This window comes from Cupressus sempervirens, chromosome 5, assembly GCF_028749045.1.
Source record: "Cupressus sempervirens isolate cs-2001-9-10 chromosome 5, ASM2874904v1, whole genome shotgun sequence".
NCBI lineage: Eukaryota > Viridiplantae > Streptophyta > Pinopsida > Cupressales > Cupressaceae > Cupressus > Cupressus sempervirens.
The window spans coordinates 869,470,080-869,542,168 of NC_143122.1; the positions used below are offsets into that span (position 1 = coordinate 869,470,080).

General features: G+C 33.6%; 1 protein-coding gene and 1 pseudogene across 1 annotated transcript; one reads left to right on the top strand and one right to left on the bottom strand.

Moving 5' to 3' along the window:
• The first annotated feature begins 7,391 nt into the window (after positions 1 to 7,391).
• LOC149558680 (uncharacterized) lies at positions 7,392 to 8,663 on the top strand. The gene has a single exon (XM_089786156.1). It carries the CDS (start codon positions 7,456 to 7,458, stop codon positions 7,933 to 7,935), a length of 480 nt encoding a protein of 159 aa, XP_089642282.1. The 5' UTR covers positions 7,392 to 7,455; the 3' UTR covers positions 7,936 to 8,663.
• Positions 8,664 to 36,908: 28,245 nt separating this feature from the next.
• Positions 36,909 to 55,294, bottom strand: LOC149558681 (UDP-glucuronic acid decarboxylase 5-like; annotated as a pseudogene).
• Between the last annotated feature and the right edge of the window lie 16,795 nt (positions 55,295 to 72,089).

Sequence of the window (72,089 nt, forward strand, 5' to 3'; positions counted from 1 at the left end):
GATATTGAAAAAGTTTGGTATGGAGGACTGTAAACCTGTTGGAACTCCTATGTGTACTAGATTGAAACTTACCAAAGATGATGAATCCAAAGAGGTAGATCAAACATTGTATAGATCTATGATTGGAAAATTGCAATACGTAGTTCATACCAGGCCAGATATTGCCCTTGCAGTTGGCATTGTTGCAAGATTTTCAGCAAAGCCAAGAGAAACTCACCTAATGGCAATCAAAAGAATAATGAGATATTTGAAAGGAACTAAAGATTATGGCTTATGGTACAAATTTGGAGGTAGTTTGGATTTGAAAGTGTTTATCGATGTTGATTGGGCAGGAAACCTTGATGACAGAAAAAGAACAAGTGAAGGAGCATTCTTTCTTGGAAAAAGATTGGTTTCTTAGACAAGCAAAAAGCAGAATTTTACATCCCAATCTACAGCAGAGGCAGAGTATGTTGCTGTAGCAGTAAACTATTCAAATATTGTTCGGTTTAAGTAGTTATTGCAAGGAATGAAGATGGAGATCAAAGAACCAGTTGTTATGTTCGGTGGCAATACTAGTGCAATCAACATATCTAAAAATCCAGTAATGCATTCCAAGACCAAGCATATTGCAATAAAATATCATTTTGTCAGAGAATTGGTGCAAGACAAGGAGATCAGACTGGAATATGTCCATACAAAGGAACAAATTGCTAACATATTCACAAAGCCTTTTACCTAAGGATGCATTTTTGTATCTCAGAGGTAAGTTAGGGGTCATTCCCCTATCTGAAGTCCACTAAAATAAGTTCTAGTGATGCATCAATGCATATAAGATTGAAGATCCATCTGTTGATGCAGTTTAATCAGAAATCATTGCATATGAATCAGTACTAAAGGTACACTACAATTCACTTAACTTCTGTTGTCTTTGGCATGTGTTGTCAAAGAGGGAGAGATTTACCGTCATATCCTTCTAAAATTTGTGAGATTTGAAAAGTTTTCCATGAAGTCCCTTAACAAAGGGAGATTATTGAAAGAGGGAGAAGTCTGTTATCTTGTTGGACTTGTTTTCAAAATTTCATTCTGTTATGACATGTTGTGTTGCCATCAATGCCAAAGAGGGAGATTGTTGATAATATTGTCCTTGATGTCACACAAATGTCATATCAGTCATTAGTCTCAAATTCACCAAGCTCGGACAGTCTGCAATGCAATCTATAGTGTTAATCGAGCTCACTCGGTCATCGAAAGAAATGTGGAAGATAGTGTTAACCAAGCTAACTCGGTCAACAAAGGAAAGGTGAAAGACACTGATCACCGAGCTCACTCAGTCAACGAAGGAAATGAGGAAGTTAGTGTTAACCGAGCTTCACTCAGTCTCCAAAGGGAAGTTTCCACCGAGCTCACTCGGTCATCAAAGGAATTATGGAGAAGTCAGTGTTAACCGAGCTTCACTCGGTCTCCAAAGAATAGTTTTCACTGAGCTCACTTGGTTTTCTCAGGAAACTCGGTACTTACCGAGTTCTCCCAACGATTGAAGGATTTTCATGAAGTTCACTATATTAACTGAGCTTAGTCGGTTAACGCAAGAATTATTTTCTAAACAAAGTTTACCATGCAAGGTCGACCAGTATAGAGATTTGCAAATTAATTACTTCTAGCCAACTATTGTAATTGTTTGTTTAGTCAGTGATTCAAGCCGACTAAGATAATCTGAAAGGTATATATGGTCATTCAAGTTATGAATTAAAGTGTGAGATTGTGAAAAAGAAGTTATGAATGCGAATTATAGTATGAAATGATAAGGCGAATGTTGAGCAAAGTCTGATGAAGGATTAGATGTGTTGAAGGAGCTGTAAAGTTGCATTTGATCAGTAAGGATCTAGCCAAGCATAACAAAGATCTGTAATCAGCAAAGATAAGTTGTAATTTATATCAGGTCACTTCATTGTTGCTTTCTAACCATTGTAACAGTGAATTCAAAATCTCTTAACAGAGTTGGTTTAACAGCCATTCAATAAATCCTCTAACAAGGTGACAGTTCAATTGAATTGTTCTAAAGACCTCTAGCAAGGCCACTCCTAACAGGGTGATTAAATCCTTTAACAGGGTCACACCTAACAGTGTGTTTTTGTAACCTTTAACAGGGTTGGCTCCTAACAGGACTCACTTCAGAAGAGTGAAAAACAGTATCTAGTTACATTGGTGGTTTTTCCCATATTGGGTTTCCACGTTAAATCTAGTGTCTCTTGTGTTCTTAATTGCTAAATTGCTTTGTGCATGATAACATATCGATTTTTAATTTTTGTTATTTGCTGCATTATCAAGTTTTAGCATTTCATATTAATTAGATCAAGGAGATATTCAGACATCTTAGGGACTGTGAAAGTTTTTGGAGTAACTGATTCACCCCCTCCCCCTCTCAGTTACTCTATTCTCATTTCCAACAGTTTGTGCATTTACCCATATAATCCTACACATCTACTCATATGCAGTAAAAGGAACAATGTAATATATCTTCCCATATGTACATCTAAGAATATTTACTCATATGCAAGGTAAAAGTAAGCATAATCACACACATATGCATTACATTAAACAACATAAATAAATGTAATAGAGAAATGGCATGGTCAAGCACTAAATTTGTCAACATTACTAAAAAGAGAGAGAAAACGTAATGAATCCTATTTTTTAGAACCTGATAGGTTGAGAGAAGAAAAATAGAAGCATCCATCTCTACCCTCCCAAATGCCACATTATACCCAACCATAAGCAAGACAAACCCACACACACCCATAAAGAGAATGGATTTCAAAAGAAAACATCACACAACCCTGATGCCACAATGGTATTGAGAATATTCCCTATTGATTTTAACATTAAAAAAATGTAAATAACAATCATCTACAATATAGTTTAGCATCAACATTATATGGAAATTAAATAATGTAGCTAGTAATCTTAAGAACAATATATAAATGATTTTTAAAGGCTTCATTCCAATTGAAATAGTTTTATATCTTTTAATCCAAAGTTTACTATAGTAGAATGTGTATTCTAATTCAATTCTTGCGAACCACTCAACATCAATCTAATGTTTACATATAAACAGTCATAACACTACTATGTGTTAACTAAAGGTTGCTTACTTACCACAAATATTCCTAACAAGGGTTCTTTTAGAATATAATATTCATCAAAATTTGTGATGGCAAAGGTATACAATAATTGTTTTCATACACAAGGTTCTACATTTAATGAATGAATGTCTTACTGATTGAATATCTTACTACATCAAGAATGGTCCTTAATACCAAAAATCCTACAAAATGCATAATATGTAGAGTTATGTTCCTAATAGCAAGTAGATAGAAAGAATTTTTCATTCTCTAGCTATACAATTAAATAAGAGATATGCCTTTATAATTAATTGTCAAGAATATACTAGTTCAGTGAGCTAAAGTATCCAGGTTTCCATATGGTCTTTAGGCATACTCTTATACCTGAACAAAGTGAGGGCCTAATGATATTGCTATAAGATTCTTGAAATGTTTAAGACTTTTAACTGGTCCTCTACCCAGATTTATGTCATATTTTCCTAAGGTGTTCCTAGTATTTACAGACTTAGTATCAAGTCTTTTTTTTTAACCCGCCCTCATCAAACTCTGATATGGAGGAACGATATTCATGCTCAAGAAATACACAACTTATAAGAAATTTCTCTAAGTAACCGAACACCAGTATAGATGTTAGGTAACACTAGAGAAGTAAAAAGACTCCACAATGCTATGAGCTATATAGAGGGTTTTTGTGTGATTGGAGATGTCATCTAGGGATTTAACGACTAAAATGCTAGCCACAGATGCTCTAGTATTAGCTAAAACAAAAATAGATCATCTGATAAGGAAGTCTGTGTAGGTTCATTCTATTTTTATTAGAATTCTTCAATGTTTCCTTATGGTCACCTACTAGATGAAAAGATGGGCTTAGATTCATTTAGTTTTCTACATTAAGTTCTTAAATCAACAACCAAATCCATATACACATGCACAAAAGAAAATAATACTACATTACTAGAGAAATACCAAATTTACCCTTCACAATCCATTCAAAGCTACATCAAATCATAATAAGAAAACTAGATAATGATGTTGATAACAAGGAACATGGTATTCTCAATAGTTTGAATTCTTCTATAGTATTTTTGCCTTCAAATCCTTCATTCTTCCCTTTCTACAGCCACTAATGATATTTTACCATAACTGAATTGGGTATATATGCATATTTCATCTGTAACTGACCCAAAATGTTCTTTTTGAAGAAATAATAAAAGTTGCCTTTTGTTTTGAAACAAATTCCTTAATTTTGTATATCATTGTGTTAAACCTTTTGTTCAACTAGACTCCCCCAATTCTCATGTAAACAAAGCATTTTCTTATAATGAGATTAAAAAATGAAAAGAATGTTATTTTCATATCAAGTAAGCTTACTATAGCATAGTTCCAAGTAACATGTACATATAAAATACTTTAAGTCCTTTGTCATTTAAATTATAAATGAAATCCATCATTCTAAAGGTTAGGGTAGAGATAAAATAAAATGCCATTTCCAAGTAAATGCATCTTTAATATTCTAAGTGGTGTGTGTGTGGCTGTAGTGCTATCCATCAATTCCCTTCCAAGAGGCTAACCCTCTCTACCTCAACCACACTCTCATATTGTTGAACCATGCATCCACTCAGACACTCACAAAAATTTCATGAGTTAGTATCTGTATAATGTAACATGAGCATAAATCACAACACTTAAATCATGAATCAACATACTCAAGGATGAGATATCCTATACTAATCCATATTAACAACATAGTCTCTCATAACATGATTATTATGAAATACATACATCAAAATCATACATTTTTTCTTGACATAAAAACACATAGTTTGGTATGAAAATTAAGATAATAAGCTTCATTTAATTTTAAACAAAGTTCAAAACAAAATTTGACCAAGTCAGAATTGGCTAATTGCCACATAAGAAAGAAATTAGACGAGTTCAAAAGTGAGATGTGACTGGATATTCCTTGTATAAGTTTGTGGCTGAAGGAAGAGATGACATGTTTCAGACATCTTGAGGAGATCATATATCAATTTTCGCAATTACATAATGGTGGTGCTATAGTTTCTAGGCTTTATAAACTCTTAAAATTTTACATTTAAACTCAAGTAAATATCTTGTATAAGTTCGATGGTTCATGTAAGCTTTTCTCTTTTTCTTTTAGAGTTGAGCTTTTTAGCTCCCTATTATATTTAGTTGAAATATACTTAATAGCTTCTATTGTTCCTAAATAGTTGTTATATCTTTATTATACTCAACATAGTTCAATTTTTTTTAAATGAACTAATAGGATGTCTAAGGAAGTGTGAAGATTGACAAGATGATAAGCATGTTGAAAGTCAGAATTTGATAAGTTATAGGTGTGTGATATCTTAAGGTATTAATCAATTTTATTTATAACTATTGTAGGATCAACAAAAGAATGTGATGAAACATAAATTCTAGATTTAACATTATATTTTGATTAGTTGATAGTTTATTGGTTATTAAAGATTATTTGAGATATAATTACAATGAATTGACTTAGGTTGAAATGTGAAATTGGTGCTAATTGATAGTAGTATTTTTGTAAAATATTATGAATAATATAACTTTAAATAAGTTGTTTCATCTATAAATACTTTTTATATTGATGTATTGATAGTATGGAAGTGAAATTGTCATTAGAAGAATCTAACACTATTAAAATTATAAATCTTATCATAACACACTTCGTGTTATGAGCACATATATAAAATTTCATATGTCAGAGAAAATATTTTACATAATCCTAATTCTCATTAGGATTGTAAGGGTGAATTACGCTAGTTTAATTTCGTAAAGGTCAAATTTGCAATCTCTTAAAAGGAAGGCAATGAACTAACTAGATATTAATAATGTGTACACAATTAATTAAATAAAAATTTAGAAAAATAATAAATCAAGTTAAATTTCTCATGTAGCTAAGCCTTCATGTGGACTCCAAAATTCTTGAGATTATATACTTGTTTAAGTCTTTAACCTTTTAATTGAATTAAAAAATATATTCATAAACACAATAATGTGATTCATTTTTCTTTTGATGATAATCTCCCCCCATCTTAATCACAATATCAATGAAAAAAATCATTCAAAAATAATTTAATAAAAGAATTGAATTGCCTTCTTTTTGTAGTCCTTAATAAGATCAACTTGAAAGCATCAAGAAGACTCTAAAAGTCTTTATTGAGAGGGTGGGTGACTAGGATATTGAGATTAATTAAAAGGCATTATCCCTTGAATGTGAGAGAAGAATTCTTACGGTTTCTAAGAAGAAAAGCTCTATTAATCCTAAATCCAAGGGTTCTTCTCGTCCCCTAATTTGCAAAGAGTTCCTTTGGATGTCACACGGACTTTGATGTGATCCGTACTATTATTAACTTGAAAGTATCATGCATTTTCTCATTCATAATATTTGATATTGATTATTGAGTAGGAAATATTTTTCACATGTCAATTTTATATATTATTATTGGAACTCATTTCTCATGAAAACGAATGACAAACTTAACACTCATTGCATCTAGGTGATGATCACAAACATGTAGATTCCTTCCACTAATACTACAAGTTAAAAAATCTTATTCGTAGATTATCTCTCAAAATTAAAACCACTTAATTAAATCAAAATAACAATATCATAACCTTTATTGATGTTTATTGACATTTAAATCAATTAGACGCAACTATCCTCCCTACAAATTGCACTATGGACCGTCAATGAGCTCTTGGTCCACTGGTGGAGTTCAACGGTTCACAAAGAGCCCACCAGGGATCAAGTCTTGCTGAGTGCAAGGTTCTAACATCATTAGGGATAAGGCCGGGATTGTGACCTGGGTGATTTTGATGGTGTCGATGCTCCTTAGTTCTTGGCTCTAAGCCGAAGAGGTTTCAGGCACGAGCGAGCCTGTATCGGGTCCCCAAAAAATCTATGTGGTGGGCTTCACTGGTTGGTAGCTTATAGACTTCGTGCCTCGCTGGGTTGCCTCACCGGTCTTATCTAGAGATGAGCCAACACCAAATCAAAATTGCTACCTTCTAACACTTTATAATAATAATAACATTCTGGATTAAAGAATCAATCCATGTAGATTAAGTCATTAGGAAATACTACTCAGTCCATTTGTCCATAGGCTTGTCTCTACTTGTAACCAATTTTATATATAAAACCCAAAACCCATTAAAAAAGGAGAGCTTTCATTGATTCCTTCCTCGGTTGACATCTTCCTCCGATCCCCACAACGAGCATATTTAAATCACTGGTCCCCATCCCGCTCATCACTTCATATTCCTCCGCCCATTTAAACAGTGACAGAAGAGAAATCGAAATACGGCCATGGAATCCCCCCAACATGCCAAAACTACAAAAAAGCCCCAAATTGCATCAATTTACAGCGTAATGAAGGGTTTTTCCCCAATTCGATACCTCGCCAAAGCCAGAGATTTCTATATCAGAAGCATCTCTCAGTGTGCAGGGAGGGCTAATTACAACGGCCTGGCTACAGGCGGTCTCGGGGTTTCTGCCATTGCACTGCCAAAAAGCTTCAGCACATCATCCCTTAGAAATGATGGTGATTTCGGCGGGCTCCTTAGGAGCGGTAATTTATCCCCTGCGCCTCAAGAAAAGGAAATCCCAAGAAGTTTTAGCAGTAATGGGGCCCCTTCCGTTGGAAGGATTGACGAGGACAGCCCCTGCTATTTTCCGGGCTCTTTCAGAAAGAAATTTGCGCAATCAGATGTTCCTTACCCTCGCGCTCGAAGCTATCGGCTTGCTCCAATTTCACGTCTTGGGAAGGATATTATTAAATGTGCCTGAAAATGTTTGTGAGTCCGCCATTAATGTCTGCTGATCCTCTGTTTGATTTTGGTTTACAGGATGCCCACTTCGTAGAACAGAGGAAAATAATTGAATTAGAGTTCTCTTTTGCAATGTAATGGTAATTTTTTATGGTTCCGCCATTAATGTCTGCAGATCCTCTGTTTGATTTTGGTTTACATGATGCCCACATCATAGAACAGAAGGAAATAATTGAATTGATGTTTTATTTGGCAATGTAATGGAATTTTTTTATGGTTCTGCCATTAATGTCTGCAGATCCTCAGTTTGAGTTTGGTTTACAGGATACCCAGTCTCACGTAATAAAACAGAGGGAATTAATTGAAATGAAGTTTAATCTTGTAACGCAATGAAGATTTTGTGTGGTTCCACCATTGATGTCTGCAGATCCTCAGTCTGTGTATGGATTACAGCAGCCCCCACATGATTGAACAGAGGGAATGCATTGAATTGAAGTTTTCTTCTGCAATGAAATGGAAATTTTGTGTGGTTCCGCCATTAATGTATGCAGATCCTCAGTTTGTGTATGGTTTAGAGCACGGGATAAAAGGAAGGAATCGGTTGAAGATTTACTCCAAGCAATGCAATAAAATCTTGTGTGGCTCCTCCATTAATGTCTCTGGTTCCTCATTTTCTAGTTGGTTTACAGCGTAGCCACGTCATAGAATAGAAGGGAAGAATTGAATTGAAATGTTTTGTTATGTGCACATCTCTTGAAATTTTAATAACAGTTGACATTTTCTTGGAGGCATATGTTACTCCTATGTGTTAAGAATTGAATGGTTGTTATTTTTGTGTTAACCTTTCTCCCGGTTTGCTCGATTTATGCTGCGTAAGTTTCGAAAAGTTTTGTGGGGAATACAAGATGAAATAAAATAATTTTATATTATGACACGAGTGGTTGAAATTGCAACTTGGATATTGTTTATTATTTTAGATTAGTCAAAAGAAATTGGTGCACCCATGTTATTTATTATTGAGTTGACAAAATGCTTCGGAAGAAGTCATGTGACAAGTATTAAAGCATATTTCCATCACCCTACTTATTGGGGAATGTATAATGAATTCACACATCAAACCAAATTCGACGTTTCCACATTATCATTTGGAATTGAAATGTCTAAATAGGTAAATCCATTTTGAGCAATAATTATGGTAGAATTGTTTTTGAAATAAAAAGTGATAAAAAATAAGGGGATCGGTCCTTACAAACAAAAAGCTGATAACCAGCGCATTACCAGCAGTAACCAACAGCAAACATAAAACTAACTAAAGCTTCACAAAACCACAGATCCTTATGTATATAACTAACTAGTATAAAACTAAGAACAACTAAACTAAAATAAAAGTCTAGAATATCTAACAACTACAAAAGTTCATCAAAATAACTGTTGGCATATCAAGCCAACCCAAGTCTTAGTTACAACAGAAACAACAGAATAACATAAAAGTCTTGGATCCGAGGATCCCATTAAACTAAAAAACTCAATTTCTTTTTTCTCCTTCCCCTTCTCAACCAACAGAATCCAAGACCAGTCATCAACAAGGAATTTGAAAAGGAGCTTATGGTCCTCCATATCCATCCTAGTATCTTCCTTTTCCTGTGCCAACAGTTGGAGGGTGGTGGCCACGACGTGAGTGACTTTGAGGGCAAATTTAGAGAAGGTAAAGAACCCTTCCTCTAAAATTTTAACCCTCTTATCCAAATTGGCATACACCTCCACCTGCTCCTCGGTCTCTTCCTTGATATCCATTTCCACCTTTTTTGCTTCCTCCTTAGCTTTCTGTACCTGCTCCTTTATGTTAGAATTGTTTATATAAGTAGTTTATAGAATTATAGTTATAATTTGTATATCTAGTAGTTGCATGTTGTTTATTGTGTGTAATAGATTGTTGATAAGTTGTTATAGCAAGAGAGGAAGTGGATGACAAAGAAAACATTGTAAAAGGATTACAAGTTTTGTTTATATCCAAAACTAGCCAATTCAGACATAATGGAAATGCCATGTTCAATAGAGTATGTAACATGAAGGAAAGAATAAGAACAATGTATGATTGCAGTGAAATTATAATAACATATAAATTTACAATGGTCTTGCAAAGGATAGTGTTATTAAATGACTAATATGAATAAGAGAAATTGCACATATTCCATAGGGAAGGTTATTGTCAAATATTGAAGGTAGAAAAAAATACTACCAACTTGTTCAAGGTGTGGTAGGTGGACATAAAAGGATGAGCAACAAGTGTGGTTGTTAAATGGGAACTTGCAAGGAAAAACAAAGACAAGGAGAGGCAACAAATATATGAAGAACTAAAAACATTGACAGAATAGAAGAATCTATATTCAAGGCACCCAGACTTTGGATGGTTTGATCACATTCCAAGTTGTCTACATACTCATCAAATCCATAAGATCAAGATGTGTTGGATGTGCACTCTATTTGTGGTATGTAGTTTTGTGTTTACTAAGTTTTGGTGTAGTTGTCTTAGAAGGACAACACTTATGGGGCATGAGTGACATCCAAACAACTATTCATGATAGGCTAGGTGGATTGAAATTCATTAATTATTAAAAGGTATGTTGTATAGTTAAGATCGGGGCAAAATTTTGTCTGTTTACATATGCAAATTTTATTTATTTTTTCCTTACACTTTTTAAATTATTATGTATGGGTTGCTAAAAGTAAAACAAAGTTGTGTTTAGGGAAAGTAAATCTCAACAAATAATGAAAAAATATACTAATTTGATGACTGTCTATGCAATATCCAAAAGTGACAATTTATTGTCATTCTTACCTAATGAGAAAAAGTTATATTTTGTTGTATTCAAGTTTGAAGAACTTCATTTATGATAGCATTAAGTATTAATTATAAAAAAATCATATTGTTGTTTCGGTGTAGTATGTAATGCCTCACCCGGAGATCCTTGGAACAAGGATAGATAAAAGATAAACAACTTTTTTTTAACAAGTATGGATGCACACAACAACCAACATACAAAGATCACAAAGATCGCAACGAAGGACTAACCAAACAATCAAACACCAAAGATCTCCAAGCATCACATTGACCAAAACATAAACAAGAAAACAATAGAGACCAACCATGGTCTCACACATGTCGAGGGTACAAAGAAAGTACAACTCAACAACTAAAAACTATGCTCAAAGACAAATGCTTCCTGAAAATTGGCTAAGTCTGAAATCCTAAAGCCTTGAAATTTGCCAAAGTCTAAATTTCTAAAGCCATGAAATTTCCTAGAATCTTTATCTTAGCTCGCAAAGTTCTAGAACCTACCTCAAAAGACTTGTCACATGTATTAAAATATACCTTAATTATAAGAAATTTAATATATGTACATCAATTTAAACGATATATTTTAAACCCCATAGGGATTTGTTTTGGACTAGGAAGGTGTAAAACATAATAGGGTGCCCAAAACCAACTTCCAAAATTTCCCTAGCCAAGCCTAGATACCCCCTATTTTTCATGCGAGGACAATAGACAAACAGATTCTCGCACGAGGAAGTGCACCAAACAGTGCAAGAATATACTTGACCAAATAGCCAAGACACCTAAAACTAGTGTTGGGTTTCGCGCAAGAAAGTGCTAGAAGCTGTGCGAGAAAACCTAACACACCATGAGAGAACTTGCGTGCTCATGCAAGAAACTATAATTTCGTGTGAGAATCCAAAACAACAAGCCAAAAAACATTAAGGAAAGAAAGCTAGAAAATAAATTCTTCCACACTAAGAAGTACCAGATCCACATATCGAGGAAAAGACACTCCAATGAATAACTGAAAGATGAGAGGTAAATCTAACAATCTAACATACAATGAAGGAAAAATAACTGAAAGCAACATCGCAGTGTACTAAGACAACATCACAATGAACTAAACAACCAAACTAAGTACATGGTTCCTCCCAACCGTAATAGCATCATAAGACCATCGTGGGTCTTAGCCAACCCCCATGCAGAACATCCCAAACTACCAACCAGATTGTCGGTGTTATCTTATAAGGACATCACTACTAAAATGTCCTACAACATAAGAATAAGGAAATCTAACATGCTAGAAGTAAAGCATAAGATAATCCTACAAATCAAACTCATCATCTAACATATGCTAAACATTATAATAAGGAAATGTGTCAATACTAACATTATCTAAACATGATATACAAGCATTCCAATGAAAGCATAAATCACAAGAAAGCATACTTCAAAACCCGAAGTACCAAGTGAAAATATTTGACAACGGTCATACTGGGATAGTAGACCATCTCTGTACACCAGTCCTTAGTAGTGGTGAAGGTAGTTATGCCTCCTAACCATGTGGAACCCTTAGGTCCACAACCGCCATGATAATGGAGATAATGATCCAACCACAAACACATATAAAGAAAATATCCATGGCTAACACTCATGCTAGATAGTATGATGACTAAAACTAAGATCAAAGATAATGCATAAGCTATAGGTCCTGGTTAGACACTCAGTGGGATACTAAGTAGGGGTTGACATCATGGAGAGTTGCTTGGCATTGACAAGCCCAAGTTAGTATTGGCAGCTCAAACTTCCCAACGGAAGGAACACATCTTGAACCTTTTTATTATATTAAGTTTTATTACCACCCAATATTTTATTTAGTTATCACTTGATTAAAGATTCCTCTACCAACCTATGGTGCCATGATTGCTAAGTTGTGAGATAGATGTCCCCTCCATCTGTTACCCTACCCTATCCATGCTCATCTAATGATGAGTGCCCATATGCATGCATATTCCCAACCCAACCTCAATGATTATAACTCCCAAAAGTACCACAAAAGATTGGGCCTGGCAAGTCACCCAACAAATGTATGCACACATACTCATGTGTGGCACACCACCATCATGAAGAACATAACACAAGGACTAGATGAGAACACAACACACAATATCACTCGACCGAATATAGTCTTGAGAGGACGCATGTGGCACACATCCTAATGCAACATAAAAGTGCAATAAAGGTATGACTGACATCCAAAAAAATGGTCTAGGTCCATGACCAAACTCATGCCAAGAAAACCTAAGAATATAGGGTGACACACAAAATAAGGTTAAAACCCCAAAAACTGAAAAACTTCAAAATTAAAACCCATTTCATCTTTGGGCACAAAAATTTTGAAAATCCAATAAAATTTGAGTTCAGACATCGTATACAAAAATGGCTAGCATAACAATGTGAAACCTCAAACCCCCATCCTGAAAATAGGAAAAGTTTTCATACCCAACCAACCAAGCAAAATTAGCAACCAAAAACAAAGGGGAACACTAGTTCTTAGCCTCCTAACAAATTGCTACTAGAATAGAAGCTAAAATGAAGTAGTAACAATAAAACAAGAAAGCCCTACCTAATAACAAAAGGGGCTAAAATGAAAACAACACAATAAAATAAATTGCTCGTTGAAACTGTCAAAAATTATGACAAAGCAAGGTCTACCCGAGCCGAATCCAACGAGACTGACATTGTGAAGATCCCATGCTCACAACTCTCACAATGAATAGAAAAGTGATCCTCCATAAGAGGATTCTCAAAAAATCTCTCAAATCTGTATTTTGCAAAAGTGAAAAGTGAGAAAACAAATCCCTTTTTCAATATGTATTCACCTTTTGAGTGAATAATTGATTAGGGCAAATAGCCAATTAGACTAGCTAAACTCCGAATTGGCCCAAATGAAAATAGGTTATCCATCATAATAGGAATTCACTTAAGGAAAAGATGCCAAAAATTAAATTCAATAAACTTTAAAGCCTAAAAACCCAAAATTGCATAAATTAACTTAACAACTTTTGTAACAATGCGAACCTCTAATAGCATAGACACACTTGCTGGTCTAATCACATAATGCAAATGAATTTAGTTTTAATAATCATAAAAAGTATAAATTTAAACAATTAAATAAGGATACATTGACCATACAGGGATGATATTGGTAAAATATGAATAGCTGAATCACTAACTCCATGTGCCACTACTAGGGATATAAATCATGCACACTAAAACACACGATCAAGTGTAATTGCATATAATAACATAGTCGAAGCAATAAATATATTAAATAACTAATTTAACCATTTATTCAATTATACCTAAAATAATCCATTTCCATCACTCATGTTCACATAAATAATAAATAGATAAGAATGAAGTAAATAACCATAGCATAAAATCCATCACATAATAGAATCAAAAAATATGTCCAAATGCTAGATAATCAGATATCATCATAGACCTACTGTCATCTCAAAATGGCATCAACATGTAAATATGATAAACCAAACAACATAGCAGTAAAGCATCTATGGTACTAAAATCAAAGTATAACATCCGACCCTTAGGTCATCTCAAAGTACATATAATAAGAGTATCTAGTATCTCTCAAATCAAAATGAACAAGGTACAAACTACAAGCATGAGATGTTGGATACAATTGTCTGATTGTGTGTCGTCTTTGATGTTACAAAAATGTCACATCAGTTGTTAGTCAGTGCTTACCGAGCTCACTTGGTTAGCAAGGCAATTTTTCTTGTCTACTGAGCATTTCTAGAGATTACTCTATGTAAACAGTGTCTACCGAGCTCACTCGGGCATCGAAGGAGATTATGGCAAAAAGTAGTGTTAATCGAGCTCTCATAGATAACAAAGGAAAGTTGGTTAGAGTTAGTGTTCACCAAGTTCACTTGGTTGCCAAAGAATTTTGCAAGTTCGTAGTGTTAACCAAGCATCTATTGGTTAACACAGGAAATCATTTTAGGATCGGTGTCTACCAAGCAGGGTTGGCCAATGAAGGATTTTTGTTAATTTGAGATATGAAGTTTAATTATTTCAAGTATTAATTTTAGCTAACTGTGGTAATGTTTATTGGTCATTGTAAGTTGTAATTGAGTGGACTTGATAATCTGAATGGTATAAATGAAAGGTCAAATTGAGATTCTAGTGTGTATGAGCGAATATGCAAGTGTATTGATTGTTTGAGAAGGAAAGTGGTAGCAAACTTGAAGGATGGTTAGATATCCTTGAGGAGAAAAAAATTCATATTTGATTAGGAAGGATCTAGCATGAAGCAGAATAGAGATCTGTAATTAGGAATTCAGTTGCATCTCATTTAGGTCTTTTCATTGTTACTTTCTTACCATTGTAGCAGTGATTCCAAAATCTCTTAATAGATTTGGTTTAACAACCAGTTGTAAATTCTCTAACAAGGTGATAGTCCCAGTGAATTGTTCTAAAGACCTCTTGCAAGGCCACTCCTTATAGGGTGATTAAATCCTCTAACAAGGTCACATCTAACAGTGTGTTTTGTAACATTTAACCAGGTTGCCTCCTAACAAGGCTCACTTTAGAAGAGTGAAAATTAGTAGCTAGTTACTTGATGGTTTTTTCCATATTGAGTTTTCACATTAAATCCTGGTGTCTCATGTCTTCATGTTATTTCTTTTATACTTGCGTATTAATCACTGTGAATGTTTAAGATTAGTAATAAGTAGATCACACTACTTTTACCGAGTTACAAAAATTTCTTTATGTTTACTGAATAACAACAGTAATCAATTTTATTGTTAACATCCAAGGGATCTAAAATATTTTTGTGGTAGCTAATTCACCCCCCCAGTTATTCCATCTATATTTCCAACAATTGGTATCAGAGCTTTTGGTGCTTGCCAAAAAGGTTTCAAGGACCTAAGCTAAAGATTAGGATGTCTTACAAGAGAGAAATTCCAAGGCTTAACAAAAATAACTTTTTAGCATGGCAAGGACTCATGAGACTTCATCTAGCTTCCATTGGTGATTCAAGATTGAAATACCTTGATGAAGAATACACAACTCATTCTGGTACATTATCTGTTGGTGACATTGCTAAGAAAAAGACTCATAACACCATAATGATAGACATTGCATTTTCTCTAAGCTATGAAGAATTTGATGATATCAAGGACTAAAAAAGCGCCTTTGAAATGTGGAACAAGCTGAAAGACATCTATGGTGGTGATGATAATGTAAGGAGGGCTAAAGAAGAAATCCTTAGAGGTTAATTTGATCAAATGAGAATGAGAGGAGATGTAAAAATTGCTAAATATGTTGAAATGATCAAGGCTAGTATCAGTGCAATCAAAGCTTCTAGAGGAGAGATCAAGGAAGAAACAGTTGTAAGTAAAGTTCTTAGAACATTGCTTCCCATCTATGCAATTAGAGTATTTTCTATTCAAGAAAGAAGATGTGAGAGAAATCATAAGATAACTTTGGATACTTTAGTAGGAAGATTGACAACCTTTGAGCTAGATAACTATGACAATTATATTCTAGCTTCCAAGAATATTGAATCTACATTTGAGGCTAAGCTTTCACTTAAGGAAAAAGGAAAGAAAATAAAGGACACTTAGTCAAAAGGTGAGGAAGAATCAAAGGAAAGTTCTGATAGTGATTTTGAAGTTGTTGAAGCTCTACTTGCAAGGAAATATTCTAGAGGCAGAGGAAAATACAAAGTTAAAGTTCCCCTAATCTATTTTTCATGTGAAGAAATTGGTCATATTGCTACCAGGTGCCCAAAAATAGGAAGCAAGGATGAGAAGAAAGGTCATAAGTGCAATGGAAAGAAGGATTTCAAATTATTCAAGGACAAAGGTAAGAAGACATATTTTATGGCTAAGGATTTTGATAATAGTAAAGATGAAATAGTTTATATTGCTATGAAAGATAAATTTGATGATGATGAAGAAGATAAGATGGCACTTATCTCTCATGTGAGCAAAAATGATATATGGATCATAGATAGTGGATGTTCACATCATATGACTGGTGACAAAAAAAAGTTTGAACACTTTGAAGACTATGATGGTGGTAGTGTAGGGTTTGAAAACAATGAACCTTGTTGCATAAAAGGGAGAGGACAAATATCATTATCCAAAGAACTTGTATGTGATAATGCCTATTGGGTTGAAGGACTAAAACATAATCTATTGAGTGTGTCACAACTAATCAACATTGGATTCAAGGTGGAATTCATACATGGCAAGGCAGGACTGTTGGATGACAAAGAAAAACTGATTGGATTAGGCAAACAAACAAAAAGTAACCTATTTTATCTTGATCTTATTGAGTGCTCATGTTTTATTGCTCAAGTTGAAGAAATTTGGTTATGACACAGAAGGTTATGTCATGTGAACTTTGATAACATGGTGAAAACAACCAAATTACGGAAAGTAAGAGGCATTCCTAGTTTGAAGAAACTTGATGTTGGTTTATGCAAGAATTGTTAGATTGGCAAAATGGGAAAGACTAGTTTTAAAAGAAAATGCTATCAGTCTAAAGATATTTTGGAAATTGTGCATACTAATTTGTTCGGACCTATTTGAATTGAGAGCTATAGTGGAGAAAAATTCTTCACTCTTTTTGTTAATGACTACTCTAGAATGATGACTGTTATGTATCTAAGAGAGAAGTTAGATGCATTTGAGAAATTCAAATGGTATTTGAAAAGAGTGGAGAAAGAAATAAGGAAAAGATTGAAATGTTTAAGATCAGATAGAGGTGGTGAATTCATCTCCAATGAATTCAATAACTTTTGCATTGAAAGAGAAATTAAAAGATAGGTATCAGTCCCTGGAACTCCTGACCATAATGAGGTATGTGCAGGATCATGGTGTGCCAAAAAGTGGCAATCTGAAAAATATGTAGTTCTGAAATGCCTCAAAGAATTTCAAAATCTATTCCAACTTTTTTCCCACCCATCCTGATACTAAATGAAAACAATTAATACCTTTATAATTCCTACTATATCTTTCGATACCAACCTTATATGTTCATCTTTAAAACATCCCGAAAATGTGTTTTGTGCATGTTCTTATGTGTTTTTTACTTCAAGCATGTAGCTGATGACTTTTTTTAAACCAAAATTTGATGTAATGAAAAGGGTTTCTTAAGAATGTTCTTAGCATTTCATAAATGTAAGATTTGTCAAATTACGAGTTCAGTAAGTAATTATTACTTATTTTTTAATGGAGTTAGCTGCAAAGTGCTGATTGACATACTGGTTGAAAAATAGCTATAACTTTCAAACTGTATAAGATTTGTGAAATCCAAAAGATGCATCACATTCTATGCTTTAACTAGTATAAGAAAAATAAATAAAAAACTTAATTTTGATTTTTTTTTAACCAGTTAAGGTGGTCAGACACAGGAGTTTTTTAATTCTGAAAATAGTATAGTAGAAAATTCATAATTAATTATTTATTTGGAATAAAAATTCACAAAAATATGCGTCACATCTAGGCATGAGTCTACTTTTTATATCTAAAATTATATTTAAAAATATTATCATTTCATTATGATTAAGGTGGTCAGACATACACCTACTTTTAATTTTCGCCTTGAAATTTTTGTAGTACTGCATTAAAATCCAAACTTTTGACCAATAAAATATTTTTTTCTCCAAATAAGGCCTTGTATTTTAGAAACTAGATTCAATTTCCTACAGGTTATTTTTTTACAACTTTTTGATATAAAGTCTAGAACCACTTTAAAATTATGTGTCAAGTTGACATAACCCTGATTTACTGGTTTTTCACTACCACTTAAGGCCATAGTTTGGTACACCATGATCTTGCACATACCCAATGGTATAGATGAAAGGAGAAATAGATCTATCATGGTTATGCAAAGACTTTAATGATTGAAAAGAATATTGGTCTCAAATATTGGAAGAAAGCTATCAGCATTGTAGTTCATACCTTAAACTAAGTACAATTGAAGAAGGACTCATACAAAACCTCCTATGAGTTATGGTATGGCTATAAACCCAATGTAAGTTACCTTAAAATATTTGGAAGTAAATTTTATATCTTGAAGAAATCTAGAAAAGAAAAATTTGATGTGAAAGGTGATGAAGGTATATTTTTAGGATATTCTTGCAAGAGTAAGGCACATAAATGTTTAAATTTGTCTACTTATAAAATCATAGAAACTGCACATATGAGAATGGATGAGTTTGTAGAAAGGACTAAAGGAGAAAGAAAAAAAGAACCGGAGGATTATATGAGATTTTTTTACATCGAACCTAATACATTGATAGACACATTTCTCAACAAGGAGAATTCTACTCCGGAGTCTTCCTTAGTCACCAAGTTGCAAGAAGCTCAAAAAAAGTCATAGGAACTCAAGTCACATTCTAAAGCTACTGAGCCAATGCCTACTAAGTCTGAGCAACTAGAACAAGAAGTTGAAGTTCAAGAGGATGACAATACAATTCATTCAAATGACAAGGAACTTGTATTGGCCAAGTACGTCAGAAGGCATCATGCACCAGATTAGATTATTGGAGATAAATTCAAAGGCATTATGACAAGAAGTAAGCTAAAAAGTACATGTTTACTTGCTGATTTTGAACATAGAAATGTCAAAGATGCATTGGAAAATGAAAGCTGCATTGAGGCTATGAATGAAGAAATAGAGAAAATAGAAAAGAAAAAAACCTGGACTCTTGTACCTAGGTCTAAAGATAAAAATGTGATTGGAATAAAATGGGTATTTAGGAATAAGTTGAATGAAGATGGTAAGGTATCAAAAAATAAAGATAGATTGGTGTGTAAGGGATATTCTCAAAAAGAAGGCATTGGTTATGGTGGGACTTTTGCTCTTGTTGCAAGATTAGAAGGTGTCAGGACCTTACTTGCATATGCAACACACAAAATATTTAAGGTATATCAGATGGATGTTAAATCTACATTTCTCAATGGTATTTTTGATGAAGAAGTCTACATTGAACAACCTAAAGGTTTTGTTGATCCAGAAAAAAGGGACATGGTCTACAAATTACACAAAACATTGTATGGTCTAAAACAAGCTCCTAGATTATGGTATGAGAGATTACTACCTTATACAGATTGGCTTCTGGAGAACTAATGATAATAGTAGTTTGTGCATCAAGGAAGGACCAGATAACAAGATTGTTTTGGCAGAAATATTTGTAGATGATCCTTTCTTAATAGGGAATGATGATCTATGTAAAGAATTTTCATAGAAAATGAAAAAAGAGTTTGAAATGTCTATGTTTGGTGAGATTAAGTTTTTTGTTGGTCTATAGATACAACAGAGCAAGAATGGTATCTGCATCACTTAGTCTAAGTATATCAAGGAGATACTCAAGAAGTTTGGTATGGAAGATTCAAAACTAGTTGGAACCCCCATGTGTACTTGATTAAAGCTTACCAAAGATGATGACTCAAAAGAGATAGATCAGACCTTATGTAGATTAATGATTGAAAAATTATAGTATGTAGTTCATACAAGGCCTGATATTGCTCTTGCAGTTGGTATAGTGACAAGATTCTCAACAAAACCTAGAGAAAATCATATGATGGCAATCAAAAGAATCTTGAGACACTTGAAAGGTACTGAAGATTATGGCTTATGGTATAAACTTGGAGGAAAACTAGACTTAAAAGTATTTACTGATGTTGATTGGGCAGGAAACATTGATGACAAAAAGAGTACAAGTGGTGCAACATTATTTCTTGGAAAAAGATTGGTATCTTGTACAAGCAAAAAGAAAAATTGCACATCCCAATCTACAGTAGAAGCAGAATATGTAGTAGCAGTAGTGAACTGTTTTAATATTGTTTAGTTTAAACAATTGTTGGAAGGCATGAAGGTTGAGATCAAAGAACCAGTTGTCATGTTTTGTGATAATACAAGTGCAATTAAGATATCAAAGAATCTAGTGATGGATTCCAAAACCAAGCATATTGCTATAAAATACCACTTTGAAAGACAATTGGTGCAGGACAAGGAAATCAGATTGGAATATGTCCATACAAAAGAGAAGATTGTAGATATATTTACCAAGCCATTACCTAAGGATGCATTCTTGTATCTAAGAGGTAAGTTAGGGGTCATTCCCCTATCTGAAGCTCACTAAAATAAAGTTTTAGTGATGCATCAATAAGAACCAAGTTGAAAATCTATCAGTTGATGCAACATTGTCAAGGGAATATTGCATGTGAATTAGTACTCAAGGTACATTGATACTCATTTGGTATGTGTTGTCAAAGAGGGAGATTTTATAGTCATATCTTTCTAAAAAAAAATTGAGGGAGAGTTTACTATCATATCTTTTTGGAGAAGAAGCTATGTAATTCCTTCACAAAGGGAGATTATTGCATTAGAGAAGTTTGTGGCATAAAATCTAAGAGGGTTAAAATTTCTATCAGAGAAAGATTTTTTTAAAATTTCATTGTGCTGTAACATGTTGTGTTGTCATCAATGCCAAAGAGGGAGATTGTTGGATATAATTGTCTAATTGTGTGTTGTCTTTGATGTTACACAAATGTCATATCAGTTGTTAGTCAGTGCTTACCTAGCTCACTTGGTCAACAAGCCAATTTTCTTTGTCTACTAAGCATTTCTAGAGATTACTCTATGTAGACAGTGTCTATTGAGCTCACTTGAGCATCAAAGGAGATTATGGTAGAAAAAAGGAGATTATGGAAAAAAGTACTATTAACTGAGTTCTCATAGTTAATGAAAAAAATTTGGTTAGAGTTAGTGTTCATCGAGTTCACTTGGTTGCCAAAGGATTTTGCAAGTTCATAGTGTTAACCAAGTGTCTATCGGTTAACACAGGAAATCATTTCAAGATCTGTGTCTATCAAGTAGGGTTGGTCAATAAAGGATTTTTGTTAATGTGGGATATGAAGTTTAATTATTTCAAGTATTGATTCTAGCTGACTGTGGTAATTTTTATTGGTCATTGTAAGTTGTAATTGGACCAACTTGATAATCTGAATGGTATAAATGAAAGGTCAAGTTGAGATTCTAGTGTGTATGAGTGAGTATGCAAGTGTATTGATTGTTTGAGAAGGAAAGTGTGAGTGAACTTGAAGGATGGTTAGATATCCTTGAGGAGCAACAAAATTATATTTGATCAGGAAGGATCTAGTGTGAAGCAGAACATAGATCTATAATCAAAAATTCAGTTGCATCTCATTTAGGTCATTTCATAATTAATTTCTTACCATTGTAGCAGTGATTCCAAAATCTCTTAGCAGAGTTGGTTTAATAGCTAGTTGTAAATCCTCTAACAAGGTGACAGTTCCATTGAATTGTTCTAAAGACCTCTTGCAAGGCCACTCCTTACAGGGTGATTAAATCCTCTAACAAGGTCACAGCTAATAGTGTGTTATGTAACCTTTAACCAGGTTAGCTTGTAATAGGGCTCACTTTAGAAGAGTGAAAATAAGTAGCTAGTTACTTGGTGGTTTTTCTCATATTGGGTTTCCACATTAAATCCTGTTGTCTTATGTGTTCATGTTATTTCTTTTATGCTTGTATATTAATCACTGTGAATGTTTAAGATCAGTAATAAGTAGATCACACTGCTTTTACCAAGTTACAACAATTTCTTTATGTTTACTAAATAACAATAGTAATCAATTTTATTGTTAACATCCAAGGGATCTGAAATATTTTTGTGGTAACTGATTCAGCCCCCCTCTCTATTATTCCATCTATATTTCCAACATGATAGGCACTACATAGTATAGACAATGTATGTACTACAAGAGGAGTATAAATGTAAATTTAGGTTGAATCAAAGCAATAGAGTTCTCTCAAACATTTAAACATGACAATAGGTATATTGTAGCATTTTCAAGGTGATAGTTGCTAATGTACATTGAGAGGAATGTACTAGTTTGTTGCTTGCTGGAATAGGAACGATTTGGTGATGGACATTATGATCTCAATTTAAAGTAGTTTTTTATTTTATGGATAGTCAATTTCTATTAAGTAAAATATAAAGTTACATACTCACAAAATAAAGGTTAGGGGATACAAGATCACTTTGCGAGAGTTCACATGGAACCAAGGCCAAAAAAAATTGTTAGAATAAAGTAATAACTTAGTTATTATGATGCCATCTTGTCTTGATTGTTAAGTTACTCTTACTTCTCTCTTAAGATATCACTTTATGCATTATTGACATTTAATAACTATATTAATTATTAAATGGTTTCTTTTTAGGGTTTCTTATTTTAGAAATCTAAGTCTCCTTTATAACAATTGATCATTGTATACTTTATTGATTCATTTGATCTGAGAGTATAACATTTGTAATTTTGCTTTTGGATTCTATTGTGTGTGTTTTATTGCATCAACATTTCGAATCACACTCTGTGATCCATCATAAGGATGAGAGAATATAAGAATGTGATCTGAAATGTTGACACTAAAAAATACTCATACAATCGAATCCATAAGCAAAATTACATATACAAATGGATTGTGGAAACTTGATAATGCTAGTATAATATTTCATATCTTCGGATCCCAAACCCTTTCTTTGTTATTTCTTTCTTCATGGCGAGAGGATACCTTTGTATGCAGGTAATCTTGGCTTTATGAAGTTTGGCTAACAACCTCTACATGGTTTCAAAGTGTTGACCTATTGTACCTTGAAGAATCTTTGAATAATGGGGGTTTTGTCAGATGAATAATTGTTGTTTATTAGTTTTCTTATGGAATAGGGGATCATTTTTATGGTGCACTTTGAGCCCAAACAAACCTCACTTTTGGGTTCATAGCACCCACAAACCCCTACTTTCAGATACAATTTCTCCAATTTGGATATAGTTATCATTTGAGGCAAAAAATAATTCCCAAGCCCATATAGGTTTGGGCACAAGAGTCAAGACAATAAAACTTTTTAAAATATTTTATCAAAAGCTAAAAAGCTAAAAAATTTCACAATTTAATTTTAAAAGTGTATGATGGAGGCATTATTGTTGAAAAAGGAAAAGAGGTTTAATTTAAAGGGATTGACACATTTTTCCACTTTAAAAAGGGGTCCATTTAATTCTGAGTACCCGTAGGGTACATGAAGGCCTTGCGACTTGACAATGATGCAACCCTTATTTTTTCTATCCACCACTAGTTTTTCAACTACCTGAAGTGACTCCAAACCCCAATGACTATGTGGGCCCCTAGTGAATCCTCTCTAACGGTTGCCTAAACTCTTCAATGTAAGCAACCACATGATGCCAACTAATACTCCTAGGTCAAAGCAATTTTATTATAAAGTCATGCCACCTTAACCACAGGCTTTACCACCCTCTGACATATCATTCATATCTTTCTTGCCATGTGCTAGATTTTGAGCCCCCAATTTTTTCCTGATCTAACATATTTTTTTACAAATATTTTTAAATTCATGATCTTGTGAATCTTGATCTAAGTTGATAATTGTTGATACAAAATGAGAAATCCATGAAAGATAACAAAAGACTTCAATAAGCATAATTTTAAATTTCGTGTGATACTTATTTGTATCTTTTTTTACTAAAGAAAGAAATTCCCTGGGTATATCCCAAATTACTAGGTTATACAAAAATTTGGGAAAGAACATAAGGGAAATACTATAGAAGTATTTCAAGGACTTTTAACTAGAATTCTAGTAGAGAGAAAGAATCCCCTTTAGACTAGTAGAAGAATTTAGGCAAGAAATATGATTCCTTTCTAAGATATATAGATATATGACTGAAAAATTTTAATCATGAATCCACTAGTTGATTGGGCTACCCTATGACATTGACAAAATGATAACTAGAGAACACATTAATAATCTACTTGCAATGCCAATTATTATTAACCCTAGAGGGAAAAATGTACAAAACAAGTTTAGAGATTAGAGAAAGGAAAAAGAAAGAACAAGAGGCTACTGTGGAAATAGAAGGATAAGGTGGAGTAATGAAAGACAAGCCTTAAGACAAGACAAAAATGTAGAATTTGAGGAACTAGAAGCTAAGCTAACTAGTAAAGCTCAGGATGCTCCCCAACCAATGATGTAAGATGAGATTAATCTTTATCCATTAATATGACTAGAGTCCTCACCTATACATGAGTTGATAAGTGCAACAACTGTAAGGAGGAACACAATTACCGTCAAACCTTTGATGGTAGAAAATTATAAAAGAAAGAGGAATGAAAGCCTGAGAAGAAGGATTCACCAACACGAAAGGTTGGTGTAACAATTGAAGAAGAAAAATCCAAAGTAGTAAAATCACCAAGTGAAGTTAATAAAATTACTCTTGATTGTATATATGATAATATTATGCATAATGAAAACTACAATATACTATAGAATAGGCTTTCAAAGTTTAATGAATTGAATAAAAGGGCATACGCACCAAGTTGTGGTACCAAATAGGTGACACATTTTTCTTTTTTCTTATGAAAGACATAGTGTGATCACACTACCTTCTGCGTGAATTGAGCCACATGCTTGGAAAATTCAAAAGGGTCAATGTAGCATGATTGCACTGATAGAAATTTTTAATAAATCACAAACCCATGACTTTTTCCCTCATTTTGCTTGATTTCTTTTCCCTTTCTCCATTTTCTATAGCCCCAAGGAGTGTGTACATGTTATTGCTTTCTGACAATGTCCCCTCCATGTGCTAACAATGCCTTTGTTAGAGTTTTCAAGGTCAGAGAAGAGGTATGGATTTGAACCCTTGTTATATATATATATATATATTTTTTTTTTAAAAAAAAAATTTTATTCAATTTGGTATAGTTGAAATACTATTGTTTATATATTAGGTACTATTCAAAATGCTCCACCAAATCCACCTACAAATAATCCACCTATCCAACAACCAAACCCTTCACAAAATCAACCTAAACAACCACATCCTCCACCACCTCCACCAATTCAAAGACCTCTTGTAGGGGCTCAAGATAATTTATTGAATGAAATAGAAATTGGAAAAATATTATTAGAATCAATTATTAGGAGGTTAAAGTATTCACTTCAAAAAAATCCTAGTAGGGCACCATTGGCAACATCCCTTGAGACTATCGTGACCCAAATTTCTTCTCATAGTGGCCAGTTAAATATATGGAAGAATAAAAGAGAAGAAGAAAATGATATTATGCCGATAAATTATCATATGATGTTGTTAAAAAGAAAGGAGTTACAAAATATGACATATGTGCTTTCTTTAAAAAACTATAAGAAGAAGATACCATAAGAAATACTGCTAAAAGATTCCCCATCCACTAGTGCATAAATGAGGATATAAAAAATAACTTTTGGGATAGATAGTGGATCATGTTTGATGCCCCTCCTTGCAATAATCATGAGGCCCCAAGGTATTTTTAAAATAAATTATATTGTGAGTTTATCCTTGGGGAGATCCCTAGTTATTTTGATTTATGTGCATCTCAAGGTACATAGAGGTGGGGAATCATGATTTAAGAGGCTAGGGGAACTTTGTGACCCTAATGTACCAAGGGAACCTATTGGTGTCAAGATGTTGGAGCATATTCCTTCTATTGTGAAGGAACACATAAAGCCAGACACACTAGGCACTATTAGTACATTAACTCAAAGCCTCATTCAGGTTGCCTATCCTTTGCTTGTGGATGAGACTCATCATCATAGAGGCCATATGTTCAGGTCATGTGAAGCTCTATACACATTTGCAACTTCTAGTAGAGAGGCCGTGGATGATGGGATGATGGCTATGTGTAGGATTGTGATAGGCCAAAAAGTGGCGTTATGAAAAAAAAACCACTTTTCATCTAAATCTAATTAAATGAAAAGGGTTTCTTATGGAAATTATCACCTTTCCATTGATATAATTTCTATCAAATTATGAGTTTTGTAAGTAATTATTACTTATTTTCTAATGGAATTACTTATAAAGTACTGATTTGCATACTGATTGAAAAATGTTATAACTTTAAAATGGTATAACCTTTTGAAAATCCAAAAGATGCATCACATTCTATGTTTTTTTGTACTATGAGGATTTTTTTTAAAAAAAATGTAGAGTTTTAAATGAGTTAAGGTGGCCAGACATGAGATTTTTCTTATTCCAAAAATGTTGTAGTAGAAAATTCAAAATTAATTATCTCCTTGGAATTAAAATACAAAAAAATGTCTTACATCTAGGTATGAGTCTACTTCTTATATATAGGATCTTAAATAAAAATTATCATTTGATTGTGATTAAGGTGGTCAGACATGGACCTACTTCTTATTTTTTGTACTTTTGCATTGAAATTCCAAATTTTGACCAATTAAATTATTATTTTATAAAAAAAAAGGCTAGTATTTTAGAAACTACATTCAATTTACTACAGATTCTATTGTTACAATTTTTTTATATAAGATTCTTTTCAAGTTCAATAATTCACATCAAGTTGACTAACATTAATGTCCTCATTTCCATTGCCACTTAAGGCCATAGTTTGGCACACCATGATCATGGACATACCCTAATCATAGATGACTTCCTAAATGACACATTTGGCATGGATACAGAGGTAAATATTAATAATTATATTAAACTATTTTTATCACATCTTGAATATGTGCATGATTGACTAATAAATATGTATTTCTTGACGTTGTTCAAAATTCAGGGCCAGAGTGTTGTTGGTACTAGCACTAAACCCCTAGCTGGAGTATAAAACTAGACAGGTATGTATTAATTTAATCATTTAATTGATACATCTATTTATAATGTAATCATATGAAAGGTTGACCAAAAAATTGTATCCATGTGCATTAGTTATTTGGTAGATCATCTACTTTCAAGTTAGACTTTAAGTGTGGGCATGGTACTAGTCATGATGAGGTAAATTTGTTTGCATTTTTATCTAAATCAATTGATTATTTTTATTTAAGAAATAAAATAATAATAAACTAATTGGCTTATTTTGATTATATGCAGTGTTAGGCTACTAGTCATGATGGTGTTGACTTGGGTTCACCTGGATTATTAACAATAAACTAATTGGCTTATTATGATCATATGTAGAATCAACCTACAAGTCATAGTGTTCTTGACTTGGGCTCACTTGGATTTCAAACAAATTCATTTTCTCCATAGGTATATACAAGTACTAATGTATTTTTATTGGTATGCATTCAAGGAATCGCAATTGAACTCATTAGCTTTAGGATTTATTGGAACACCCAAAAGGAACTAGGTAAATCTCTAATATATTTGCATACATGTCCAATAGGGAAATGTTGCACCTATGACATTGAGATCACAAAATGTAGGATGGGGTGGTACATTCATGGAGGTACCCAAATATTTCTAATTGTTGACACACTATAAAAGTATACATATTCTTGATAACTACAAATAACTCTCTTGTTGTATCATTTTTAGCTTATGACATTGGAGACTCCTCCACATCTCTATGTATCTATTGAGTAGGGAGTTGCTATTGTAGTGCCCAATTTTGACCCATTGACTAAGGTATGTTATTTACAATTGTTAGAATTGAAATTGTAAATGATATTCATAAGTAGGATTGACAGATTATTTTGATCATTGTTGTAGGGTCTTGTCACTCTTGCTCATCCATCTACTCCTGAGCTTAAAGAGAGTGACTATTTTTTTTTGTGGTAAGTAAAAAAATTATTTTATCTGTACTTATATTTAAATTCTGATAGATAACTAATAGTTATTTATTTATATATACTTTTGATTGTAACAACTCGAACTACAAAGTCTAGAGCAACAAATGAGCGAGCATGTTAGGAAGACCCTCTCATTCCAAGCATCTCTCTCTACAATAGATGAAGATAGCTAGAGATTTATTTTCTTTCCCTAGAGGGAAAGACTAGGTCTATAGGGATGTTTTATTTTCTTCCTGTGTGGTGTCATTAGACATACATTTTGTATATTGTACTTGATTTAAATGTCACTTTTGACATATATTGTACATTTTCAGTGTACATGAAATGATATTTATATATTATATTCAATGTATGGAATATTGGACATATATTTTATGTATGGCATTATTAGACATATAGTTGATGTTATCTTCTCTATCTTGTCATTAGCTATGTTATCTTGGCACTATTGTTAATCTCATTTTGGTTTTGACATTATAGTGACAAAACACGTAGTCATTATTTAGCAAAGAATAGTGTAATTCAAGCGCATAGTGTATGCCCAGTGATTAGAGTGAGTTGAGCAATCAACAGAAGATGAGTTATCAAATCATGTTGAGCATAAGTGTCTAGATAGTATATGCTAAGTAATATGATTAGTCAATGCTAAGTACTAGTATGTGCTGAGTCATTCTAGTGTCGAGAAATCTATACATGTCGAGTGATTTAGGTACCAAGTTCTATAAAGTCAAGTTACAACATTTAGAACATAGTGAAGGCTGAGCATCAGAGTCTTTGGATGTTGAGTGAACATTTTTTGGCATAGTTGTTTGGTATGGCACAAACTCCTATGTAAACCATTTTTGGCTGACATAATCATGAATTTACAATTATAAGAGATAAGTATTGAGTTGGATTTGTACTATACAATGCATGCAACCAATCAAATTAATAGAAGCTTAAGGCAACAATATGGATCAATCACAATCAATGATTTTGACTTAGCCCATCTCCACCAATGCCTATTTAAGGAAAGTAAACCCTAACAAGTTTATCCATGTGCAAGGAGACAAATGCTAAGAGTTTAGAGGGAATTCATGGTGCCTATGATACCTATGATAGATTTATGCAAAGTAGAATCTATCTAAGAGAAATAGAGACAAGCAGTGAGAGGTTTAGAAAGAATAGATCTAATCAGAAAGATCATTAAAGAGAATATCTAACATCAAGTAGAAAGGTATTAACTGAAGATCAAGTGTTTAATAATTCTAACATGTGATACATAGTAAATCTCTTAATAGAGTAGTCCTAACAAGCTGTTGTAAATCTCTTAAATGAGTGCTTACTTAATTGTGAGTTTGAAATTCTTTAGTTAAGGTGAGACCTAATAGTCTTGTAAGCCTTTAATAGGGTAGACCCCCAATAGGGTAGATCATAGCTTATGATAAAAACTTTGTATCCATAAAAGGCCACACTTTACAATTATAGTAGTAAAGATTTGTTGGTGTCATCCTCGAGCTAGTTTTACCTTCTCCTTGGAGGGTTTTTGGGTAACCAAAAATCTTATGTGTTGTGTGTTAATTTACTTTATGCTATGGATATGATGTGTCATTAGTTATTTCAGTTTACATGAAAATTTATGAGATGGATGTATGGTGAATTTTTTTAAGATTAAAATTTTAAGTGTCGATTCACCTAGCCCCCCTCTTAGAACTTACTTTCAAATTTTTATTTCCAACATTTGGTATTAGAGCTTTGTTCTCTTGAAGGAAAGTTTGACAGCTTTGGAGGAGAGATCTTGAAGATGTAAGTCTACAAATTGGGAAAGACTATTGAGAAAAAGATTGAAATATAGCTTTCCTTACATCAACTCAAGGAGGCAAGAGATGAACTGCAACATTCATTAAAAAGAAGAAAGGAAATAACCATTCAACAAGATAATTATCAATATCAAGAAGTAGAAACTACTAGATTATTTGAGGATAGAAACTTAGAAGAGTTTGATGTAGCAATTGTAGATTTGATGGTAAAGAATAATGCCCTAAGTCAAGAAGTTTGGAATCTAAAAATAGAACAAGAAGCACAATCAATATTGTTGTGTGACTAGTACATTTGGGCTCATTTTTTGACCTTTATTGGTCAAAATTTTGACCCAATTTTCGACCAAACTTCAACCAAATTCGACCTACACATTGGTCAAAAATTTTTTGGTTGAAATTTCAACCAACTCACTGGTTGGTCAAAATTTTGACCAATGCATTGGTTGAAAACCTAGCAAACCCATTGTGTAGGTTCAAACAGGAATTGGTCAAAATTTTGACCAATGAAGGTCGAAATTTCGACCAACAAAGGTAGAAAAAAAATTGTGCATTGGTGGACATTTCAACCAACAAAGGTAGAAAAAAATTTTAAGCTTTGGTGGAAATTTTGACCAATGAAGGTGGAAATTTTGTCCAACAAAGGTAGAAAAAAATATAGGTGTTGGTGGAAATTTTGACCAATGAAGGTGGAAATTTCAACCAACAAAGGTAGAAAAAAATTTAGGTGTTGGTGGAAATTTTGACCAATGAAGGTGGAAATTTTGACCAACAATGGTAGAAAAAAATTTAGGCATTGGTGGAAATTTCCACCAACAATGGTAGAAAAAACTTTAGGCATTGGTGGAAATTTCCACCAACAGCTAGGTGCAAATTTTTTTTCAGGCATTCTATAAAATAGTTCACATGTCTTGCCTATGATATGACATTTTACATGCATCCTACACTCTCTCATCTAGCTGATGATGGATTACACAAAGTGATCTGAAACCAAGATTCTAAAAAACACACACAATCAAATCCAAAATGAACTTGCACTACAAATGGATTGTGGACATCTGATATTGTTAATTTTGCATGCATATCTACGAGGACAAATATGTGTTTAAGTTGTGATTGTCTTGGTAGACATGCATGCAATTTTGCCAATATCAGATTTCCACAATCCATTTGTAGTGCAAGTTCATTTTGGATTTGATTGTGTGTTTTTTAGGATCATGGTTTCAGATCACTCTGTGTAATCCATCATTAGCCAGATGAGAGAGAGTGCATTATGCATGCAAAATGTCATATCATACACAAGGCATGCAAACTATTTTATAGAATGCTTGAAAAACACTGACAGTAACTAATATGAAGAATATATAATTAGTTATATGATTGAGACAAATCATGTAATAGTGAGTTGGTCAAAATTTCAACCAAAAAAATTTTGAACAATGGGTTGGTCGAATTTAGTCAAAAATTGGGTCAAAAATTTAACCAATAAAGGTCAAAAATTGAACCCAAATGTACTAGTGCAAGTATGCTTGCCAAGTTGACTCTTTGAGTTCAGTCATCAAGTCACCCCACCAAAGTGCCTCATCAAGGTCACTCTTTAGGTCCGCTCATCGAGCTTGCTCACCAAGTCAGCTTGCCATGTCGCATCTCTAAGTGGCCTCGCTAAGTCAGCTCGCCAACTTGCCCCACCAAGTTGCCACTTTAAGCCCACTCACCATGTTAGATTGCTAGGCCAACTCCCCAAGTCAGCTCGCCAAGCTGACAATTGAAGTATGCTCACCAAGTCGACTCTCTAAGTTTGCTCCCCAAGTTTTCCCCCTAGGCCAACTCTCCAGGTCAACTCACCAAGTCACCCCCACCTAGTCACCTCAACGAGTTGACTCATTAAGTCAGCTCATGAAGTCGACTCACCCAGTGGTTTTACCACCATGCCCCAGCAAGTGGTCTTGCTTAGTGTGCTTGTGAAATTTCCCATAGAGTTGTTTCTCTAAGCCCACTCACCATGTAAACTCACTTGGTCAGCACGCCAAGTCAACTTTTCCAGTACACTCGCCAGGTCGGCTCACCAAGTCAGCTAACAAAGTCACCCCACCAAGTCATGTCACTTTAAGTTTGCTCATCAAGTTGACACTTTAAGTTTTCTCATCAAGTCACCCAACCAAAGCACCTCATCAAGGTCAGTCTTTCAGTACACTTAGCAGGTCAGCTCACCAAGTCGCTTCACAAAGTTGCCTCACCAAGTGGCCTCAATAAGTCAACTCGCTAGCTTGTGCCACCAAGTTGCCACTTTAAGTTGACTCACCATATCAACTCACCAAGCTGACTCCCATAGTTAGATCGCCAAGCTGATAATTCATGTATGCTCACCAAGTTGACTCTTTAAGTTCACTCACCAAGTTCGCCCCCTAGGTCAACTCAACGAGTTGACTCTTTAAGTCAGCTCACCATGTCGACTCACCCAATGGTTTTACCACCTTGCCTTAGCAAGTTGGCTCACTATGTGTGCTTGCCAAGATGCCCCACTAAGTTGCTTCTCTAAGCCCACTCACCATTTTAGCTCACTTCGTCAGCTCACCAAGTTGACTATTCAAGTACGCTCACTAGGTGGGCTAGCCAATTCACCCCACCAAGTTGACTGTTCAAGTGCACTCACCAAGTTGACTCTGAGTTCGTTCATCAAGTCACCCCACTAAAGCACCTCATCAAGGTCAGTCCTTAAATTTTCTCACCAAGTTAGCTCGCCAAGTTGCCTCACCAATTTGGCTTACCCACATGTCCCACCAAGTCCCCAAGTCTGCTTGCCAAGCTGACAATTAAAGTGCACTCACCAAGTCAACTCTTTAAGTTTGCACAACAAGCCCATCCCCTAGGTCAATTCTCCAGGTCATCTCGCCAAGTCACTCCCACCCAGTCACCTCAATGAGTTGACTCTTTTAGCCACCCCACCAAGTCATGTCACCAAGTTGACTGTTTGAGTATGCTCACAAAGTTGACTCTTTAAGTTCCCTTATCAAGTCACCCCACCAAAGTGCCTCATCAAGGTCAGTCTTTAAGTTTTCTCACCAAGTCCCTGCACCAAGTCAACTCACCATCTCGCCTCACCAAGTGGACTCACTAAGTCGGCTCGCCCACTTGCCCCACCAAGTTGACTCTACAAGTATGCTCACCAAGTTGACTCTTTGAGTTTGGTCATCAAGTCACCCCACCAAAGTGCCTCATCAAGGTCAGTCTTTAGGTCTGCTCATCGAGCTTGCTCACCAAGTTAGCTCACCATGTCGCGTCTCTAAGTGGCCTCGCTAAGTCAGCTCACCAACTTGCCCCACCAAGTTGCCACTTTAAGCCCACTCACCATGTTAGATTGCCAAGATAACTCCCCATATCAGCTCGCTAAGCTGACAATTGAAGTACGCTCACCAAGTCAACTCTCTAAGTTCGCTCACCAAGTTCGCGCCCTAGGCCAACTCTCTAGGTTTGCTCACCAAGTCACCCCCACTTGCCCCACAAACTCGCCACTTTAAGTTGACTCGCAATGTCAACTCGCCAGGCCGACTGTCCTAATTGGGATTGAACTTTGAAAGGCTATTCTCCATGTTACTGAATGTAATGAATTGTGATCTAAAGCACCATAAACCTGATGGATCAATTTGCCAAAAAGGTTGCAGCTGTTCTAAACAACAAATAAGAATCTGTCATTTTGTCCTTAACAATTTCTTGCAATAACCTTTGCATTATGGAAAACTTTTGTAAATTTTATTCTCAATTAAAATCAAATAGGCATTATCACATTTCCTTAGCCAAAACGTGTTCAGGATAGGGAAAATCTATTTGATTTATGAACTAAAACATTGTATTTATGATCATGAAACCTTGGGGTTGGAATCATTTTTTAACTAAACTCAGTGCTACTAACGCCTTTCATTGAATACGGTCTAACCCACTACAAAGAATTGTGCAAAACAGCTTCCATCAATTTAAAATTATCTATGTATTAAAATTGAAAGTACATATGCAGTAAAAAAGAAGTGAATTCAAAGTAGAAATAAAATGAAAGGTTTGTTATAAAAAAAAAAGTGTAGACACCTAAAAACCTTTAGAAAATAAAGTATTTTTATTTTTTGAAAAATTCCTGATGACATCATCATTTATTAATTAATTAATTATTTAATTAATTAATTTATTTTTATGCCATTAAATCCCTTTATCTTAATTAAAAATATTTAATTAAGGAATCCATCCCAAAACTGTTTAAATCTTATTTAAACATTATTTCCTTATTTATTAATTATTTAATTAATAAATTGACCAAAAAACCCAAAATAAATAAAAAATTTATTTTTTGCCCAAAACTTAGCCAATTTCCTTAAGACCACTAACCTCTTCCAAAATCTTCTAATCCTTCTTTAATTTTGATTAAAGGCTAATCCCATCATTTCCTACCCCTAATCCCAACTCAAAATATTTAATTAAGATTAAATATTAATCCTCATGTTTATTAAAAAAGTTTTAATAAATATCTCCTCAACCCAAACCCTTGAAATAAATAAAACTTTATTTATTTCCTAAAAATCTAATTTATCCTCATCCTAAGAAGTTCTAGACTCTTCTAGAAAGTCTTCATCCTCATCCTAGGAAATTCTAAACTATTCTAGAAAGTCTTTATCCTCATCCAAAGTCTAGACTCTTCTAGAAGATGTCTTTAAACCTAATCCTAACCCCCTCCTAACCTTGTCACATTCCCTAAAAATGGGTTAAGACTTACTAACCCAAGCCAAAGTTAACAAATATCTCCTCCTTCATGCACCCTCATTAAATGCCATCCACTTGCCTATCCCTAAGCTAATCCTAAACCATCCTAATCCATCGTCTAATCATTTGCACAATCCTTAGCAAGCTTAAAACCCTCCTAATCAAGCCCAAGTCAAAATTTCTCTCATCTCCCTCAAAATATCTCAACCATAAAACTTTATGAAGCCCACAATGTCATAAATGACTCTTCCAAGCCCTTTTATTGCTCTTACAAGCCATTATGAGGGTCTTTATGAAGATTTTATCCCTTGAGCCTCCTTTGTTGACTCATCCTTCCTCTTTCCTCTATCCTCTCACCATGTGACATGTGTCACTCCTTGATTGGTTGTAAAGAAGCACAATCCATGTGCTCTCCTCTCATGCAATCTGAGCCCTCCATGATCTTTTTCCCATCCTTGCATCTTAGCCCTCAATCCCTCAAGCCTCTTGCCTATAAATTGGATCCTTCCCTTTTGCAAAATAACACAATCCATGAAGTAAAGTCATAATTCCATTTAAAGAAGCCATTTTACATCAAAACCATACACTCACACCCAAATTCCAACTCCATTTGAAGCCCTTTTTGAAGCATAAAGCTTGAGCATACATCCTATCTATTTAGACAAAGCTACTCAACAAGAGAGCTTCTCATTGAGAGAGCCCATTAATGGCTCATATTCTCAATTGAGAGCTCATCTTAGTCTATCTTGATGTTTATGAATTTTGTTTAGTTTGTAGAAGCTTTATTTAAATTTGGTTTCTATTGGCATACTAACATTGCTCATATACAAGAAGAAGTAAACTTAAAGAATAGAAACAACAATTACGACATGCATCATTTGAAAATTGTGGCTAATAATTGACATTCATTTTATATGAAAAGGGGTTCTCCTTGAATTAGCCAAAATCTAAATAACATGTTTTTACAATCAGACATTTACATGTCTTCCCCATCAAGGACACTATCATCTACATATCCATCTTTTCCTTTAGATGAATACTGAGTTCCATTGGTCACTTGGATTACATTTTTATCATGTTTTGCCTTCCATCTATCTACTCTCTCTTTCAATGCAACACTTCCAACTTGATAGGATTTGGAGTCTTTTGTGGGCTCCACAACCCTCACTGGGACTGTTAAAATCAATTAGAAATATACCTTTAGCAATTTTAATAAAAAGAAATGTAAAAGAAAAATAACATCATTAAATTTTTTTGAAAGATCTAGCACGAATTTATTTCAGTACTAGTTTGTGAAGGATCAACAAAAGGTAGTGGATGTACATGTTTTCCATTGTCACTACCAGGGGGTGGAGCAGTCATCCTATGATGCTTTGGAGTAACTATAGGTAACTCACCAAAAACCTGCCCAGAGTCTAAATATATTTATAGATCACTAGCAATAGAGAGGTAATGTCAAATATTGAACTGCTTGTTGATTATGAATATCTTGTTCATATGAGCATCAACTGAAAACCAATACAAGCTCCTTGTGAGAAAAAACACTAGAAATAACCTATTGAAGACCCAAGAGTCACTATGTAGAAATCTACTTTCTATTTAAAAGTTAGTTATGATAGACCAATAATCACAACTTAAAATTGCACTTTCAATCTCCCTATTGGGAACTGATCATAGGCCTCCACAATGAATACCCAACATTTTAACCTATCAAGATCAATGTGATGGACTAATGTCAAGTATTAATATATTTCAATCCATGGTCGTTCAAGATAGAACATCCCTACCTCTTTTCCACTGATTAAAGGAGACTGAGAAAGCTTCTCACTTGAAGAGTCAGATGGGCCAACATCTTCTCCATGCCCATAAGCCATTTGCCAGTGTAGAAAATATCAAACAGCTTGCCCCAAAATAAATTTGAACTAAAACAACAAATAGCTCAGTGTTTGGGCAATGAGATTGCTAACAACACCTCCATCATCAATGTTCATGCATGGACCATATGTATTGAATATTCAAGCAATGTGGATCTCTAAATCACAAAAAAGAAAGCATATATTTTCAAATGCAAAGAAATAAATGATCTTAGGTTGCATTGGCAACATAACCCAAAAGAATCTTTAAAATGTAGAATGTGAAAGTGATAGCATTGAAGCAGACCTAAACCATGCTTCCTATGATAGTCAAACATCAAAGTTTCTGCAAAATGCTTTCCTTCATCATAACAACTTCTTACTCCTGTCCAAATCAAAAAATATTTAGCAAAAATTGAGAGAACTCGATGGAATGTCTTGAATCCAACAGTGCAAGTAGTGCTTACCAATTGGGTTGACATTGCCCCAATATTCCTCCTTTTGTGGATGCTCAAGAGGATCACCATAGACTTTAGAAGTTGAGGTCAATAGAATTTTGCAGATAAGAATCATCTTAGTTTTTAACAATCAGATAGTGTTAAGGATCTACATATACAACTTGTAAAATGAAATTTTGGAAAAGCTCACTATCAGGGTATATAATAACTAACCTTGCTCCAACTCGCTTAGCAAGTCCCAGCATATTCAATGTGCCAATTAAATTAGTCTTTATTTTCTGTGATCAAGCAAGTCCAATGTGTATAGTGCAAGCTCATCAGATATACGTAAATGGCATTCAGTCTTTTTACATTCTTTCTGATGCAAATTAATTGGTCACAATCTAAAGGACTAAAACTAAATTTTGGGAGCCAAAAACTAGAATCTTACATGAAACAATCAGCACAATGCAGTAGCCAAGCATGAGGTAGAAGACTTATACTTTGACTAAAAAATCACAAAGAAAGAAAATCCCATTCTAACCAAACCCACTGGCCCATAATTGTCATGGAAAAATGAATATATCTAATCTTAAAAAACTAGTTGTCCCAATTATCGAGAGTAACTGTGGGAAGTAATTGATGAGAAAGTTGACTAAGATACTATCAAAGTTGGTTGTACCTAATACCAACTTTGAGCTTTCCATAGCTTGAAGATTTCTCCAAATCGTGAATATAAATGCCTATAGGAAGGGTCCATCCAGGATAGTTCAAGAGGGTGAGATTTCATGCAGGGCAACTTGGTCTCCCTCGAATGATGATAATGTGAAGTTCCCTTTTAATTGGTTCCAAAGTGTGATCTAAGATAATGGGGTTCTAAGGGGGCCCCAAAACTAATAGTACCTCCAAATGAAATGAATTGGAAATTTTAGGGTATCAAATATGAATAATTTAGCAAAGGCAAGCAGTCTTACCCAAGACAAATAATTAGATGGCCATTATGTTTTGGCTGCAAAAGGATTGTTAATATGTGAATTTGGGGATAATTCCTAATAAGATGAAGAATATTGTTAATGGCAGGTTAATGGAAATATGAAAATATATAAATAAAGAAGCCAAAATTCCTTGAAACACATTACATTTCAAAAATTTTATTCACATAAGACATGAGACAACTAAGTTGGTAGACCTACAAACTATCTTTTGGCAACTAAGACCGACTTACATCTTAAACTTTCCCAATCTTTCTAACTTATTGACCCTCAAGACCTGAAAATGTTGCCATAGTACAACTAACTGCTAAAGTGAAAAAGAGGGTCCCCATTTGCATTGGAGCGATGGTGTGAAATGGTCACATCACAGTCCCAAAAAATAGATATCTTGTAAATAAATGGTTTGATGACATGAATTAATAATGGTAGTTGAATTATGCATATGCTGTTGAAACTATTCCATCTATTATAATTTATCATGTTTGCCTTGTGGGTTTGTGATTTTTGAAGTTTAATGATAGCATTGGGCTTTGTACTGATTTAGTTTGTTCATCTTGATCTAAGTGGGGAGCTTTACATTAAGTTTAGCTAGTCCTTGGAATTATATGTTGTCATGAGTTGAAGTTGTTCACAAGTTGGAACTCAACATCTGGTTACAGGAATTGGCCACCATGAAACCCAAATTCAACCTGGAGAGTGCATTATTAGCCAATATTTCTAATTTCATATTACTAAGTAAAAATCTAACTTGTTGGAACAACAAGAGCTAGTTGCTGCACGACCCTTGTTTCTATATGAAGTGCTCTTATCAAAAAGCTATGAAAATAGAAAACTAGTAAATATTCTAGTGCAGTTCTAGTTGCATAATTTCAAATTATCTAAAGTAATAATCATACTGAACTCATAAGATTGTAGGAATGTACAAACATAATCTCTTGGTCTATGTAAAAGATCAGATATCTGCCTTTTATCAAATGCCAAATGATTTAATGATTTATAATAACACTTTACCATCTAAGTTGTATACTAATACAATACATTTTTTTGTTGTTAAGATATTAAGTTCTACTAATTTGTTTTGATTAACTTATTATTCAAAATCTTGAGGCTGGCTAAAGGCAGATTAGACCACACTTCCTAATACGATATGTGGAATCTGCTGTTCTTTCATACAACTTTTGAATATTATTCTTATTTTTATGATGTAGTGATATTGGTGTCATTTCTAAATTCGAAAGTGTCGACTCTCTGAAGTGTCTTGATGAGATCACTTGGTCTTCGGATGGAGCCATGGTTGCAAGAGGGGATCTTGGTGCACAGATTCCTCTTGAACAGGTTCCCTCTGTTCAACAGCAAATAGCAGTTATGCAAACAGTTAAAAAAGCCGGTTATTGTTGCATCACAGCTACTAGAGTCAATGATAGAATATCCTACACCGACAAGAGCCAAGGTTATCTTTTCAAACAATCCCTCCATTATTTGTTCATAGGGAAGATTAAAATTAAACTATTTTAATATTTGAAGGAATAAGAAAATTATTATGACATTTCATTAATTTTTACTATTTTACTAGTTTATACAAGTTACTGTAGTGGTTTTCTAAGCTTCTTGAAGAAATTTTAAAATCTCTTTCAACTAGAAATGATTGTAATCAGTGTCTATCAAGAGAATGGGTCATTACTTATATTCCAGTGTGTTTCAGGGATGGGGATGGTAGTCTGGGTGGGGGGAGTTTTTCAGGAACAATGAAGCAACAACAGTATATATGGAATACCTAGATTTCTATAAGTTCGACTAAAAATGACATCAAAATCAAGATAGTGAAAGAAGTATATATAATTGAGACAGTGACAAATTTTTTTATAAACATCTAAAAATTAAGATTGGGAGTAGTGACAACAGTATAGCAGCAATAATTATGTCATGATTTCAGATTTAGAGGTATCAAGTAAGTTTATATTTCTGACATTGAAAGCAGTATAACTCCCTTAAGAAGCCACAACTCATAACTATAAATTAATATCATCAATATCATCAGTATAATCAAAAAACATCAATTAATCCATTGTAAGGTAGTCAATTTTATTGTCAATGGGTATCTACATACCCTAATAACACATGGATACCTGCAGTGGTACAATCTATCAAAAAATGTATAGTCATAAGTACCTTCAATTGATACAAAATGATAGCCAATGAGTAGCTTACAGTAATATAAAATATTAGTTAATTGGCTTTGCACTTAGTTTCTTCTGTAAATCTAAGGAATTTTTTTATGTTAAACATGCAAAATATTTATTTTCAATTGGGGAAGCTTGGACGTGTCTTGGATAGTTGAGACATCCAAACATCCAACACCATACTAGGGATGACATAAACCATTATGGGGATGTTTTGCCTTTCTGGAAAAAATTGGGCATAGCTAGTGGACACGCCTACTCGCCTCACTATCTCCAAAGCATGTAGTAAGATCGGGGTACCAATTTTAAGGTAGGAGATTAGCGTTGTTGAACACAAGTAACTACTAAAAAAAAGAGAAAACCTACAATGCTTTGATATTTTATTTATGGTAGGAAGAATCACTTAGAATAATTTTGATTTCTATGAATGGAAGATGTGATTGTTTTGACCACCATTTTCCACTACAACTTGTATAACACTATCAACAGGCATGCCACAGAGACTTGATACTATTTTTCATTTGTTATCAATAATCTAAGTTACCACATTGGGCTTGATTTTGTTAGTACAAAAACATGTAAAAACTATATATATATATGTATGTATATATATATATACATACATATATATATATACATATACATATATATATATACATACATATATATACATATATATACATATATATATACATACATATATATATATACATATTTATATATATATATACATACATATGTATATATATATATATATGTATGTATATATGTATGTATATATATGTATATATATATGTATGTATATATATATGTATATGTATATATATATATATGTATATATATATATATATGGATACATATATATATGGATACATATATATATACATATATATATATATACATATATACATACATATATATATATATACATATATGTATGTATATGTATATATATATACATATACATATATATATACATATATATATATGTATATGTATATATATATATATACATATACATATATATATACATATATATATATACATATACATACATATATATATATACATATACATACATACATATATATATATATATATATATATATATATATATATATATATATATATATATAGATACACATATATATATATATATATATATATAGATACATATATATATATAGATACACACACACACACACACACACACACACACACACACACACACACACACACACACACACACACACACACACACATACAGCTTAGAAGTATGAATTAAGATTAGAATGTCACACAGTATCATAAAAATAGAAAAAAACACCTTAAACTTGTAATCATATCAACATCAAAATATCAAAATAATAAGATTGAGTTTAGGTATCATTGTTACAACTTTGAACGATTGGAACTTACTGAGTTTCAATCATCTAACAGATTATCTTCTTCTTCTTCATCAATGGCTTTACTTGATTCACAAACAATGTTGATGCCAATGGGATCAGCCATACCAATAACATTCTCCCTTTCCAAATCCTCAAATGCTTATTATTTTTTCACCATATAGAGAGCTTGTTTGGTTGTAATTAAAGTCCTACTTGAAAAGTGTTAAAAAAAGTAGAATGCAACCCCTTTTACGTATTGAAGATTTCGTTTAATGTAGAATTATAATTTATCACTAATAGAGAGTTTTCTTTTAATTAGACATGGGTCATCATGAGCAGTTGGATATAAAAAATTCATAGGAAGAAATCTTGAGGGCTAGTTTAAACTTTAATTTGATGTAATAAATTTTTGAACTTCAGCGAATTTTGTTTTGTAATGTTAAAGATCTTATTCAAGTTTTGTAATAATTGTTTCCTACACTAAATTATAGAATGTTTCTCAGTGAAAATGTATGTGGTTCATGCTTGGTCGGCCTGGGGCTGCCCTTGTTTGATCCTAATTTGACCTGTGTTTGGCTCAGACAACCAGCCTGCCTGGGTTTGAACCCTTGCTGAGCCCACAAGCGAACCAGACTTGAGCTTGGACTTGGTTTGAACTGGATGGGTACCATGGTCCCAGTTAGGCTAACCAAACTTCCTAGTCAATAATCAATACTAAACAGAGATTTTTTGTCTTATTTCTTATGATTAAATCTCAACATCAAAATATTCAAATAACATATTTACTTATTCTAGTGGCTGGGCTTCTAATAGTATGGATTTGGCATAGGTTGCTGATGTGTCTGAAGTAGTAAAATAGCATGAGGATGCTTTAATTCTTTTTGGTGAGAGTGGGTCAATACCCAGATAAAGATTTGGTTGTTCTAAGAACTGTGAACCTACATTTTGAACAATGGTGGTGTGAAGAGAAGAAATATGAATCAATGAACCTTCTAGATATTGCATCGTCCTTTAAAGATGGTGTCTCTGAGGAGATGTAATTTTGCTACTAAATTGGGTAAGTTTGATAGTCACTGTTTCAAGTATTTAATAATATAATATTTATGTTGATTTGATTTATATAGTAGTATAATTATTAGTGAAATGTTGAGAGGAAGGAAGCTAAGTCGAAATTAGGAGCAGATACATTATCTTATCCATGTAGGAATTAATTTTGTTATTTGTCTCTATTTTTAGCAAACAAGCTGGAAGTGGATGCTATTTTTGTATACACGAAAATAGGACATATGGCAACACTTTTATCACAATGTCATCCCGATTGTCCAATTTTTTCCTTCACTAGTTCAACTAATATAAGGTGGCGGTTGAACCTTCAATGGGGGCTTATTCCCTTTAGACTGAATTTTTCAGAGGACATGGAAAGCAATCTAAATTGTACCTTTGCCTTGCTTAAAGCAAGAGGTATGATTAAACCAGGTGATCTAGTGATTGCTATTTCAGATATGCTGCAGTCCATTCAGGTCATGAATGTTCCATAGTAAGATTGCTTTGTTCTCTCTTGACTTCTTGCTTCTTCTTGGGAGTCATGTTGCTAATTAAGGAGGAAGCAATTTGTTGCTGAGAAAAAATTAGTTTAGTGGCTTCAAGGGTGATTGGTAATAGGTATTTTGAATAGAAGTAAAATGTGAGAGGACTTATATTCTTATGTTAAAATGGGCATGAGCTGCTGCATTTATTCAAGAAGAATACATGTATTTATTGTAGAGCTTTTGTTTGCATCATAATAACAAAGAGTTTAGATCTTTTCATGTATAATAGTATCTCGAATGACTAGGCAAGTTTACAATATTCATAGAAGCCCAAAGATTGATTCATAAGACACTAATTTTAAAATCATTAACCGAATAAAATCATAATCAGAATAAGGTTACTCTACAGTAATTAAATTGCTAGGGTGCATGGGCTTAAAATAATTGAAAATTGCAAAAGAATATTTTGAATGATTTGGCATTCAGTACTTCCCTTTATTAATTGTGAAAGTATTTGCATTTATTGATTGAAATAAAAAATATTGTAGCATCTTCCAGGGAGCAAGAGTGATTATGAATGTTAGGACTCTTGTAATTGTTTCTGTAAATAGTAGAATCAATGATAATTTATAATTTAAAGACATTAGATGTTGTGGGGGTGATGATTTTTTGTTGTATGAATATATAACAATACACAATGAAGTAGATATTGTTAGATTATGGTGATTGATTAGGAAAGTACTGTACATACTTCATAAATAGTGGAGTTTGGGGCATCACCCCAAAATTTTTTTTTGGGCCGTGGCTGACATATTATGGCCGACATATGGCTGACATGTTGTAACCCTAAAATGAATAAAATCATTGTATAAAAGGGTTTAGGGTTAGGTATTTTTTCATTATGTTGTGATGCAAAATTGGTTCTTGCAGTGGTATTGAGCTATAAGGGATTACAGATTGTAATCAGGTTGTAATCACTAGATTGTAATAAGATCGAACTTGCTGTTTGGTGGACGTAGCCCAGGGATTGGGTGAACCATGTTAAATCTTGGTACCTTGTGTTCATTTCCGTGTGATCTATTATTTTCTGTTATTGATTATATTTGCATATAGTTTTATTTCTGTCCATGGTTTATCCTAACAAGTGGTATCAGAGCGAGGTCATCTTTCAGTTATCCTCTACAAGAAAGTCTCACAGTTAAGTGGGAGTCTCATGGTTGAGTGGGAGCAATGGCAGATGAGGGTAAGCTAAGGGTTGACAAGTTTAATGGGTAGAACTTCCAGTTATGGAAGATGCAAATGGAAGACTATCTATATCAGAAGGATTTATGGAAGCCGCTGGAAGGCAAAGCCAAGAATCAGGGAACTATGTTAGAGGCTGAATAGGATCTTTTGGATACAAAGGCACTCGGAAGCATTCGGTTATGCTTGGCACCATTGATGGCATTTAATATTACAAAAGCAAAGACAACAGAAGATTTGATGAAAACCCTAATGACACTATATGAAAAGCCCTCCGCTTCAAACAAGGTATTTCTCATGAAGCATTTATTTAATATGAAAATGGCAGAAGGTGGATTTGTTGCAGATCATTTAAATGAGTTTAATACTATTACTAGTTAGTTATCTTCTGTGGGTATCAATTTTGATGAAGAAATTAGGGCTCTCTTGATTTTGTGTTCTTTGCCTGAAAGCTGGAATGGCTTGGTAATGGCTATGAGTAATTCTGTTCCTGGATCTAGTACCCTAAAATATGATGATGTGATTGGTGTTATTTTAAGTGAGGAAATTTTTAGAAAATCCTCAGGTGGATCTACATCAGGAAGTGCTTTGAATGCACAAAGTAGGGGCAGAACAACTGAGAGAGGAAATAACTCTGGAAATCGTGAGAAATCAAGAGGAAAGTCAAAGGGGAAGAGGTCTCAATCGAGAGGACTGAATGACTGTTGGTACTGTGGCAAACCAGGTCATAAAAAGAAAGATTGTTGGAATCACAAGAAAAATGAACGAGATAAATTAGATGGAGACAAGGAGGCAAATGTGGTAAGTCAAAAAACTGATGAGGATGCTTTGCTTATGTCTTTAGAAAGTGTTGATGATTCATGGGTTTTAGATTCTGGTGCTTCATTTCATGCTACACCTCATAGAGGTTATTTCACTGATTATGTCCAAGGGGATTTTGGGCTTGTTTATTTGGGGGATAATGAACCCTGTCAAATTGTTGGAAAGGGAAAAATTAAGATTAAGTTGCAGAATGGGAATCATTGGCTACTACATGAGGTAAGACATGTTCCAAAACTAAGTAGGAATTTAATTTTAGCAGGGCAACTCGGTGATGAGGGTTGTGTAGTTACTTTTAATGATAAACATTGGAAGGTTTCAAAAGGTTCCCTTGTAGTAGAAAAAGGTGTGAAAGTAGGAACCTTATATCTTTGTATAGGTCATATTTTTCCTTCTACTTTGATTGTTTCAGAGAAAAATGAATGTTTAGGAACAATTGCTGCAGTTGAGCAGGGAGAACAAATAGCTGCTATAGATTCTGATACAATGCTGTGGCACAATAGACTTGGGCACATGAGTGAGAAAGGTATGAAAGTACTTCATTCAAAGAAAGTTTTACTAGGTTTGAAATGTGTGAATATGGATTTCTGTGAAAGTTGTGTGTATGGAAAACAAAAGAGAGTGAGTTTTGTAAAGACTGGGAAGGAAAACAAAAAGGAGAAATTAGAGCTTGTGCATACAGATGTATGGGGACCAACTCATGTATCTTCCTTTGGTGGCTCTCATTATTATGTTATATTTATTGATGATGCAACTAGAAAAGTATGGGTTTATTTTCTTAGATAGAAATCTGATGTATTTCAAACTTTTAAGAAATGGAAATGCTTGGTTGAAAATGAGACTGGTAAGAAATTAAAATGTCTCAGATCTAATAATGGTGGTGAGTATTGCAGTCATGAATTTGAAGATTATTTCTCCACTAATGGTATTCATAGACAGAAAACTATTCCAAGGACTCCACAGGAAAATGGAGTGGCTAAACGCATGAATAGGACTATAATGGAGTGCGCAAGGAGCATGAGGTTGCATGCTGGGTTGCCCTTACACATGTGGGTAGAGGCTATCAATACTATAGTATATTTGATTAATAGAGGTCCCTCTACTCCTTTGGGCTATGGTATTCCAGAGGAGGCATGGGCTGGGAAGAAGGTGAGTTATTCTTTTCTCAAGACCTTCGGTTGTGAAGCTTTTACTCATATAGACTCTGAAAATAGAACCAAGCTAGAAGCTAAATCAAAGAAATGTGTCTTTGTTGGATATGGCATTAATAAATTTGGTTATAGGCTTTGGGATTTTGAAAATCATAAAATTATAAGAAGCTAAGATGTCATATTCAATGAAAAAGTATTGTACAAAGATCTGTTATAGGAACATGACAAGAAAGAAGATGATTATGTAGTGCTGGATGATACTCCAAAAGCTGATGTTCCAACCATTCCTCATGATGTGAAACAACTACAACAACAAATACCACACACACCAATGAATTTTAGATGGTCAACGAGGCAAATTAGACCTCCACAAAGGTTTTCTCCCTCTTTGTATTCTATTTTACTTACTGATGCTGGTGAACTTGAAAGTTATGATGAAGCTGTATAGGTGGATACTAAGATTCAGTGGGAGTCTGCAATGAAAGATGAAATGGAGTCTTTGCTGAAAATAAGACATGGGATTTGTGCAAGTTGCCTGTAGGTTAAAAGGCCTTATAGAATAAGTGGGTTTACAGATTGAAAGAAGAGGAAGGAGGTAAGAACATATTCAAGGATAGGTTAGTTGTAAAAGGATTTGCATAGAAAAAGGGAATTGATTTTGATGAGATATTTTCTCCTGTTGTTAAAATGACTTCTGTTCCTACTATTTTAAGTCTTGTGGCTACTAAAGATTTGCATTTAGAGCAGCTGAACGTTAAAATAGCCTTTCTTCATGGTGATTTGGATGAAGAAATATATATGGCTCAGCCACAGGGTTTTGAGGTCAAAGGTAAGGAGAACTTAGTGTGCAAATTGAAGAAAAGTTTATATGGCTTGAAGCAAGCACCTCGGAAATGGTATCTGAAATTTGACAGTTTTATGCATGAGCATGGATATAACAGGTGTCATTCAGATTACTGTGTTTATTTTAAGAGGTTGGGATATGATAGCTACATTATTTTATGTTTATATGTTGATGATATGCTTGTAGCTGGGTCTAACATGGATCATATTAAGGGGCTAAAATGCCAGTTAGCATATCCATTTGCTATGAAGCATTTGGGGGCAGAAAAAAAAATCCTTGGTATGAAGATTTACAGAGATAGGAAGAATACAATCTTGACGCTATCTTAGGCTGATTATGTTGAGAAGGTGTTGCAACGTTTCTCTATGGAGAATGCTAAATCTGTCAGCACACCTTTACCTGGTTATTTGAAATTGACTAAGGAGATGTGTCCCAAGACACAGGAAGAGGAGGATAAGATGTCCAAGGTACCCTATGCTTCAGCTGTAGGAAGTTTGATGTATGTTATGGTATGCACTAGGCCAAATATTGCACATGCAGTGGGAGTCATTAGCAGGTATATGAGTCATCTAGGATTTGAGCATTGGAATGCTGTCAAATGGATTCTCAAATATTTGAGAGGGACATCCAATAAGTGTTTACACTTTGGGGGCTCTACTACTAATTTACAAGGTTATGTTGACTCAGATTTGGCAGGGGATATTGATTCCAGGCAGAGTACTCCAGGTTATGTCTTTACTATTGGTGGGGCAGCCATGAGCTGGGTTTCTAGGTTATAGAAGATTAATGCTTTATCCACTACAGAGGTAGAGTATGTTGCTGCTATTGAGGCAGCCAAGGAGATGATATGGCTTCAGTTCTTCTTGGAAGAATTGGGACATCCTTAGAAGGATAATTATTTGTTCACAGAAGTCAAAGTGCCATTCATCTTGCAAAGAATTCAGCTCTGCATTCTAAGACCAAACACATATAGTTGCGGTACCATTTCATTTGGTCAGTTTTGGAGGATAGACAGTTAAAGCTGGAGAAGATACATACAAATGATAATCCAGCAGATATGTTGACAAAGGTTGTAACAAGGGAGAAGCTGAACTCCTCTTTAGCTTCGGTTGGTCTTTTAGACTAACCATGAATAAAAGAACAGTAGAGTCCCGGGTGGTTTGATCCAATGGGAGCCCCATGTGGTAGTGGTATTGGTACAGGACCAGTCTCCAAGTGGGAGATTGTTGTTTAGTGTGGAGCCTGATCAGTCCCCAAGTGGGAGATTGTTAGATTATGGTGACTGATAAGGAAAGTACCCTAAAATGAATAAAATCCTTGTATAAAATGGTTTAGGGTTAGGTATTTTTTCATTATGTTGTGATGCAAAATTGGTTCTTGCAGTGGTATTGAGCTGTAAGGGATTACGGATTGTAATCAGGTTGTAATCACTGGATTGTAATAAGATCGGACTTGCTATTTGGTGGATGTAGCCCAGGGATTGGGTGAACCACATTAAATCTTGGTGCCTTGTGTTCATTTCTGTGTGATCTATTATTTTCTGTTATTGATTATATTTGCATATAGTTTTATTTCTATCCGTGGTTTATCCTAACAGATATAATTTTGCAGATGGTGTGTCAAGAAATGTTTAGGTACCTTCACCCACATCAAATCATCCTAGAACTCCTGTGAGGCCTTGAGCATGATGAAAAATCATGATTCACCAATTAAATATAATCACAATTTCAAATAAGAAGTGGGACAATTAAAGCAAATGTGTTCATTAATCATGATACATCATAGTTCAAAAGTTGATTGCATTTTGCTGGGCTGGACCAATTTTTTTTTTCATACAAATTTTATCGTGTGAGTGATTGCTACAAATCAAAAAGGTAAGTGCTTATTTAGACATCAAAGTAGAATCATCAAACAACAATAGCAAGGCAATAAATCCTTACAAACACAAAGAATTAATTAGATGAGAGGAGATAGAAGGGTCTTTAGGAAGAAGAAAATACCCACATAGTATAGTGGCAATGTCAAAAGAAATACTTCAGAGGATATTGTTTTTAATCTATATAATTTACAATGAAGAAGAATGATATGGCAACTGCATCTTGAATAGTCATGATAACTCATGATGTTATGGTAGGTTTAACTACAACATAATAGACTAAATAAGAATCATAAAGGTCCTTTTTCTCAATTAGACCAGTTCAAAGCCAACTTGAATGACAAATAAAGCAGCTTTGGACACCAAGCAATATTTTCTTGGACAATAACTTTAGCACACAATTGAACAACTGGCACTAACTAAAATCCACATCAATGATGAAAACTAAATAAATCATTTCAGTACCAAATAATAAAGAGTGAACTAGAATGCCTTTCAGATTCATTGTCATGCAATTGTGTGTTTATAGAAGTTTTGGATGCATCTAAGGTAGATAGTGCACTTTATACAAAAGTGCCAACAGGATGTTCGGCAATGTCAAGGTCTTAAATGATAATTGATAAATTTAGTAAGTAATTTTGTTAAAGGATCAAAAAGAATTCAGCAAACAATTTCAACAAAATGAGATATTTAATTGGTCAAAAGAGCAGAAGAAATATGTGCTAAAAAGAAAAATTGTTTGTATTATAGACAAATAGATTCAAATGTAATATTATATTGAAAACCTTGAAAAGAACCATGCCACTTACCTTCACAGGATTGTATTTGTAAAATATAGGAGATGCTGGGCAAGCTAAATGGTATCTCTGATCCACCTCTACCAACAAGGTCTCTGTCACATCTGTGAAATATAAAGAATTATCAATAGTAGAATATCATTTGAGTTGCATGTGAGCAAGGGATTCTAACCTCTAACATCATCATTAGTACCAATGTAACGAAAACTCATCACGACATATGCAGCTTGAGCTAACTATAGGCCTATATCTAGCAACAAAATATTCATAAAAGGCAATGAGGAAGTAAATTGAATGCTCAATAAACATAAATGGACAATATCATTTCCATGATAAAAAAATTAGACATAACTAGCATGTAAATCACTATAAAATTATGACATGACTTATTGACATGAGTATAGCGTGCCATGGTCAAAAAATATTCCTCTAATAATTTTTTTCTAAATTGCTGCTTGCATAACTATTTTATTTTAGAATGATAGAAACAAGTATGCGGTAACAAATTACAAGTCATGTGTCAGCTTAACTTAGAATATCTATGAGAAAGTCCTTAATAATCCTATATTTTCTAGACATATTTGCAAATACATTGGTAAAAGCTACATCTACAAGAGTTGAACCAGCTCTGCAACCCAAGCTAGGAAAATTTCCAGCTAGCATCCAAATCCTATCACATTAGAACTCCTTGTACATTCTTTAAAATATGTATCAAAGGATAATTACGAACTAAATACTGGAAGAGAAAATCAATTCAATGCAGATTTCAAATAAAAACCAACATTGATATTTCCTTGATTTAAGAATGTCTAGAATCATATCAAGGATACCGAGACTTCCAACTTTTATGTAGAATGACATGCATTTCAAATTACTGCAAAAGTTTCAAATACAAAATTTTAAAAGATATTTCAGATTTCCAACTTGCTTTATCTTTGTTGAACCAGTTAAAGACATAGATGGTGTGCCATCATCTTGATGTACAGTAAGTTGGATCACACCCTAATGTATGCACCATGGGTGTAGGCAGGTTTGTGGGCTTTGGATTACCATTGAGCTTGGTCATGAGATCAATCCTAGAAGCAAAGCTGGTGTCTCGCATAGTAATGACCTTAAAACTAGCTACCTTATATAGATATGCCACAAAATGCTGCTCCAACCTAATATAGGATCATTGTGAACATAGGAGAAACTCATGAAGAAAATATATAAAATCTCATATCATAAATATTGAATATCACAGCAATGGGTCTTTGAATAGATTAAGGTTTATCAAGACCACAAGCTGACCCATTTAATATTTGTCCAAAATAATCACTTATCAAGTTTCAACTTCAATCCTTATCTGAGGTCATCCTCAATGATGCTTAAATAGATATGCCCCAATGTGCAACTCCAACTAAACCAAGATTATTATAAATGTCAAGAAACTAATGAACAACATATACAAAACATCCATATCATGAAGATAGAATATCACATTGGTTGATTTCTGAAATTTTATATCATTAAAATTAATCAAGATCAAGAAGTTGATCCCTTCAGATTTTTCTAAGGGAAACAAATTATCAATTTTTAACTTATGCTTTCATATTTTTCCTAAACCTATGAAGGGTTGAAATATTGTCACTCCCCCATTTGGATGATTTGATTCTTGGAACAGATCAAGCCATCGAATAGGGCATAACAAAGGAAATATGTTTGTAGAACAATAGAAAAAGATCTCATCTTGTCTGTGTTGCAGTTCTCTGAAGTGTACTAATTTATTTATGCATAAATAGAGGCAAAAATTGTATCTTTGGATTGATGAATTCCAATAAAGGTCCAGAAACACACCATGGAAAGGAACAATTCGAGAGTTTGTCAAAGAGAATCCAAGCAACTATAAATTTAGAAAAGCTTGAGGCAACTTAAGGTCACTTTTGAAATATAAAATTAGGGATAGAGTTATCACTATTGGTTTCCTTTCCTTTATCAGCACAAATTCTCTTCTTATTAACTATTGAAGATTGTGATTTAAATTTTATTAACTGGATTGTCTAATTTCATTTTAAACCTAGTTCAAATCTAATGTTATGTACTATGATTTTCTAATTAGCATATTGAATCACTTGCAATGTGAATGATTTAATTTGCACTATTTTTCCAATTTTCATCCATCAAGGTATGGATCTTCTGTCCCTTGCCATCATGGAAGCATGCTCGTAGATTCACTTCCATCACCACCCTAGAAACAACATGGAGTATAGCACGAACAAGCTTTGATTCCACCAGTTGAGGGTTGGAAGGCACTAAAGGTTGAAGATTATTTATGATGTTGATTCATACTTAATCTAAGAGATGATTTAGATCTAGAGGATTCATTTTGTATTAACTGGTCATCCATAGTGAATAAGCCATATTCATGTATTACAAGTGTATGAAAGAACAGAAAAAGAATCTGACAGAACAACTCAAATTGTACAATTGGAACAATATTTCCATCACCCTTGTCAAAGAGTATAACAATTGAACTCATATAAAGCTTGGGAAAGGCTAAGGTCAAACACATCTAATAGCTTAATTAATTAAATTTAGGATTCCATTAACATTTTTTTACTTAACTCTAATTCAAAAAGATAACTTCAAAGATGAAATAGATAAATACCGTATGCATTCAAATTTTTAACTAGATTTTTGAGAATTGAGTTTCAATCAAATCAAACAACTAAATTCATACCATGGCGAATAAGTTCAAAATTTGGGTGTCCTATCCATTTTCGAAGATTATCTTTTGATCTAGTGAAGAAGTCATCAGTGACAATCACCTATCCAATTAGATTGGTGACCATAAAATTATTAGTAAATCACAAATTAATTTAAAAAATAAGGAACATAAAGAAAATCATGCTTATGTGGTAAATGCTAGAAATAAAAATTTAATTTCAAGAAGAATGGTAGACTACTTCAAAGTGGAAATGATATTAGAGACCTCAACAAGTGTGTCCCACAACATTAACCAAGATAAAAATGATAGTATAATTGTTAAGGATGTAAAGAGTCATCTTTTCAGCACATGATCTTTGTCCTGTATGTAGAAAAGTATATCTTCTAAGATTGTCAAATTAGAAGACACCTCATTGTTTCCAGCTTCCATCAACCTATCTACCAAATGAGATCCAATGAATCTAGCTCATCTAGTCACCAGAATTTGCAGCTTTGCCTATCATCACGAGTTCAAAAGTTACTCTTAGAATTTGCATAAACTAGAAAAAACTTAAATTTTAAACAGAACCAACACTAACTTGTATCACAAAATCATATATTTAATCTCATAGATGCATCATGCATAAAAAATTCTCAAAGCATTTCGTGTATAATTTTCTTCATAATTGCTCTTTATACACACAAATGAGAGTATGTGTCGACACATAGATGTATAATAACCAAACAAAATTAATCAAATAATAAAATTAGAATTAGTAAGAAACTCTTGGTCTTCACCACCATTTATGAAATTGGAATTATAATCTATTGTTCTTTGCCATGTCAACAAGTATGTTTTTACATATTCAACACTTATACATAGGGATTTACATATGCTTAGTACAACATTGTAAGGATTACTCAAGGTTTATGCTTGCATTAAGATTAAGTAAGCAAATAATTATATATTTAGTTATATATATATATATTATAGATTTTTTTGACACATGTACTGATTCCTCATATGCATATAATTCAAACAACACTCATTTTGTAGAGACACAAATATAAGCATGTGCAAGCATAAGCATATAAAATAAGGTAAATTCCACTAACCTATAACATTTGGAAGAACTATAATCTCTAACTCTTCAATATTTTCTTGTTTATAGATGTTTACTTGTGCTAAACAATTATCAATTATACAGGGATTTTTTGTAAATTGTTTGCTCACTTAGAGACATGAGGATCGGGTACAGGTCAACCCATGCAAGGATAAGGATGCTATTGTAGATCACAACAGATGTAAATTTATCAGGGTGTATCTTTATTGTATATACATGAAATCACCAGATGCTGTGGGTACAAGGATAGGGAAGGGGAAGGGCTCCTCATCTCTATACAAAACTTTCTCAATCTCTATGAATTGACTAATGTTTTGTGAAAGTTTTTTTTTTTTTTAAAGACAAAAGCTTAACTTGCACATTAACTGGCTAATTGTGGTCACAAGAAACAATTAGAATTGCATTCTCATTGGAACTCTTTGCCTTCCAACATTAGCATGAATTTCTCTTTACAAGAAACATGGAAACTTCAAATCAAGGTAGCCCGAGACTAATAAGTCAACAAAATCACATTACATAGAGTCACGATATATCACAATTACAATAGTATGCATTAACCTTTTAAGTTCACACTATGGCAGAACATTTGTGCTAAAACAGCCTGATAAAACCTACTTCTAAATTGTAGAAAAGCAATTTGATGGGAATATGTCCAGACAAATAACTAACTTATTGGCTTGCAAACCACATAGGAACTTTATGTAACACTTTTTGATAGCTTACCATTCTAGTTGTGGCCTATAAAGCTTTCCTTTCTCAATATATTATCTTTCACCCATAGAATAGTTCATTAATATCTTATTGTTCCTTCCAGATCTGTCTTGTAACTCTCAACTATAACTCTTTCTAGTCACCCCCTGAAAAAAATAGTGCCATGTTCCTTTGAATGATTAACTCATCATGGCTATCCCGAATGCTCCTTGGCACTCGTTGCGATATTAGTTTCCTGCCATTTGCTCCAACTTCAAGACTAAATCAAAAATTTCAATCGTCATTCTCATCTCCCATAAATCAAAGGAATGCCATATATACTGGTGCTGCACCTAACTGAAATGCTTCAAAATGAAGATAGAAATATGATGAAAGTTAACAACACTATATTCTAATGCTTGCATGATGATTAAGATAGCAGATCTATTGTCTAATTCCAAAGCCATACAAATATAAATGCATGCCTCCTGCACATCATGCATTGCAGCTTGTTCTACTATATTATGAACCAAAAACCTCTTCGCAGTCTTGTCTTTGGGGCAATATTTTCCGTAGTTGGAGCAGCGAATGAAGTTAACATGGCCACGATTGTGCTTATTACACCCAGCGTTCCTCCTTTTGAACTCTCGCTCCTTCGTGCGCTTGGTGAAATGATTTTCCATGGGAAAGTTAAAGCTCATGTTGGTAGAAATTTTGACCAACACAAGTTAAATTTTTAAAAAAGAGAAAAATATCCTTTTACAATCCGACCAACCTAAACCTTTTTAATTGATGGTCGAAAATTTTGGTTGAAAAATGGGGTCAAATGTAGTAGTATGAGACAACTAAATTGAAAAATAAAGTTGAAGAAGATAGAGCTATGATTGAGGAAGATAAAAAACTTCTATCTAACATACTTGAAGAGAAGACATCAGATGTGTGAAAGCTTACAAACATGCAATTGGATAGAATGAATCAACTGATGATTGCAAATAAAGAAATGAATAGGAAGGACATTGAGATTACAACTTTGGAAACATAGAATACCCTACTACAGAATGAATTGAAGAGTAAAAAATAAAATCTCAAAAAGCCTAGTGAAGCCATCAAGTACTTTGAAAAACTGATGGAAGCACTAGGGTCAAATAATGACACTACTAGTTTAGGCTACTCCACAATTAAAAAAATGAGAATCATCTAAAAGTGGTGAACAAAGGAATAATAAGGGAAACAACATCAAGCCCACTTGTCATCACTATCTAAAATTAGGTCACACAAAAAATGTCTGCATGAGCAACATTGGAAATTAGAACCCTAAGCAAAAATTCAAGGGACATTGTCATAAATGCAATAAGCAAGGACATCAAGCACATGAATGTAGGACCAAGACCACCAACACTCAGAGATTTGAAGGTTATTGTTACAATTGATAGAAGTATGGACACAAGGAATATGAATGCATATCCAAATCTAAGTGGACATCAAACAAATAGAAACATGTACATTATAATGGAAATTCTTATGATTGGGATTATAATACAAGTTAAAATTATTACTATTGCCAATAATATGGTCATATCCCTAAAAATTGCATTAGGACACACTTTAGAGGAAATTATAATAGATGGTTTAATGATATTGTATTCTTTAGTTGACTTAAGATTGACTATGTTAGTAAAAACTATCAAAATCAGTCACTTGCACTGAGTAATGAATTCAATAGAGGTTAAGGAAAGACTGATGTTGAAAAGGTGAATATGCGGATGAACATGACATGAAAAAAGAAGGAAGATTACAACACATCAAGTCAAGATGAGGTCACTTTATCCAATGGATTAGGTGATCACATCACCCCCAACTAGGCAATCAAAGGTATGTGTGGATTTGACATTTGAAATGTAATGTTATGCATTAGTTCCAAATATCTAAGATCTAAAAAGATTATGTATGCATGAATTAAGATACATTGAAGTGATTAGAACCAAGAGAAAATTCTATCATTATATTGTTGTGAGTATTTGAGGAACTGCAGTGATTTCCAAGTTATGAAGAAATGTTAGTGTAAGCCGAGCTTGCTACATTAGCTAAGCATGTTGAAAATCATATGGTAGCTAAGTTTATAGTTTTCCAAGCACTAAGAAATTAATGCCAAATTTGAAGGGTTATATAGTCAATTTTTACTTATTTGCACCTGCTAGAGTTTGAAGAGCATGAGGAGCACAAAATGGAAATTCAAGTGTTTGCAAAATAGATTCTACTACAAATTGGTATCATTCATCATATTTGAGAGGTATTTAGCTTGTGCTAAGTTACACTGTTACATATTTTGCAAACCCTAGTGAGACAAAAATGGTAACTAGTTCTTCAATAGTAGTTAGGAGAGAGGGGAAGGAAGTTTTCAACATTCAGTTAATTAGAAATGATGTGAGACAACCCCCATTCCTTGTAATTCATGAGATTGTGTATAAGGGAGATCTATCTGGTGTGTTATCCATGATACCACTAAAAGTGATAATGATTCAAGATGTGCTTTTTTGCTAAACTTGTAAGGTAGGAGAAGTTGGAGAGATTGAAATTAGATAAATCTACCAAAAGTTATGTGACAACAAAATGTTGAAGGAGAAGAACAAAATCATTGAGAGGAAAGGGTTAACACATGTCCTAGATTTTCCTCAAGTTTTCAAAACTAAGTGGATTACGATTGTATTGAACTATATACATGACAATTAGATATGGCTAGAGAATGAACCTACCAGGATTTCAAAGAGGATTGTACACAAAGAATTAGGGTACCCCACCCTAGATAGACCAAAGATAAGGAAAAGTAATGTGAAGGAAGTTATTAAAAAGAACACTATAGACATGTGGAATAAAAGAGGGATATTACAATTTCAAATCCCTTGGTAGCATTTGTAGTCAAAGTTATAGCACAAAAATTCTTTTAGTTGAGCCGACTAAATAGTGTGTCTTGCATGGAAGTTAACCTCAGCTACAAAATTGTTAAACATGATCATTCCTATGACCTAGCTGAGTTGTAGCTTCAAAAATTGTTAGAGAATTTGGAAGCCATCCGAAAGCCAAAATGTATCATGTAATTTTGGTTCATTAATCATCTGTATACTCCTCTTTGTGTAAAATAATTTTCCCACATTTGGCAAAGTTGTGTGGAAGACAAATAGACTTGTTACACCAGATAATATAATTTATTGAGCAACTAGGAGATAATTTTGATTCTATTATGACAAGCTATTTTGAGGGCTTCAAGAAGTCAATGAAAAAAAGGTTGAGAATATGTGTATCCCTAGTAGAACAACACTAAAATGATGCCTATTTTCTAGTGGATGTCGACTACATTTATGTATAGGAAACTATACCAAGGGTTAGATAGTTGAGACCCCTATTATATGAAATTAATGTTGATGAGGCTTTATCAGCCATTACTACACTATTGGTAGAGGAGATTGACTAGGATGCTACATCCTTTGGTAATTATGAGGAGGCAAAGTCTAGGATAACTATTAACTTGTAGACTATCTTTATCATAAGGAAAAAGAATAAAATTGTAAAGAAATTGAAAGAGAAGTTTGGAGAAGGTGAAGATGAAGAAAAAGAACAAGAACAAGAAAAAGAACAAGAAGAATAAGAAGAAGAGGAAGAAGAAGAGGAAGAAGAAGAGGTAGAGGAAGAAGGTCAAGGACCTCTTGAACGCACTCAAGGTTTGGGTGAAGACAAAGATGTTGAGAAAGAAGGTTTCAAGGAAGAAAAAGTTGAGGAAGAACCTAAGGTTACTGAGAAGAAGAGAAAAGGAAAGAAACAAGTAGTGGAGAAACCAAAGAAGACTATGAAGCAGTCACAAAAAAATCTAGCTCAACCTTTAATAAGGTCAAGAACAAGGGCAACTACTACACAACAAAAGATGTATCAAATGCTAAAGGCAAAAGAGAAAGTACCATATCAGAGTCAAGCAAGCCTTTCAAGAGATTGAGGATGAAATACAAGCCTCAAGAGGATTTAGATGAGGAGAAGATAAAGTTTGATGATTTGAGTCAACTCAAAGTAGTAAGCCACAATCCTTCATCTGACATTGAAATCTATGTGAAAATATTAACTTAAATGCAAATTTATTAGGATTTTCAAATATAGATTTTGATAAGTTAGGAAGTCTAGACAAGAATAATATTAAGGATGCCACATATGATATGATGTTAACATTCAAGACCACTCCTCTAGAGATTTTCAACTCCATACCAAAGAGCTTATATGCTAGAGTTGATAAAAAGTGGCAATTCAATTTAACAACTGAAAGACAAATAAGAGAGGCTACATTAGCCCAAGTTATGCCTACTTTGGCTAAGTAGATGAATGCTAAGGCAATGGAGAAACACACAGGGAGATTTTCCCCAAAATATAGAACATTTAATATATTAAAGAAGAAAATAAAAGATGTGGTCACCAAGAGTATATTGATTTGGAAATCTATCTATGGGTTATCCACAAAAGCTATAACTAAGAAAGGAGAGCAAGAAGAGGGAGATACTTCAAAAGAAGTTTCAGTAAAGGAAGGTACTGTGGAGGAGATAGAAGGAACAATAGGATGTACATGATGTTCAAGTAGCAAGTGCCAATCCCCCATATGCAGTTCAAGAGAGTTAACATGATTCAGTTATTATCAAGGATGTTCCTAATAATACATCTTAGAATGTTAGTTGTTTGATTGAAAACGATCTAAAAATGCTATAGTAAGAGTTTTCTAATGCAACTATTCCATTCATTAATCCTTTATTGGTGAGAGTAGATGAAATAAAGAAGGAAGAAATTGCATCTACAAGGGAGGACCAACAAGCTACACCAAATGTGCCCCCATCAACTATAGACGTAAAGGAGAAATAGACAAATGATCTATAGAGAGATCAAAGTGTAAACCTTGAACAACAAGACGATACCAGAAAAACACCATCTTTTATGCCTACCATAGTCATTTAGATGAAAGAGGCAAAGGCACAACCAAAAACTACATCTTTGTAGAGCCTAAATAGTTCAAGTATACAAGCTCTAGTGATCATTGAAAATGATGGAATTGAAGAGGATAAGGGTAGGGAAGCAAGTCTTGTACCAATTCCACCATCATAGGGTGAAGTACAAAAAGAGGGAGAAAAGAAAAACGAGGATAGGTTGATTGCTACACCTAAGGAGAAAATTGAAATATAGAAATTGGTTACTTTTCTAGTCTCTACATCTCCTTTCATTAGTCAAGCTCTTTAGTGGCCGAGTACATAGGACACCCCAATGCAAATATCAAGGCTGAGTTCTAGCATACCGAAGAGTGATGATACCACATCATTTGAAGATGTCATCTTAGATGAAGTGACTGAATTACTTAAGTTTGATCCATCAACAATCACTATTGAACAAATGAGTATTCTTCAAGATGCTATAAAATGCAAGAAAAGGAAAGAAATCTTAAGGAGGGAACACAAGGAAAAACATGTCTTGCATAAAATCAAAGATATATTCATTGATTCTTTTAGTCTCCCAGATATACATGAAGATAAGCCTATCATAGAGAAACTAGTCAACATTGTGGACAAGATTAAGGATGAATACCTAGAGACAAATGTCAAATCATTAGAATGGTCTGAAAGGAAGTTTCATATAAAGGTTCTAGAAAGATATCTAGTGTTATTACACTTAGATAGGTTGATCTAGCAACCAAGATGGAAAATGTAAAGAAGGTGTTAGAGAAATTTTTCTCTCTATACACAAAGCTATGCAATATAGGCATTTTCACAAAGGAAACACAATAGGCTATTGACTAGCTACAAGGATATTTGGAACTCATAGGTACCACATTGCAACAATCTCTTGGTTATAGTCAATTATATTTTCAGTGGTTACTATCAACTCAGAGTAGGCTTGCTGAGATGTAAGCACATGATTCTAATATTAGATCTACTCTGATTAGTATCTATTCCATGTTGACACCACACACGGAAGTATTGCACAAGAAACTAGCCTATAGAGAAACATTGATGAAAAAAGATTCCTATATTTCTACACAAGAAGGTTTAGTTGACCTTGCTGCCCAAATAGAAATACAAGTTCAATCCCTAGATGTAACAAAAAAATAATTGGGATGTAGCTTTTAAGATAATTTTGGAGATACACAAGCCATTTTTGGACAAATACACTATCAGTGTACAACCCAAATGACATAAGTGTCAGAAAAGCAAGATTATGAAAATTTGGAATTTTTTGTCAAGGAAAATATCTATTCAATAGGAGTAATAGAAGCATAAATAGGAATGAAATATTTACTTAGAGGGAGTAATAAGCCATGGAAGATAGAATTTTTTTTTGATACAAATGCAAATTTTGAAATTTTGAAAGTTTTGTATGTAAGCTGAGCAAAGAAGAGACATTGTCTGAATTATGCATGGAAAAATGTGTATGCCATGAAAAAGTGTTTTTTCCACTCATGTCAAAGGGGGAGATTGTTAATCTCATTCTAGATTTGACATTATAGTGACAAAACACTTTTTCATTATTTAGGAAAGAAAAATGCAAGCCAAGTGATCAGAGCAAGCTAAGTAATCAGTACGTGCTGAGTGATCAAAGAATGTTGAGCATAAGTTTCTAGACAACATATACTGAGTAATATGATTAGTTAGTGCTCAAAAATAGTATGTGCCAAGAATATAGTATGTGTCAAGGCACTCTAGTGTCAAGCATTCTATACATACCGAGTGATTCAAGTGTTGAGTAACACTAAGTGCCAAATTATAGTATTCAGAGCATAGTGAAGGTCAAGCATCAAAGTTTTTGGATTTTGAGCGAATAATTTTTGGCATAGTTGTTTGTTATGGTACAAAATCCTATCTGAACCATTTTTGGCTGACATAATCATGAATTTATGATTATAAGAGATAAGTATGGATTCATATTATGAATCCCTATACAATGCATGCAACCAATTAGATTAAGGGAAGCTTAAGGAAGAAATATGGATCACTCATAACCATTTATTTTGACCTAGCCCATCTCCACCAATTCCTATTTAAGGAAGGTAAACCCTAAGAAGTTTATCCATGCATGAGGAGATGAATGAAAATATTTTAGAAGGTATTCATGGTGACTATGATGGTTATGATAGAGTTATGCAAAGCATAATTAGTCTAAGAGAAATAAAGACAAGAAGTGAGAGGTTTAGAAAGGATAGATTTGATCAAAAGGATCAAGAGAAAACTAGTAAAGAGAAGAGCTAACATCAAGTAGAAAGGTGCTAACCAAAGATCAAGTGCTAGATCATTTTAACAGGTGATATATATTAAATCTCTTAATAGAGTAGTGCTAATAGGCTGTTGTAAATCTCTTAATAGAGTTCTTACTTAATTGTGAGTTTGAAATCCTTTAGTCAAGATGAGACCTAATAGTCTTGTAAGCCTTTAATATGGTAGACCCCAGACAGGGTAGATCATAGCTTATGATCAAAACTTTGTAGCCATAATAGGCCACACTTTACAACTATAGTAGTGAAGATTTGTGGGTGTCATCTACTAGAAACATAAGATAGACAAGGTTACTAAAAGGGGAGGGGTGAATCAAGAACCAATAAAACTTATTCTTATTTCACTAGTTAATCCTTCATGTGTGTTCTAATCTAATTGCATGCACAAAAGACTGAAAACATTAAAACATTCATAACACTTTGACACACAATATGGTGACCTAGAAACCTTCTAAATAGAAAGTAAAACTGGGGTGGAGATGATACCCACAAGCTTTAGTACTATAGTATAAAGTTGGCCTATTAAGGCTTACAATGACCACTTCTGATGATCTGCCCTATTAGGAGCAATAAGGACTACTAGGTCCACCTTGTAAAAGGATTTACAAAACATACAATGAAGTATGCACTTGGTAAAGAGATTTACAAAAGACTATTAAAGTCTACCTTGTGAAAGGATTTGACTATTCCACTTGTTAGGATGAACCAGTGGCTGATATCTTATCTGAAACTCTAATTTGTCGAATGGGATTCCTTTGTAGTGTAATCATCACCTTGCTATAATAGATAAATCTTTTCTACTCCTTATATTGCTTGTAGCCTTTTAACTTTGCACTTCTTCTCTTTATACTTTATACCGTTCTTACTTAGTTTTGGATGTGATACAATACATTACATATATAGCAATCCAAATTACAATTCATCAAAGTTGGCTACAATACAAGTTTCACCAAAATACACAAAGTCAACCCAACTACTAGTACTCAAATTTTGAAGACACAATCGGTGGAGTTCTAATACATGGAAACCATTATCAACACTCAACATCATCATGCATTTGGTAAACATAGAAGCTTGGTTCATACTAATCACTTCCAAGTAGTTTGAACTTGGTCAGCACTGGTGACTCAGTGAGCACTACAAAACTTGACATATAAATTGAATCACATGGTTGACATTGCATAGCTTGGTTAACAGTATCATTGTGAGCTCAGTATATACTATATCACTTGGTTGACACTACATAGCTTGGTCAATACTAGATTCACATCATTGAAGCTATAAACTTGATAAATAATGGAGAACTCAGTTTGCACTAAGAAACTTGGTAAACATTACGAAGCTTAGTTTATACTAATAATCATCAACTTTGTAGATACTGCTCGGTGTGAACTAAATATTATTCCTAGAACTCGATAGCAACTATAGAACTTAATAGAGCCTAATTTACTTGGTTAACAATATAAAACTACAAGATAAGCTTGGTAGCTAGTAATCATTTGATTAAGTGCGTGTGTCACTAATAAAAAAACTTGACTATAATGTTAATAGTCATTTCCACCCCAGTTTTACCTTCTCCTTGAAGGCTTTCTAGGTAACCAAAATCTTATGTGTTATGTGTTAGTTCACGTTATGCTATGCATGTGATGTATGGTTAGTTATTTTAGTTTACATACAAAGTTATGAGATGGATGTATGGTTAATTATTTTCAAGGTTAATGTTTTAAGCGCGGATTCACCCCCCCACTCTCAGAATTTACTTTCCCATTATTATTTCCAACAACTATATATTTCATGCATGGATAGACAAATTTGATGGCATACATATATTATTTTTCTTGTCTTATTTATATCTATCTTGTTACATTGCAAAGAAAATGTTATATTCTCTACCTTGTTGGAAGTCATTATGTAACTTGGCGTCTTATGTTTGATATGCATTGCTAACTATGACATGTCTTTTTATCTTATACTACCTTTATTTACTATCATAAGTCCATGGAACAACTTAGTGCACCTTGGGTACACCTAGGCCCAAAATGTGCATAATCATTTTGGACACTTGATGAGTGAGATAAGAAGACCCTTGCATTTACTTGACCAATCAAACCTAACATAACTAACATAATGCTCCCACATCAAACATAATGAAACATGCACCAATTAGTAACTTTCCATTGCACAATACTACAAAAAAATTTGTCAATTGAAACTTTCTTGTGAAAGCCCAATCATAATGAGCATCAAAAGATGGAACTACATGCACTTAGACCTCAGGGACACCTTCCTTGTGCACTTCATGGATCTTTGATACTTGTTACAAGGTCTGAGTTATTGTCATCCAAAAATTGTTGCCTAATCAACTTAGTGCTCCCTAGGAACACCTTGGTCGAGCATGTGAAAAAGCGTTCTAAAATATCGATGACAAAAATGAGATGTGCTCTACCATTTACCCAACCAACTAGAGCTAACAAAACTGGCAGAATGGTCCTTGAATGAATGTTTGAAAGATGCATCAATTAGAAACTTTCAAGTGCATGACATTGCAAGTTTTTTTGGTAACTAAAATGTGCTCACTAAATCCAAGAGGAGTTGAGTATCCTAGAATAGACCTACACACACTTAGAGGGCCCTACACCATCCTTTTGCACTTGATGGATCTTGGATACCCATCACAAGATCTAAGTTATTGTCCTCCAAAATTTGGTGTCTTGATTGACTTAGTGCTCCCTGGGAACACCTAGGTATAGAATGTGTGAAAGAGTTTTGAAATATTAGTGACCAAAATGAGATGTCCCCTACCATTTACCTAGAAATCAAGAGCTAACAAAACTGATGGAATGATCCCAAAATGACTAGTTTGAAAGATGCACCAATAAGAAACTTTTAAGTGCATGACATTACAAATTTCTTTGGCAAATAAAAAATGTTCACCAAATCCAACTAGAGTTGATTATCCTATAATACACCTATACACACTTAAAGGGACCCTAAACCATCCTTGTGCACTCCACAGATCTTGAATACCCATCACGACATCTAAGTTATCACCCTCCAAAATTGGTGTCCTAATTGACTTAGTGCTCATTGGGAACACCCAAGTGCAACATGTGTGAAAAAATTCAAAAAGCTTGATGACTAAAAAAATTATGTTCCCTACCATTTACCCAACTAACTAGAGCCAACAAAACTAATGAAATGGTCCTCAGGTGAACATATTGAAAGATGCACCAATTAGCAACTTTCAACTACATAATGTTGCATGTTTTTATGGTAACTAAAATGTGCTCACCAAATAAAAACCAATTTGATTATTCTATAATAGACCTACATGCACTTAGAAGGTCCCAACACCATCCCTATGCACTTCATAGAAGGTTTGAGTTATCGCCCTCCAAAAATTGGTCTCATAATCAACTTTGTGCTACTTGGGAACACCTAGGTCTAGCATGTGCAAAAGCATTCTAAAAGGTTAGAGACCAAAAATAGATGTCCCCTACCATTTACCCAACCAAGTGGAGCTGACAAAACCAATGAAATGGTCCCTAGATGAATGGTTTCAGAGATGCACCAATTAGCAACTTTCAAGTGCATGACATTGAATTTTTTTTTGGAAATTGAAATGTTCTCATTGAATCCAAATGGAGTTGAATATAGAATGGACCTTAACAAAATTTGAGGGACCCTGCATCATCCTTTTTCACTTAATGGATCTTGGATACTTTTCACGAGGTTCAAGTTATCACCCTCCAAAAATCAATGTCCTAATTGACTTAGAGCCCATTAGGAACACCTAGGTCTATCATGTGAGAAAGTGTTCTTAAAGCTCAGTGACCAAAAAAAGATGTCTCCTACCATTTACTTGACCAACCAGAGCTAATGAACCTGACAAAATGGTCCCAAGACAACTAGTTTGAAAGATGTACTAGTTAGAAACTTTCAAGTGCATGATATTGCAAGTTTATTTGGCAACTAAAATGTACTCGCTCCATCCAAAAAAAGTTGAGTATCCCAAAAAGGACCTATATGCACATAGAGGGGCTCTACACCATCTTTTCTCACTTGACATATCTTAGATAGTTATCACGAGGTCTGAGTTATTACCCTCCAAAAATTAGTGTCCTAATGAACTTAGTGCTCCTTGGGAACACCTAGGTCCAACATGGGAAAAAGCATTCTAAAAGCTTGTTCAAAAAAATGAGATGTCCCTACCATTCACTTGGCCAATTGGAGCTAATAGGATTGATATAATAGTCCTAGGATGGTCGGTTTAAAAGATGCACCAATTAGCATATTTCAAGTGCATGACATTGCAAGTTTTATGGCAATTGAAACATGCTTGCTGAATCTAAATGGGGTTGAGTATCCCATAAAGGACCTACACACACTTAGAAGGGGCCCACACTATCCTTTCTTAGTTCATGGATCTCAGATACCCATCACAAGGTCTAAATTATCACCCTCTAAAAATTGGTGCCATAATCGACTTAGTTCTCCTTGGGAACACCTAGGTCCAACATTATAAACAAGATACACTAATTAAAAAGAAGTGATTTTAGCAGTGTATGGATATTAGTTTGAGAAATGTATATAGCATATTGTTATTGAAATCTATACAATTGAATTTTGATAGTAGTATCTCAATAACATTCATCTATATGTATTAATTTCATGAATGCTTATTTTCAACTTAGCTCTATTTAAGGCACATGTAGGAATGAGGTAAGGAGAGAAAACCTTTGGTCTTTTGCAAAAAAATTATGAAATATAAACATTTACATCACATCATTTTGCAATTGCATCTAATCCAATGAACTAATATGATATGCTCTTGTTGGAATTCTTTAGAAAAATTGAGAGCAGGGGCTACGTTAGTTATTCATGGTCCAAATGTACAAATAAAACTTTTTAATGCTTAGTAGACCCATATCTATATAATCTTATTATGCATGCATCCATTAGATCATACAATACTTAAACTTTGTAGGTTATTGTCCTAGGTCAAAATGACTTTGTAGAAATGTAAACATGAAACATAATAGATTCAATAACACACTTGATAGAAGGATTTTATGTGGAAACCTAGTTTGGTAAAAGCCACTAGTAACATGCTACTAATTCTCACTCTTCTGAAATGATGTCCTATGAAAGGATAACCCTATTAAACGTTAGAATACACACTATTAAATGTGACCCAATTAAAGGATTTCAATTACCCTATTAGGAGTGAGCCTTGTTAGAGGACTTTGACCATTCCATTAGAATGTCACCTGATTAAAGGATTTACAAATAACTTTTAGGTCAACCTTAATTCAAAGGATTTAACCTAGATTGATACAATGATTAGAAAGTACCAATATGGCTTGTTTTGATAACAAATTACAACTCACTTGCAAATTATAGATCTCTATTTCAGTCCTCCATTCTACTTGGCATTCACACACTTTAACTTTGATAGCTTGTTAACCCTTCAAGCATTCATAATCTTAAGCCTTCTTGCTTTACATGCCAATTGATATCTCTTCTTTTTGGCCATTGAATAAAGGAATACCCTATGATCCTTGTCTTCCTTAGGTTGTCTCACATGACAACCTTTGCTTTTGACTAGCTCTTTCTATAAATAGAGAATTAAGATCTTTTATTTCTTAACCATAATTATCCATTTTAGGGTTAGGTAGGATTAGGTAGGATACAATGAATCTACCCACCTTTCCATTTGGTTCCTCTAAAAACTCCCTCTATAGTCTTCCTTGAATTCACCACAAAATGATTTACCTTGAATTCTATTCCACCAGCTCATCATAGTTATATTCCACATGCTTCACACAATTAAAGAAAATAAAATAGTCATCTTAGAATTTCCAAATCTTTGATTTAAAATAAATACTGGCACTCGACATCAATATGTTGTCACATAGCTTCTATACTATTCTTCCACTCAACCAACACTAGTTTACTTAGAAAATACTAAAGTTTACTAATGCTTGACATCAACAAAACTTTACTTGGTATATATTGATAATCGCTTAGCTTGCATTTCTTTTACTCTTTGCTCAAAACCTCTTTTTTTTAACCTAGCTTCCACTAATTTATGCTCGGCTTGCACTGATTGCTTAGAAAGGCTCGATAAACACTTTTCATACTTATCTTCTTTCAATCTTAACTTGAGTAATCTTTCATTTTAGACTTTAAGTGGATAAATAATACACTATAGTATCAATGTATTACTTGGTCTTAGTGCTTCTCTTTCATACCAAATAGCTCAACCTTTCTCTAGGTGCTATTGTCATCTCCTCTTTTCAAATCCTCTTCATCAATCAACTAAATGATAGCTTTTAGACCAAAAAGCAATTTTCTCACCAATAGGTAGCAGGTTTGACATCATTAAAAAAAAATGATTTTTCCATTATAGGTTTTTGACTTCAAAATAGTCTCATATCAACAATATCCCTCTTTGGCATTGATGACAAACCCATACCAACAACAATACCAAAAAGAAAATAAATCTTTGAAATTTCTTTCTCTATTAGAGTAGTATATGTCCTTCCTCTATGTAGGGTAATGTGAGCTTTGTCAAGTTCCTTTACTATTTGCTATATTTTCTCCCTTTGACTTATATCTCCCTCTTTCTAATTTTCAAGTATCTATCTTTGTCTACTCTAATCTTATATCTCCCTTAGTACTTTCTCCCTCTTACTAGGTAGATGTATTTCTTTAGTTTTATATCTCCCTCTTTGAAAATAGTGCCAAAGACATGTCATATTTTTATGTAGATATAATCAATTTCAGATTCTCCCTCTATCACCTATCATGTGACTATAAATCTGCTAATTCATCCCCATCATTACTTTAGTCAGCTCCTAAAGTAATATCCACTACATCAAGTTGTAAGATACAACATTCAACTCCATTTGATGTAGGCAACTACTTATGCTTCTTAAGTAGCTTTGGATAGGGGTATTACCCCTAGTTTATCTCTTAGATACTCATAAGCATCCTTAGGTAAATATTTTGTGAAGATATCAGCTATCTGCTCTATTGTATTCACATATGCCATCCCGACTTCTTTGTCTTGAACTAACTCTCTCAAGTAATGATACTTGATTGCAATGTGCTTAGTATCTGTGTGCATTATAGGGTTTTTTTGATATATTTATAACACTTGTGTGATCATAATAAAGTACCATAGGTTTAGTGATTTCCTCCTTCATACCTTTGAGTAGTTGTTTGATCCATACAATGTTTGTACAATTTACTACAACAACCACATATTTAGGTTCAATAGTAGATTGAGATATGCAATTTTTTTTCTTACTAGTCTAGGCAACCAACCTCTTTCCTAAAAAAATGCTTCATCACTTATAATCTTTCTATCATCAATGTTTTGAGCCCAATCAAAATCAATGTAGGCTTTCAACTCAAATTTTTCATTTTTCTTGTAGTATAGACTATAGTCTTCTATTCCTTTCAAATATCTCATAATTCTTTTAAAAATCATCAAATGATTCTCCTTGGAATTAGTAGAGAATATTGAAATAATCCTAACAGTTAATGTAATGTCAGGTCTGCTATGTACTACATATTGTAATTTTCTAATTATAGACCTATACAATGTTTGATTCACATTAGCTAAATCATCATTCTTTAATAGCTTGTGTCCTATCACCATAGGTGTGCTAACTAGTTTGGAATATTCTAATCCAAAAGTTTTCAACATTTCCTTTACATACTTAGATTGAGTGATATATATACCATATTTCATCTAATATACTTGCAAACCAACAAGTAACTTGATCTCTCCAAAAATAGACATCTCAAATTCCTTCTTCATTTCATTTACAAATGCCTTAGATAATCCATCTTGACCTCCAAATATGATATCATCAACAAAAATTTCAGCTAGTAAAATACCTTTACCTCCTTCTATCTTCAAGTAAAGTTTTGTTATCATTAGTCTTCTCAAAACCAATCTTCACAAGATAATTGTGAAGCCTTTCATACCATGCTCTTGGGGCTTTCTTTAAGCCAGATAAAGCTTTCTGTAGTCTACATACCATGTTCTTGTTGTTAACATCAACAAATCCTTCTAGTTGTTCTATATAAACCTCTTCTTCCAATGAGCCATTTAGAAATGGTGATTTCACATCCATTTGATAAACATTGAAACCTTTGTATGCAGAGTAAGCAAGTAGAGTTATTACTCCTTCCAATATTACAACAGGGGCAATTTTTTTTGCATAGTTTATTCCTTCTTCTTGTGCATACCCTTTGTAAACTAATCTTGCCTTATTCCTTGTGACTTCACCATTTTCATCTAACTTGTTTGTTAACACCCACTTAGTTTTGTTGGGTCTTGAATTGAAAATATTTTAATAACCCAATGATAGGAATAAATACATCTAGGGGTAGCTAATTACCATGTTCAACATAGCCATTCAGACATTGGGATCAACTATAAGGGTATACTCCTTTTTCTTCTTCAAACTCTGCAAAACCTAGGTGGGTGAACCTCAGATTCATTTATATGACACCCATTTCAAAAACATATAATCTAAAACTTATAAAGAAGATAAAACCCTCATTTCTCTTATACTAATGTAATGAAAAATATATGTAGTATAAAATTGGAAAACCTATGAAATCTACAAGTTGGGTGAGGGAATCCCTTCAGCTCTTAAATGGAAGGGGAAAAGGGATAATTGATTTAAGTTTGATATCAACAAAACCAAAATATGTAACAACAAGAACATGTTGATCCTATAGCTAATCAATGCCCTATCTATTAGGCAATTCTACAAATCACACAAATCCATCCATGATATTAGTGATATATCCCCTACATCAAGATATCAGATCTATCGTATAACTTTGTGAATCAGGCATCAATGTTCATAAAGACCTCATACTCATGAAATATCCTTCTCATGTAACCAAAAACCCTATCAAATATATCAAGAATTTACTTGACTCTTTATTCGAACAACAAAACATATAAGACATACAACTTTAAGGTGTTGCAAATAGGTTTAAGTTCTTTGCTCTTAAACCACACAATACTACAAATAACAAAGATAGGAGATGCAAATCAGAATAAAAGTAAGAAATTTTCTAGTCCTTGTATTCATTTCTTTGAAACTATACATTCAAGATGCATGTAAATAACTCATGGAACTACTGAATAGACTATAACTATATATAATAGCTTTATTAATGTTGTTCATACAAGAGAGAATGCTGAAAAATGGTGGAAACCTAGCTCAGAGCTTTATCAAAAAATTTGGGAACCAAACCTAGAAAAAGAAAGAAAAGTGAAAGATATAGGAGAGGAAATAAATCTTGGATCTGATCTAGAAGTGTCACATATCCATTTGAATATCCATGCCCTACTACTACAAAGAATCTATCTTCTCTCTACAAATGAACTCTAAAAGGAATCTCATCAGTAAACTTTAACAAACTCAAAATATCTCCTCCAATTGATAAGAAACCTTATTATGATTAAAATATTAGGTATGCATCTAAAATGTTCATAAATCCTTCACGAAATTAATTTGGAGGTGAAAAAAATCACCAACTACATTTGCACTAACTTTGGCACACATTTAGACTGCATTACCAAAAGTCGAGTTTGAACTACCTTACTAGAATACAGTTGAAAAATAAGCACCTAGGATAAAACCTTGAATATCTCAAATATACCACTTCATGTGCAAAAAAAAAAAATTGCAAATCTTGAAATTTCATTCCAAGAGCTTTCCAATTGTATATGATAGTCCTATAACCACTTATTAGAAATGTCCATGACATCTATTTGAAGATTAGGTTACTGAACACATGACAGGTCTACATTTTTTGCAAAAAAAATCTTTTCCCTATTGTCAAAACTTTATAATATAATCTCAAAATATTTAAATGAGTCTTCACATTCAAACCTAGAGAAGGAATTAAAAATTATTTTTCTAAACATTGGGAAATTCTCTCCAAATTTTTATCTAGGTCAAACCTTCTTTGAAGTGGCTTTGCCACAAGTTGCCATGTGATTTGTAGGTTTTTACACTATCATCCTAACATGTCTACCTACCTCATTTCCCCTCTTCCATGTCATCAACATGTGTCATTCTTCTATTGGTATGTGTTTCTCATCAACATCTTTGTTAGCTAGGTGCCATGTGGCACCACCCCATTAGTCCATAGATTGCCATGTTTGACTA

Excerpts from the sequence above, each read along its gene's own strand:
- LOC149558680 (XM_089786156.1), top strand. The coding sequence starts at position 7,456 with ATGGAATCCCCCCAACATGCCAAAACTACAAAAAAGCCCCAAATTGCA.